Source organism: Ictidomys tridecemlineatus, chromosome 13 (assembly GCF_052094955.1).
Source record: "Ictidomys tridecemlineatus isolate mIctTri1 chromosome 13, mIctTri1.hap1, whole genome shotgun sequence".
NCBI lineage: Eukaryota > Metazoa > Chordata > Mammalia > Rodentia > Sciuridae > Ictidomys > Ictidomys tridecemlineatus.
In genome coordinates this window covers 82881936-82954024 of record NC_135489.1, presented here as the reverse complement: position 1 = coordinate 82954024, position 72089 = coordinate 82881936, and the positions used below count along the sequence as shown (strand labels likewise).

General features: G+C 32.0%; 1 pseudogene; it reads left to right on the top strand.

Moving 5' to 3' along the window:
- Positions 1–20228: 20228 nt before the first annotated feature.
- LOC144369719 (cadherin-19-like) lies at positions 20229–60337 on the top strand (annotated as a pseudogene).
- Positions 60338–72089: the final 11752 nt, after the last annotated feature.

The following is a 72089-nucleotide window of genomic DNA, read 5'->3' as shown; positions in this document are numbered from 1 at the left end:
CAAATTTTCATTGCTTGTTGATGAAACAATCCTATGCTTAGAAGATACAAAACCCTCCACCAAAATATTTTCTAGAGCTGCTAAGCAAATTTAGTAAAGTAAAAGGATATGAAATCAATAGTTTGCTTAGCTCAGTGGTGCATGCCTATAATTCAGTGACTTGGGAGTCTGAGTCAGGAGGTCACAAACTTGAGGCCAGCCAACTCAGCTAACTCAGCCTCAGTATTTTAGCAATAACCTAATTCAAAATAAAAATGTTTTGAGATGTAACTCAGTGGTGAAATGCCCCTGGGTTCAATCCCCCAGTACCACAAACACACACACACATACACACCACACACACAGAGACAAAATAGTTTTTCTATACACCAATAACCAATATGCTGAAAACAAAATCTGGAAAATAATTGCATTCACAATTGTCTCAAAAGAAAAAAGAAAACATTAAGTATAAGTCTAGAGGTTGCAGAAATCTACAACAAAAATTGCAAAGTACTGAAAAAGTAAATAGAAGTAGAACACCACTAGATAATGGAAATACCTCCCATGTTTATGTAATTAATTTTGTTAAAAAAGTTTATTACTAAACCTGATCAACAGATTCAATTCATCCCCCCCAAATATTGATGACATTCCTCATGGAATTAGAAAAAAAAACCGATTCCCTAAATTCATATAGAAGAATATGAGGCTTAGAATAGTCAAAAGAATTCTAAGCAAGAAAAGCAATGCTGTAGGAAATCTAATACCAAAATTCAAATTATACTACAGGGGTAAATTAATAAAAATAATAAGGTACTGGCATAGAAACAGACATGTAAACCAATGGAATAGAATAGAAGACACAGGGATAGACCCACTTAGATTGTTATTGAATTATTGTCAAGGCACCCAAAACAGACATTAGAGAAAAGCCAGCCTTTAAAAAAATGTGGTACAGGTAAAACTGGCTACCCATGTATAGAATTACACTAGGTCCCCATCTCTCATCCTGCTCAAAAGCCAACTCAAATGGATTCAAGACCAAGGAGTTGGGCCAAAATCTTATAAACTGCTAGAAGAATGTACAGGGGTAAAGTTCCAACATACAGCATGGAAAAGTTTCCTCAAAGAAAGCTCAAGAGATAATACCAACAATGAATAAATGAGATGGCAGCAAATTAAAAAAAAATTCTGAACAGCAAAGGGAATATAATCATGAAGAGAAAACCTACAGCATGGGAGAAAATCTTTGCTAGCTACTCTTCAGAAAAAGAATTAATGTCTAAAATACATAAAGAACTCAAAAAGTTAACACCAACAGAACAATAAACTAGGGCTGGGGCTGGTGATCAGCAGTAGAGTGCTTTCCTAACACATGTGAGGTACTGGAATCTGTCATCAGCCCCACAAAAAAATAAATAAACAAAATGAAGGTATTTTTTTGTGTGTATGCACACATATATATGACAAATAAACTGATTAATAAATTGAAAAATGAGCTAAATATACACTTCTTAAAAGAAGAATTTCAAATAGTCAATATATGAAAAGGTTCAGTATCTTTAGGAATCAGGTAAATGCAAAAGAAAACTATGATGAGATTTTTCTCAATCTATAGAATGGCAGTCATCAAGAATAGTAGTAATGATAAATGTTGATGAAAATATAAAGGGATAAAAAATAACACATATCCTTTTGTAGGATTGTAAATTAGTAGAACCACTATGGAAATCAGTATCAAGGTTTATCAAAGTAGTACCAATGGAACCATCGTATATCCCAGATGTACCACTCCTCAGTATTTAGCTAGCAACAGATCAAAGACAATATACTATAGTGATACTTGCATACCAACGCTTATAGCTAAATAATTCACTGTAGCTGTGTTATGAAATCAGCATGAGTGAATATCCATACATCAACCTCTAAGAAAAATACCGTATTCATACATCATGGAGTTTTATTCAACTATACATAAGAATGAAATTATGTCATTTTCAGTAAAATGGATAGAAATGGAGAGCACTGTGTTAAGCAAAATATGTCAGACTCAGAAAGTCAAGGATCATATATTTTCTCTGGCATGCAGAAGGACCTTGTAAAAATAGAAGAGAGGGCAACAGGGTGGAGGAGGAGGATCAGGGAAAGAAAAAGGGAAAGGGAAAGTACTTGGGAATGAAATTGATCAAGTTATATCATATGCACATGTGTGTGTGTGTGTGTGTGTGTGTGTGTGTGTGTGTGTGTGGTGTTATAATGAATCCCACTATTATGTGTAATCAAAATGAACCAATTAAAATTTAAATAATAGCACAGTTCCTAATCTAAATTATAGATGTGGTTAACAAATGTCCATGTAAGGAGGCAGTGACAGAAGACCTTTGGATATAAAAATAGTTTGAAATTATTTCCTACATAGTCTATAAAATATTTTAATGACAATAATTAAGAAAAGAGGTTTAATCTCACAATTTAGGGATACAGAAATCAAATTCAAAAGTCATATGTTAAATACATCATTCCTATAAGTAAGCTATTTCTTTGCCACATTGGCAAAACATTATGCCATTTGTAATAGCATGGCAGTAACAATTTGGTTGAACTAAAATGCATGGATGATGCTGACAGGGATAAAACAACAACAACAACAACAACAACAACAACAAACTTCTATATAATTTATGAATATGTTAAAAAAGCATCCAGGAAGGTGATTAAAAATTACCCAATAATGTATCAACTTCTTTTATTAATATTTTGACAGAAAAACTGTTAAATATTGATTCAAGGAAACAGAAACAAATCTTTTTTTATATATTGATTACAAGAAATAAAGAGAAAATAGCATACAGCACCATCAGTGCTTTATGGATATATAAACTGAGATTTTTGTATATCAGTTGAAATTAATGTAGATCTATGTGTATCAATATCAGAAGCTTAAATCTTGACTAAATATTCAAATTGAACAAGACCATATACAGTACACCATGCATGCAGGTTAATAATTCCAAATACATATTGTATATTAACATACATAAACAATTTTTAAACAATTTATGGAAATAATTCTCTTTGTACCCAGGTTAGTAGGTATGATTAGGATTAAGATATGATAGATTAAAACATAAAATATCAGAATGAAAATGCAATAACATGTTGAGCTTCGAAAGTTTTATAATATTTATTCTGCTCAAGATAATATTCTGATTAAAATTATAGTTAAGCACTGAAATTCACATATAATTCAGTTTTTAATATATATGCTGTATATATATATATATATGTACATATGATTAAAAAACTCTATTTACACCAAATTACTAATATTGATTGAGTCTCAGTTCTTCGTGTTCAGTATGTAAATGAGAATGGTTTTCTATATTCATAAAACTAGTAATGTTTTTACAATATAAGAATTGCCATGTACACATTATGGATGTGTACTTTAGATTTTATTTTTATCTCTCTTCATACTTACTACTCTCAACTATCTTTTATCTTTATTATAATTTACATCTTCTACTGGTCTCATTTTCAACACTTAAGTGCTATGATTTTAAGTATTAATTAACATCAGAAAGTAAAACCAGGTAAAAAAGTTATTTTCTTCTCGTCACCTCATGGGGACACTACATATGATGGTGACTATATACGTACCCCTACATATGTGTGAAAAGTAAGCAAGTATGACTCAAAAAGTTTTAACTTTTGAACGGTGTACAGCAAACTGTTCTTAACACTTCATACATTGTGGGCACACATGTAAAACAGACTAGTGTTAGATGTCAAGAGACTGTACTCAAATGTGGATGCACCTGACAAATGGGGACATGACACGGAAAAATTGAACTTAAGTTGAAAGCTCCTCTAAGCACTTGCTTTTCACATAGTGAAAAAATGGCAGAATAATTAACATAGTATATAATGTGGTAAAAAATATCTAGATAAATGAGGGTTGAGTTGAATAAGAGTGGCAAAGCCCTGACATGTGCACAAGAGGAAATTACCTCAATTATAGAGTTTGTGAGGATTTCCAGTCTATTACCCTCATTATGTGACCTTGGAAATGACTTTACTTCGACTGCTGTCTAAAACAATGGTTTAGAAATTAATAGACAAAGGCAACTTTGACCATGCTCACCCTTTGCATCCTTCCAAGTTAGGCATTTTTCTCTCTTCCGTAACTGAAAAAATTTTATTCCAGTTATTAGGTATAGCTGACCTGGATGAGCTCACTTTGATCTTCCTACTTTGTTTTTGAAATGAAGATAATAATTGTTCTTATTGAATTACAAAGAAAATACAGGAACTAGCATTATGGTGCTATGGATAGAGATGGCTTTACTACTCTGGGTGATAAGCTATATTTCAGTAATATTCCCAGGCCTCAAAAACATCCTATCACAAATGTATAGTGGGAGTTAGTAAGATGGAGTGCTAAGCTTCATTCAGTGATGTGAGTTGGCATAGAATCCATCATCTCCTAACTAAGGCATTTAGTAGTTAAAGAAATGGAAGTAAAAAGCATCACCCATAAACCTTTCAATGCCTTTGTTCTAAAAGGGTACACATCTTCATCTTTCATTAGTAAAAGTAATTGCTTGAACTTGTGCAATTGCAAGATGTATATTATTAAAAACAATTTCTGCCACAAAGGATTTAAGTTCTTTTGGACTCCTCTCTTTTACTTTCTAGTCACAGTAGTTTTAGCTGCTCAGTCACTCAGAGATTAGAAGATGTGCACAAAATCCTATGGTACTATAGATAAGCCTTTGTTGGAGTGATAGGGTTGAAGGAAAGATAGCATGATTATAAAATTCCATCTTTGTATAGAATATCCAGGATCCACTTAGACATTAACATATAATTGTGAATATATCTTAATATGTGGATATTTCTAAACTCCCATTGATGCTTTTTTACATAAACTATAACTTTTTTTGACATTATGCATAAAGAAATAAGCAAGCTTTAATGCAGAATAGTCAGTACATAACGGAGGGGAAACCCAAATTAACTTTTTAGAAGTCAACTCAAAAATATAATGAACATGCTTATTTGACAATGAGTGAAATAAATTGATCCACGATTTCTGAATTTAAAAAGGACCTTATACTGGCTAGGTCTGTTCTATATGCTTCTTAGATAAAAATGTCTTTCATATCATTCCCCTGGAATTTCTTTGCTGACTCTGAATAACTGAAGATGAATGTCTTGTTCAGGATGTCCCACTGGAGCCAATAGCAGCCTTAAAAGCCTTCTGAGTGGATCTTTTGGGGCATGGCCTTGAAAATTAAGATGAGCTTTGAGTTGTGGAGTCCTGGTGTTTCTGAAAAAGGAAAGGCCATTTTGTAACACTTGGCAGTTGATTTTTGGACTGCAGAGCTCAAATGTATATACATAAACATGCACCTGATTCCTCTGTCACTAAAATGCCCATCGTTACACAGCAAGAGGTTCCTGGGGTCAGTTTTCTCAAAGGATGTCTCTCTGTCACATGTTCTTGAACAAATAATAATCTTAACTTATTCATGGCATTTTTTCCAGACCTCTGATAATATTTAGAATTTTAAATGACCATCTTAAGAGAATCATATGATTATTATGCAAAATTTTACTCTTTACCCACACATTCTTATTACTCCTTATTAGATTTGAATTCATGTTTCCATTTGCATTTACTTTAGTATTTATATAAGTGATCTCAGTACTCCATAAAACTTGGATAAAAATTCTTTCTCTCTCTCTCTCTCTCTCTCTCTCTCTCTCTCTCTCTCTCTCTCTCACACACACACACACACACACACACACACACACACACACCAAGCACCAGGGAGGAGAAGGGGTTGTGTATAAGATAAATTTCCTTCTGCTAATACATTACATTCAGGGACAACAGAATTTACACTAGAATGCCTGAAGAGGATGCTGGGAAATATGATTCCTGATAATTTTTTTTTTGGTGTGGTGAGTGACATGGGGAAGCCATTCACTTGGTCAGTAGATTTTTTCAGTTGTCTCTATATTATAACTGATAATTTTGTTTATATTATTCCTTTCTGGGTACCAGAATTAGCCTGATCACTTAGACAGGTAAACACCTTCATGTGGTTGATACTTAATCTTGGACTCAAGGTGTTTGATAGATAAAACAAATAATCCTTTCAAAGTCTTGAAATTACAATGCTTCTAAGAACTAATTAGAAATTCAAACTATTTCTTTGAAATCTAAGATTACAGTGCAAATAAAATAAATATTAAAATGTTAAACAGTTCATAATACATGAACTATGATAATGTAAAATAAAAACCTATGTGAATTAAATAAGATAGGTATTGAAATAAGAAATAATACAGTAGGTAACACAGATTCCAAAAGATATTTCAGCCAGAACACTTCCACAAAGGGATTTATTTTTCTTTACCTGTTTTTCTATTATTAACATCATTCTATCTATGTTTAGTTGTTTTAAATATGTCAAGGTTTTAAATATGTCCACGTTTTTATTGATTTGTGTGTGTTGAATCATCTTTAAATCCCTGGAACCATCTTGATAATGGTTTGTGATCTTTTTGTTGTGCTGTTGATTTCTATTTTATTTTGCTGAGGATGCTTGCATTGATATTCATCAGAGAAGGACATGGAACTTCAGTTTCTTTTCATTTTGTTGTGGTTATTGTGTTCCTGTCAGGTTTTTGTTGCAGGGTGATGCTGGCTTTATAGGATGAGTCAAAGGGTTTCAATTTTATGAAACAATTTAGAAGCATTGGCATTAGTTCTTCTTGAAAGACTTGATAAAATTAAGGAGTGAAGCTGTCTAGTCCTGGACTTTTCTTTGCTGAGAATCTTCTCATTACCAAGTCAATCTGGTTACTTTCTATTGTTTTATTCATGTTTTAACATATTTTCTTAGTATCACATGATCATATAAATAGATGCAGGAAAAAACTTGGAAAAATCTAACACCTCTTCATGAAAAACAAAATCACAGAACAAATTATATATAGAAATATCAGAAATCAACACAATAAAGACTTCACCAATACACTATTAAAACTGATTAAAAAAGTTTAGTAAAGTAGCAAAATACAAAATAAGCATGCAAAAATCAATAGCTTTTCTACAAATTACTAGTGAATTTATTGTGATCTCTACAATGGAAATTATAAAACCCTTAAGAAAGATTCAAAGAAGACCATGATAATAGACTGGAAAAAAAATAACATTATTAAAATACCCCTACTACTCAAATAAATCTACATATTTAACAAATCTCCATCAAAATACCAATATTCTTTACAGACCTAAACAAAGCAATTCTAAATTTACATGCAACTGGAAAAGATTCCTAATAGCCCAAGCAATCTTGTGCAAAAAGTAACACTTGAGGTACTACAATACTTGATTTCAGAAATACTGTAGAGCCATTGTAAAAAAATAACAACAACATGGCATTGACATTAAAACATAAATACGGACAAATAAAACAGAATGAAGAACTGGAAACTATATCCACTCTGCAGACAAGTGATTCTGGACAAAGTTGTCAAAAACATACATTGAATAATGAAAAGCCTTTTTAAAAAATGGTGCTGGATAAATAAGATATGCACATGCATAAAATTAAAGGCTGACTTCTATCTCTCAAACTGTATAAAGATCATCTCAATATGGAACAAAGAACTTAATGTAAGACTTCAAATATTGAAACTACTAGAGGAAAACACTCAGAAATATTTCAAAGTATTGGTACAGGCAATGAGTTTCTTGATATGACTCCAAAGTACAAAAAACAAAACAAAACAAAAATTAAAAGCAATAATTGACAAAAGGGAGTATATCAATCTAAAAAGCTCTGCACAGCAGAGGAAACAGTCGACAGAGTGGAGAAACAACCTACAGAATGAGACAGAATGAGAGAACAAAAAATTAATTTCTAGAATATGTAAGAGCATACATACACCTCTCTCTCTCTCTCTCTCTCTCTCTCTCTCTCTCTCTCACACACACACACACACACACACAAAAAAAAAAAAAAATCAGTAACAGATTCCAAGGGCCTCCAGTAATCCAATTTTTTAAATGAGCAAATGATCTGACTAGACAATTTTCAAAAATTAAATAAATAAATAAATAAAATACCAATGACTAATAAATATATGAAAAAATGTTCAGTATCATTCGTCATCAGGAAAATGAAAATTAACAGTAAAATGAGATGCCATCTCACCCAAATAAGAACATCTGTTTTAAAAAAAATAAATCACAAATGTTGGTTGGTCAGGATGTGGAGAAAAAGGAACATTTTCGGATTGTTGGGAGTCAATCGGTACGGTCACTGTAGAAATAGTGTGGAGATTCCTCACAAAACTAAAAGTAGAACTACCATGTAATCCAGCTTCCCACTCCTGGAAATATGTTCAAAGGAAATGAAGTCACAATATATAAAAGATAAATGCATACCCATGTTTACTGTGATAATATTCACACAGCTAAGATATGGAGTCAGCCTAGCTGCTCCAAATGCTGCATACATCCAATGTAGTAGCATTCATCCAGAATGAAGTCCTGTCATTTTCAGAAAAATAAATGGAACTAGAGGACAGCATGCTCAGTGAAAGGAGCAAAACACAAAAACAAGTATTGCGTGTTCTCGCATATGTGGAAACTGACAATAAGTACAACAAAGACAACCTCTAAGTAGTAGAGGGATTAAGAAGGGTGCCAAGGGAGGTGGGCAAGGTTAGAAGGAAGGTACACGGACGTGATAAGCCAAGAGGTATGCATGCATATGAAGACAAAACAGACTTTGAGACACAGTCAGAAAACTGCCACCAACTTTCCACATTGTTGCTCTGCAATGCATTTATATTATATGTGCTTATGAAATTAAGGGGAATTGTAATTAGATACTGAAATAAAGGGGAACTGTAATTATATACTTCAAAGCCTTCATTCTTGCTTTTTATAAGGAATCCCTGAAATAAGTAGAGATTAAAGTGAAGTCTGTTGCTATTTCCAAAAGATCCCCTTATATTGTTTGCTTCACATAGGTCTTATAGTAGTATTTCCTTGCTTCATACATTTAGATCATGATATAAAAAACTTACATGTTCTTTAAACTGATGTAGCAAAACTTTTTATCCTATTTTAGCAATATTTTAGAAAACTTTTTAAGAGACTTCCTTAGTTCTTTTTTAAGCTTTGGGACTTCCAGATCGTCACATATTATGTCTTATGATGTATCATTTTGGCCAAGCAGAGTCAATAGTTTTCCAAAGATGGGGCCATTACATTAATTGCCATCTGCTTTTCTCTATGAGAAGCTGAGCTTAGTAACATTTAGTATTTCAGTTTTCCACATGCCTTCCAGAATACATTATATTTTTTATAAGTTTTCACAGATGGAATAATTATCTTTATGTAACCAAGAATAGGTCATAGAAAAGACAATTTCTAATTAGATTCAGTTTCAAACTGTATAAGTGCATAGATTATAATATTTTCCATCCCTAAAGTCATAATTAGTCTTCTTTGAAAACATAATTGTTCTGAGTCACACTGGGATCATTTTCAGCTTATATACGTCCATAAAATATCATGTATTGCTTCAAGCATGACAATGTTTATTTGTCATAGTCACTTAGCCATGCTTAGAAAAAAATGACATTCAAGAGGCCTAGACTATAGTTGCAGTAGACATTTATAAAGATATTGTATATGTGTATTGTTTGGAGAGATTAAAAATAGCTGAATATTCCAAAGTTGAGAAACATAGAAAACATCTGATCTTTACCATTAGCCTATCCTTAGCTATCTTTATGTAGTTTGTTAACAACACTTAACATAGCACCTCAGGCAAAATTCTATGTGCAGCAACTCTTTTTATAAAAAACATGATTCTGGGGGATGAGCACAGTTATTATCATCAGTCTTCACATGAGGCATCTGAGACAGTAGAGGTGAAACCATTCACTCAAGGTCATGCAACTATTATGTGGGGGAAGTGGTTTAGCTGTCTTAGGGCATCACACAAATGGTCAATGGGAAGGCTCTGCAAAGTCAAAGAGGGCGTCTGATGAGAATATATGCAGAGTCTTATGAGGACATATGATTCTGTATTACTTTATCTGCAGCCAAGGGCTTCTTTATGACAGTAAATATGCAAAACACATGCTTCACAAGAGTTCAGAAATGGGACAGAGAAAGATTATTCATATTCTAGCTCTCTGGAGTGAATGCTTATGGAGAAGGAGTTGGCATGCCATTTATTAACAATCTTTGGCCCAGAAATATTGCCTCTTTTGCACTTGTGTATGCAAGCTATTTCCACACACATTTCTTTCTATGTTTCCTTCTAAGAAAGCCATTTCGAAGTCTTTATACCTAGCGTCATTCTAATAGGCTGCCAAGTTTCCCTTGATTTTTAAGAGATCACAAATAGGATTATGTTTCTATATTTATCCCATCCACTTTTTGCAGCTTCAACTTGTATCTTCTCCCACCAGCCACCAAATCCATCATTTTGACTTATTCTTACCAGTTTTTTTTTAACCTGAAAACCTCAGAACAAGGTGGGGGAATATAAGGTGTCTGGAAGAGGATAATAGGAAACATTTTACTATGTCTGGTTTCAAGAATGGCCCAAAGGTTAAAATTCAGTGAATAGATCTTGATTCAATATAAACAAGGGGACATGTCAGTGTCAGATGTCACAATGCTACGTGTCTGAGCATTTCCTATCTCCTGTTCAGTAAAGTGCAGTGAGGTTTTCAGTCCTTTTTCTACATTCAAAGAAATATTTGATATTTGGCAGGTCACTTCTGAATATAAATTCTTTCCTGTGTGATGTAATATATTAGATTAAATAAACTTTTCAAAACTAAATTCATATGATTCTCTTTGGAGATAGTATTTTGATGATGCTTAGGTTAAGTGTTATTACAATAGTATAAAGGTGGTAATAGTAGTTATCTATTATTGTGCCTTGTAAGTTTCATTCTATTTATATGCATTATATATGTTGAAATGTACTCTATTGTACAACATGATAAATATTCATTAATTCACCTACATAGTAGCAATAAGAGAATAAATCAAACCACACTAATATGAGACACAGTATTAGCATGTTTCTTCCATATTGAAGTATTATGAAGATTTTATTAATGTATTCATCTGATTGGAAAATATAACCAGGATTGCAAATGCAAGGCAGAAATGCCACCACTGGTTTCTCCTGAGCCCATTTCAAATATAACTAATTGTTAGCATTTTTACTTGTATGCCTAGACTCAGCTCAGAAAGTTTCTCAGTCTTGCACAGCTGACAGCTGTCATCAGTCTTCAATCAAAAGTGCATCATTATTTGAAAAGGTATTTTTTTCCTTACCCTGAAATACATAACCATTATAGAAAATTTCACATATATAAGCATATAAACAAAACCACAGTATTTCATAATTCAGATATAACTATTGATTCCATTTCATTTTTTTATTATGAATATATATTTGAAAGTACAGTGAACAGTTTTCAGATCTGCTTTTTATTATGTAGAATTATAAAATGACATGTTAGCTGTTAATTTTAAATTTAGCTATTGAATATTTCAAATATGAACTTAATTTTAAAAATGTTTATCATATAGGAGAGAGATAATTCACATCTAGTGAGCATCATTATACTGAAATATTTACTTTTGATTGTTGGAGAGAAAAGAAAATATAAAATGGTTCTAAATTTCAACAATTAAAACGATATAACTTCCTACTATTATGGTAGTTACCATAATAAATATTGTGGTTCATGTGAATATTATCAGACTTAGAATTATACAGAATTTCTTCACATTAACAGTATGAAAGAGTATTGCCTTGAAATTTAGAAAAATACTTATATAATGAATATCATTCAGAATCCTAATTTGAACATTATTTTTCATTTTTTTCCTAAATTTACCCGATTTGTATTTTCCTACCAGCAGACAATTTTGAACATTTCTTTAGGTATGGAACTATAAAATATAACTTCTAGCTTATATATTAAACACATTAAAATATTGCTTGGCCAAATTATTCTCCAAAATGCTTTACAAATTTTCATTTTTATGAGTATTATGGAATATTCCTTTTTCTGTATATTTTTATTAATAGCTGCTCTTAAAATAACTATTGATTTCAGACTACTATATTAGTGTTAAAATGAAACTTTCTATTTTTATTATTGGTTTAATATATATATATATATATATATGTGTGTGTGTGTGTGTGTGTGTGTGTGTGTGTGTGTGTGTTTTAAAAGCAATTGAAAAAAAATAAATTAATAAACTATCCAAATTCTCATGACCCCATTGGAATAATTGTTATCACATTTTTGCCATGGTTATTTACCTATCTTCCTATTTTATTCTTAAATATTTTTAAATATTTAATTTAAAAAATTTAGAAGTTAGGCATCCTGTTTTTTCCAAAACCAATATGCACCAAGATATGAATTATACATAACCAAAACTATGGCATGATTATATACAACTACAAAGAAACTTCCAATCATTCACATTAACAACATATCCTGATTATCACCTAATATAGTACTGTACACATATTAAATTTTCATTTATTTTAAAAACCTAAGTATAAAATCATATTAGCACAACTCATGATTCATGTTTCATCATTTTATCCCACCAGGTTTTGTGTTTCTTGAATTTCTTTTAATCTAGAACAGTATATTCCTTATCTCTCTACTTTTATTTTGTTCTTCTGAAACCAGTGACATATTGAAGGACCTGGATCCTTTTTCTGGTGCCAGTGCTGTTCAGAACTCCTGTCATGCACAGACCTCAAGGGTAGTGTGACAAAATGCTGACTTGATGTCCCTGTATCTGGAGATGCTGGAGCTCACACAAGCTACACAACCAGCTGGTATTGCACAAATCACACTGTAGGTAAATGATCTCCAGAGAAACTAACAATTTAGATACATTTCATTTGGTATAGTTAACTTTATTCTTGGTAAATTCCTGGAAATTAACTTTTAATTTTTGATAAAAATACTTTTAAGAATGTGTCCGTTATGTTAAAATGTAACATATCAGAATATCTACTATCATTTTGGCACAAATCATCTAATTTCTTCTTCTGAGATTGACAAATAAAATAATTAAGTGTGATAATGTGGTATAACTGGCACAATACATCGTATGTATTCAAGATCAATTGTTGCTGGGGTTTTTTTTAAGATATTTTATTTTTATCAGCACAATCAAGGTAATGAACATAGCCATCCATACTCTCTGGAGTTCATGGGGTCCATTGGAAATCCATTCCTTTCACTCTTTCTCCCAGCCTCAAGTACTAGGCTCATTTCTTTCACTGTGATTGGTTTTACCTTTCTAAAAATTTATATGCATAAATTTAAACATACAATATGAGTTAATTTTTTCTTCCACTTAGTGTCAACATTCAGTTTCTGTGTGCATCACTTGTTTATTTGTTTTTTATATTGAGTATTACTCTTTATGGATATACCATAATTGGTTTTTGGGATGATTTAATTGATTGAGACAAATCTCCTTGGACATGCTTTCCTTCTTCTCTATAGGAATGGCCATTTGACTGGATGTCAGACTCGAAATTTTACCTTGTTTTTTTGTTGAAGGCTTTATTTTCCTATGCTTATTTTTGAACTCTGTTCAGAGATGTTTTTAATTTAGCTGGAAATGCTGACCTTTATGGTCTTACTTTTAAGATTTCCTGGAGAAAAGCAGACCAGTGTTTATCTAGAACAGTTCTTTCCTATTGCCTAGGAAAAATACTGAATACCCCACCTGTACCCATGAACCATGAGGCATCTCACTTTCACTGTTGATTACAGACTTAAAGGACTACTCCCCCAATGCTTTCAGGTGGCTCCTTCCATGGGAAGATGTAGTTTTTTCATATACATAATTTAACATTAATCTACTAAATATGCAATGTAGATACTCTACAGATTGCCAAAGTTCTCTAATCATACAACTCTCTCATCTTCAGTGGTGTCCCCTATGACCTATAGTCATAGGGGACACCACTGAAGTACCATGTTTCCAGCCCTCATCAACTCAGAATGTAAGCTTCTCTACCCTTCAAAATTGCTGCTTGGACTCCTCTGCATTCAGTAATTTGGGGCAATTTTAGGACTTGTTGCTTCTGTTTCTTGTCTTTCATAGATCACCATCCTCCAATGAGTGACAATTAATACCTTGAGAAGCACTGTTGCATGTATTTATTTATTTGTGTGTTTTAAATTGTTTGAACAAAAAAATATAGCCCTTATGTCTCTTAGTAAAAAATGACAAACCTGAACATACTAGAAAAATTATATCACAATAAAATTTAGTCTACTAATTATTGAGCAATACTTCTATTCTCTTAATTCTTATTTTTTCAACAGTATTTTCTATTTTATTTATAAAGATCTTGCCCATAATTTATTATGAAAGGGTTTTTCAAAGGGTTTGTCTAAGGCGTTTTTATTTCACATTTTAATAGCATGATTCTAGAATGTAGAAATATAACTGTTGCATAGTGAGTGTGTGACATTTGTGTTTTCTTCATTGTTCCTATTTCACAACACTTAAGGATTCATTTCCCATTATATTGCTATCATCTCAATACATACCATTTTTCTTTTGCAGAAATTGACTGTTCTTAATTGAAGATATTTTCCTTTTTGTTTTTCACTTATTTCTTTTCCTTCTTTATGGCACTTGCTACAAAAGTGTAGAATAGAATGTGTAAGAATAGAAGTGCAGTGGGCCCCCTTCCTTGTAATGTTTTTGATGTTAGTGGGAGAATGTTCATTTTATAATTTAAACTAAGATGGTAGGTGTAGATTTTATGTAATTGTCCTTTGTTGGAGTACCAGAGCTCTTTTTGCTTTCTACCATTATGAGTTGGCATTACATATATGGGTACTGCCCTTAAACAAATGCTTCTGGTGTCTACTGAGATTATGCAAGGTTTTCCCTTTGCATTCTGTAAATAGAGAAAATTATGCTGATAAATATCTGAATCAAAATCCATTTTATTCTTCACAGAAATGATAAAATTGTTTTCTGATGCATTTCCTTTTAAAAAAGTTTGGATTATTTATTATTTATATAATTATTATTATGTTTAGGATTTTGCATTTATATCCATGAGGCCAATTGGTAGTTTAAATGTATACTATGTTTTTGTTTGTTTTGATAATCATATCATATTTGTCTCATTATAATAAGTAGGGAAATGTCTACTTGTATTTTCTGGAAGAAAGTTATCTAAGATTAGTAGTATTTCTTCCTTAAATGTTGTATTCCAATGTACCTGGATCTATGTGTTTCCTTGCAGAAAAGTGTACATTATAGAATATGCATTTAATATCTATTGAACAATTCCCATTTTATATTTTTTATGTCAGCTAAATAATTTTTATTTTAATATTTGATAAAAGTTGTCAAAGTTATTGTCTTAAACATTTTCACAGTGTTATTCACATTCCCCTTCTAAATTTGTAGAAGATACATTATCATCCTCTCCTTCATTTTAGTTACTAATTTGTGCCTCTTCATTTTTCCCTTATCATTCTGACTAATTAGTCATAAATTTTATTGATATTTTAAAAGAAGCACCTTCAGGTATTGTTAATTTTCCTTGTGTCATTACCATTCCTACTTTATTTATTTCTATTCTCAAGCTCACTGTTTCTTTTTCTGCTTTAATTGAGATTGCTTCAATCTTCTCTTGCTGATTTCTTAATTTGGTTATATAAGGATACTATACTTTTAATTTTGTTAATGCATAGCTATTTCCCAGTATAATTTTGTTATTGATTTATACTTTATTTATTGCCATTACAGAGTGTACTTTGTAATAAGGAAACCTTTGAAAATGATTGAAAAAAGTTTTTAATGGCCCAGTGTATGTTCTTCCATTAAAAATGTACATGTGTCCTTGTAAAACATCTGTATTCTGTTGGTGCAGCTCTCTACAATGGCTTCATTCCTTGAAGCTAGTTGGCTCACTTCTTAAATCTTTCATGTACTTCATGATCTTTTTGTCCTCTTGGCATTTCAATAAAGGAGAATAGTGGTAAATAATCCACCATCCTCCTCGAATGTGACTGTGTCTGCTTTTTGTTAACCCTGATAAGGTTTGCTTCATGTATTTTTAAGCTCTGTAATAAGTAGACTCATACTTAAAACTGGATGAATGTATCTATTTTATCTTTAATAAATGTCCCTTATTATTCAGGTAATATTTATGGTCATGGGATTTTACTTCAAAGTACTTTTATGGCTATTTCCAATACCTTAAGGCATGATTCTTATACTGTCTCTCCTGATCATCCTACTGATGAATTTCTTGTGTATTTGTAATCAAAGTGCTTTTCTTCTACATAGTACATAGTTGAATTTTAAAACTTTATGTGACAATCTTCTCCTTTTCTTTGTCAGATTTCACTGATTCCTTTCTATCACAGTGATTGATTTTGTAGGATTTGTTTGTATAATCTTGAGTTTGCTTTTTCTGTTTGGTTAAATGTACTTTTATACTGTCATACTAAGACTTTATTTGTATTCATATTATTCCTTTTGTACATTGTTTTTTTGTGAGATCTTGCTGTTGCAGAGATTTGAACTGGAGTTCTTTACTTATCAGGGTCATCATTTGAAGTCCTGCTGCGTCACTCCATTTGTCAGGGAAGGTGTTTCCACTTCTCATATCTCACCATCTGAGCCACTATCATTACAAATTTTCCTTCTTCATGTGTCATATATCCCATAATATGTTGTTGTTATTACATCAATTTCTAAATATATTAATAAATAAGCAAAATGCCCTTTAATTTCATTCATATTTAATACTTCTACATGATTCATTACTTTTGTGCATATGTCTTTCATCTGAAGATTTTCTCATTATTTTTGTCATGAAGTCCTGCTGCTGGTAAAGTCTTGCATTTCTGCTTAATATTGTTCTTATAGTGTGGGATGCATAAGTATAAATTGGAGGGTATTTTCTGAGAACTTCAGGCATGATATTCTGCTTCCATTTACCATACATTATTTCTGATGATTTTTTTTTGTACCAGAGATTGAACTCAGTGGCACTAGGACACTAAGCCACATCTCCAGCCCTATTTTGTATTTTATTTAGAGATAGGGTCTCACTGTGTTGCTTAATGCCTCACTTTTACTAAAGCAGGCTTTGAATTCATGATACTCCTGCTTCAGCCTCCCAGGCTGCTATCACACCCAGATCTGATGAACATTTAACAAACATTATTATTGTTTGCTGTTTTCAACAGTGATTTTAAGATACACACACACACACACACACACACACGTATATGTGTATATATATATATATATATATATATATATATATATATATATATATATCTTATTTTAGTATTTTACAAGAGCATAATTGGGTTGATTTTGTTGCTAATTTTTGGGTTCTTGGTGTTTACTGAGGTTATTATTTTTTTCTTTTTCAATGTGATAATGTAAGGCATATTTGAAAAATAATTGACAATTTTAAAAATGTTTTTGACACTATCACTCTTTTCTTGCAATTCCAGTTATACATATGCTATGCCACATGATATTGTTCCAAAAGATATTGAAATCCTCTTTATTTTTAAAAATTATTTGTGTACAGTTAGTTTTATCACTGTAATTTAGTTTGATGGGTTCCTACTGAATTGTCCTTATAACCAAAGGTATTTTCTTCTGCACTATTCAACTTTCTGATAAAAATCACTTTTCTGATAAAAATCGTCCTGTGAATTTTTTCAAATAACATATTATTAAATTTGGGGGATTACTTTTAGTTTTTTTAGAGTTTATATTTCTTCATTGTTTCACACTGTGGTTACTGAAATATCCAATTTGGGCAATAGTTGTCAAAAACTAAAGAAAACCTTAAGAGAAAGTTTACTATGAAATTTATAACAAATGATTCCTCTGATAGTATATCATCTGCTAATACATATACAGAGAAAAAAAAACCCATCTCCCACTACAGTAAAACCAAGATATGAAAAAAAAAATTCCAGGCGATTTCAGCCACTGGATGTCATGCAATAAGAAGTGTAAAACATGAATTATGGTTATATTTAACAAGTATTTTAAATTGTATAGAAGAAAGTCACTAGAAATTTATAGAGAATTCACAAGATAAAGAACCATATCTGATCACACATGGTAATACATTTAGCAATATCCAGAGGGTGGGGTACAATATAGAGACCAAAGACTATATTACATAAATGGAAAGGAAAATGAAAAATAGAGGAAACTGAGGTAACAACAAGACAACAAATATCTCAGCATACCATATTGTGTGAATATATTTGAAATGTGATTCAAAGATGTTTGAAACTTTTTAATTTAAACACTCCATGCATATTTGATTGTGTCAAAATCTTAATATTAGCTTTAAGTATCCAATTTTGATTTTGAGAGGTGCATACACATACACATGTATCACGTAAGCTCAAGTATAGTGTGTCTGGTGTGTTTACAATGATGTGACATCTGAAATCTATTTTACTCTGAGGATGTGGTGTATGTATCCATGACATGAGCTTGGCCCTGTGCTGGTAATTATTGTAGCTGTACAGGGATGCACAGTGGTTCGTTATGTTATTTTCTCTATTTTTAGTTGTATGAGAAGGTTACAATATAATGTTAACAGAAATATCACTTTGTCAAATAAGACAAATACTTTCCTATCACCCTGAGTGATAGTTTACCACACTTATGCAAAATATCTTTTTTATTAAGTAAACTGTATTTGTTACAAATGATTATTTACTAGCTATCAAAATATATTTTTCACTAACATTTAAAAAATAGACTTTTAAGTACTTAAAATATTCAATGTAAGGATAAAATTTATCCTTAATTTTCATTTCAACTGAATTTCTTCATGACCTTCATTAAGTAAACAAGTAACAAAAATACATCCACTTGAAGGGACTACAGAGGGAACACAGAATCCCTCTTTCTTAATTGTTTTTTAATAACCTTTCCTAACAAGAGCCAAAGACCCCAAACTCTCTCAGGAATCATTAAAAAAACACCTACAGAATATTCAAAACAAGATCATGCTGAAATACTTCTAAGCCAGGATGTATGGCTTTCCTGATGAGTTCATGAAAGTAAATGCTACTGTGGATCTCACCAAATTTTCCTTCATGGTGGCTAAAGAAAGAAACCCCACATAGTTTGATGGAATCCTAAATAGAGGAGGGAAAAATGAAGTTATTCAATTACATATAAGGATGAGCATTACCAATTATGAAAGAGACAGTTTGTAACATCAGCTTCCCTTCAACAATAGGTTTTGAATGAAAAACTCAGTAGGCTGAGTTTTTGATTTTACTATTTCATTTCATAGCTATCATACATATCATAAACCATGAGCCATTTTACCCTGGCATCACATTTTGTACTTAATCCTTAAAAATGTCTTTTTTTTGTTTTCAATGAGAAATAATTTTACCAAATCTTTCAAAATATAGAAGGGTAACTATCCTGCACAGGCTTTCTAGTTCGGATGTTTTATAGTTTAACTTATTATTACATTTCTTGGGTTTTAAGCTTAATTATTACTTTGTCTATTTAATTAACTACATAAAACATCATAATTTTCAAAACTGGAAGATAAATCTTATTTATATTACATGAAAAGATGATAAATACATGTCTCGGTTTTTACTCATGACTTGATGATTGCTTTCAGGGAATAGTATGAATTTTTCTGAGATGGCTAGAAGGACATAAGTAAATTAAATAATATTTTAATACTCTCTCTATGTCATCTGTCAGTCAAGGAGATAGCTAAGAGTAACTTCAACCTTCAGGCGGATTTGTGATTGCAGTTTACAACAAGTGTTCCTTGAGTAGAAATTTATAATTATTGCAATCGGATTATTGTTGGGCTACAAAATATAATTTACTAGCTTAATCAAAGGATAATTTGAATGTATATTTTATTCCATTTCTCTCAGATGCAAAAGCTATAACCTGTCTTTAGTAATTATGGGAGAAAATGTTATTTCTTAAATGACAAATTTTGTTTTGTTTCTGTGCTTTAGGGATACAAAAGATATTTGAGAGAAAAAAGATGATAAAGAAGCACAGGATTTTGGTGGGCTACACACTCTTTCCTTGGAAGAGTGACACTGGTACCCAAGGAGACATCGCAATGCACGTTTGCTGGCTGCTGTCTTGTGTGCTGGGGATCCCCTGCCTCTGGCCTGGCTTTGCAGTGGCAGGAGACTCTAGCAGAGAGAAGGCTGAAAAACGGGCAGATTCTCATTGGAGAGTGAATCGAGGCTGGGTGTGGAACCAATTCTTTGTATCAGAGGAAATGAATGGAAGTCATTACATTGGACGGGTACTTACTTTCTGAAAGTCTTCCAGTCCATGGTTTTGGTGTTTGCTGAGTTCTGCATTTTTCTCAGTGGAACCACTAGAAAACCTCAAACATGAACATTATTAATTATTTAGAATTTTCAAGCACCTGAACATCATTAAAAACGTGAGTTCTAGGTTCAAATTTCACTCTAGTCTCCTACATAAAAAGGCTGCCTTCATTGATCAATAGCTAAAAATTCAGTGATGCAATTTTTGGTAATAAATCAAAGCAGACTCAATGAGTCAAATATCATCTACCAACATTTTTTTTACCTGATTTTTCTGTTATGCTAAATAGCTATTGATTTATCCCTCCTTCATTTTTAATGAAGCAGTTTAATACTATATCCTTTTGCAGCCAAGGAGTGTCAGAAACCTACAGACTTCATTTGATTAGTGAAGTTGAAGTGCAAAGAATAGTTACTTTCACCTTCTTAGAAGAATATATTTTAATAAAATGTCCTTAATGAGACAGAACACCTCCAATTTATGTTTTTGGTTTTGATTATTATTTGGTTTTCTTTAAACACAGATAATTACAATATCATGTCCTTTTCCATAAGGTTCTTTCTCTAGATGAATGAACCTAAGTAAGTTTAACCGCTAATTAACTGGCACTAAAATTTAATTGGGCCCAAAGGGTGAAGCACTCAAAATTCATTAACTGTCTTCTAGCCCATTCAGGAGAGCCTCAGCATTAGTGTGGTATCCAGATTCCATCTAAGTACCTCTATCCTATCAACCACAGGCACAGGAGTACCTTCAACCACAGGCTTAGATTAGGCTTCAGAACACTCCTATGTGTCTGTGTTTGTCTCCCACAGGATCCTCCTTACCCTTTTAATTCTCCACAATGTCTGCAGGTAAATCACATGCCCTGTGGCAAAAATAGGGTCCATCTTAAGGGGCTGCTAATGAACTGAGTCTATATAGCTCCATTTAGAGTGATCTCCAGAATGACTTAAACTCTTCTGTCACTGAAGAGGGTGACAGGCAAATACCGTTCAGTGGCTTTTTGTAAATAAGGTACTTAACTGTACCAATGTGACAGGAACAAAGACTATCTCCTTGGCTGTCACATTTCCTACTCCGTTTCTGCCACCTACACCAGCCTCTTATTTCCTCATGTCACAGAATGATTGGCTTTGCCTTTTCTTTTCTTTATATAACAAACATCCATTAAAAATACTTGTTTTTTCCTCTAAACAACCTCATGACTCACATTACACCGAGATAACTGGTTTGGGAGAAACTTTGGGGGATGTTTAGGTGTATGCAACTGAAGAACTGCTGGTAAGATGTCTCCCACTAAAGTGCCTTTTGATACATTCATTTAAAAAAATAAAAATTGGGGGCTGGGGATGTGGCTCAAGTGGTAGCGCGCTCACCTGGCATGCGTGTGGCCCGGGTTCGATCCTCAGCACCACATACCAACAAAGATGTTGTGTCCGCTGAGAACTAAAAAATAAAATATTAAAAATTCTCTCTCTCTCTCTCTCTCTCTCTCTCTCTCTCTCTCTCTCTCTATCCTCTCTCACTCTCTCTTTAAAAAAATAAATAAATAAATAAAAATTGGAAAGGCAGTTATGTTAAAAAAATAAAGTGACATTGTTTGGTCAAATATTTAACAGCTGCTTAATTGAGAAAATATTTTAAAATAAAAATATAGTAATTTTCAAAATATGTACTATAGTGCATGAGATCAAAATGAGTTTAACACATGCATTTTGTGACATTTAGAGGCAAGTGTTCAGTAAAAGAGTTTTGGTGATTTACCGCTTAAAATTGTTCTTTATGGGCAGGCATGGTAGCACTTGCCTGTTATCCCAGCACTCCAGAGGCTGAGGCAGGAGGATCTTGAGTTCAAAGCAAGCCTTAGTAACAGTGAGGCACTAAGAAACTCTGTGAGACCCTGTCTCTAAATAAAATACAAAATAAGGCTGGGGATGTGGCTCAGTGATTGAGTGCTGCTATGTTCAATCCCCAGTACCGAAAAAAAAAAAAAAGAAAAAAATGTGTCTTTAAAAATGTTAACCTCCTTGGTCTTTGAAATTTATAATTTAAATAAGCTTGGTATACTCCTATTCTTTACTGAATTTAATTTACATTCATTCAATATTGAACAAATTTTAAAACTACACTGAAGTGATATCATTTTAAAAACATCGTCTATTCATTGCTCATTTGACATATTCATTAGAAAATATATGAATTATTCTTAATTTCATAACCTCATGACATACAAAATCTCTTCTTTTTATAAATAATTAAAGACTATCAAACTAAAAATGCTATAACCATAACATCAAGTTGGATGTTAGTTTTCCCAAATCTGTTTCTTCCAGTAGGTAGCAATGATAATACAGATTAAAACAACAACAATAAGAGCAACAACAACAATAATACTATATTATTGTTATTTGGAGTATGTTTAGATTTTCTCCACAATAGCATAGAAAAGTTATATGAGTTAGTGAGGAATAATAACTTTTAACTGCAGCCATCAGACAAGTTGTAATTGGTTTAGGATGGCATTTCATGGTTATCTTTGTATTTTCATAGGAAGTCTTCCTTTGAAGAAGAGTATATTCATGAATGGTGGATCAAGAAAACACACATTTGTAATAACAAAGGCATCATTTACGTACAAAAGGAGAATTATTTATGTAGATTTAATTATGATAAACCAGAAAGCCTATTTAACCACATCAATATCAAAATGACATCTTTTAACATATAAATTTTAAAATCTAAATAACTCATCAAAACTATGAATGAGCAATTTTTCACAAAATAAAAAGAAGAAAAGTGTATGTTTAAAAATCAAGTAAAATGTGTTAGAAAGAGTGGGCATTTTCTAGCTTAAAATTAAAGATTTAAAAGCATGTTATATAATTATCATCATGGGTGAATCTTGGAATCCACAGTCCTGTGCCAAATCATAAAACTTCCCAGAAACCTGAGACTATGGGTAATTTTTAAAAATTTTCTGTCTTTGCTTCTGCATAGAAAAGATTGAGTTCATCAGTATTATGTAACTTGTAATGTTATAATTACTTGTGATCATAGATATAAGTAAAATTTTCTCTAGGTTCCAACCAAATATAAATATTTGAGGCTTTGGTTTTAGTGACCAAAGATGTAACCATAGAACAAACATGGACAAACTATGTTGTGAATATTTTATGAAAGAGACTTTGTTTTTCAGTAATAATATATTACTAGAATTGTCTATGTAGAAGAATCAAATTTCTGTAGTTCTTTATATTTTAAAAAAATTAACTCTCTTTCTGATGGTCAATCTTAAATTTGAAATTGATGTGTAAATTAAAATAATATAGGAATTAAATAAGATTATTAACTCAAGGAATGATTAGCACAAAAGAAAACGAACTCTTAAAATGGATTTTTCATTTTGAGCATATCTGGAAACTCAGTTGTACCTGTTTGTACTTACAGCTAAGATCTGACTTAGACAATGGAAACAACTCTTTTCAATACAAGCTCTGGGGAGATGGAGCTGGAAGTCTTTTCACCATTGACAACAGAACAGGTGACCTATATGTCATACAGAAGCTCGATAGAGAGGAACGGTCCCTCTACACTCTGAGAGCCCAGGTAATAGACACCAACACTGGAAGGGCTGTGGAGCCCAAGTCTGAGTTTGTCATCAGAGTTTTGGATATCAATGACAATGAACCAAAATTCCTAGATGAACCTTATGACCCCATTGTCCCAGAGATGTCTCCAGAAGGTATTGCATATTAATTTACATCAAAGATATTTTAACAATGACAACAAATTTTAAATTTTTGAGCATATGTTTTGAAAGTGGATTATCTAAGTATTACATTAACACTTCCTTCTATGAACATGTTTAAGTGAAATATTTTTAAAAAACTAGTCTATAGTAAAAAAAATTTAAAAATGGTACTGTGCATTAATAAATTACCTGTGTTATTAAATTTGTCTCATTCTGGAAAGCAGTAAAAAAGTTCAAACATGTTTATTTGAGCAATTAATAAAATTCTGCAGGATATCTATTTAGAATATAGAAAGCCAATTTATAAAACAAGAGCTACTATTGACATCAAAACCAAGGAATCTAAAGACTAAAAATGAAGCAAAGTGGTGGAAAACCCCTGTGCAACTATTTCAAGTTTCTTTCAAAGTCCAATGCTATTGTTACTAATGATTTAAATATGATATATAAAGAACAGGGTGATTTCCTATGTCTTATGGAAATGTTTTTCTAGTAGGGGAAAAGCTATGTTTATGCAAAAATTTTCCTTTAATTCAATCAGTGAAAATACTTTAAAAGCACAATAAATAGTATAATTTAATTCAAAAATTTACTTAACTTTGAAAAATATGATTCCATAATGATCATTTAAAATTATGCTAACATGTTTTAAAACTGCTTTACCTAAATATGTGATTCATTATCCAATGATTCCAAAAATATATATTCTTTCATATAGTTTTCTGATTTCTTATATTTTAATATTCTAGGTAGAAATTCAAAGGAATCTTTCTACATCCTTTAGAATATAAGTATTTTAACTAGTGTGTAAACAAATCAAACTGTGATATATGTATCCAAATTATTATTAGATATTAAAAATTATTTTAAATACTTCAATTTTGTTTACTAAGCAAAGGGATAGTTCTTTACCTTCTCTTCCTCTCTGCCCTGCTTGGCTCCTCTTCACCTCCTCATTCCTCTCATCCTTCTCCTTTTTCTTCCTTCATCTTCTAACTTATCCTTCTTTCTCATTAAGCATATCTTACATACTCATGTACTAGGAGCTCTTCTGTAAAACTGAGAATAGAATTGGAAAGAACACACAGAAATTAATTTCTAACATGGATTATATTTTAATTCTGTACACAAACAAGAAATAACTAATTTTAAGCAAGATTATAATTGACAAGATGTGTTATGAAAATGTAAAGTGTAAATGATTGATGATGATGAACTGCATGGAGAAATAGGGGGCACTTTAAAAGTGTGTGATGCAAAAAGGCCAGCCACACCTTATCCCAAGATGATTTCCATATTAGAGTGATGAAGACTGTTTGTAGCAGTGTGTGAGTCATTGACATATGTCAATGATGTAGGTCATAACTGAGATCCTTTTAGCAGAGAATACAGCAGCTAGGGAGCTCAAAAACACCCAGGCTTACTCCACTGCTAAGCAAAATGGGGTGGGCGGGCAAATTAGAAAGAGCAGATTTGGCTGGTGACATAGGAAGAAGAGAAAGACATGAAGTATTTTAAAAAGCAGGTGTTGTTCAGAGTCAAATGGTGCACTTACAAGGGGGTTATTTTGAATACATTACAGTTTTGATGACATGGTATCACTGCAGTCTAACTGTGGCTTCCAAGAGACTCCCAAATCACGGTTTAGTGCAGGCACTATCTAACTGCCATACTCATCTTGTGCACTCCTGTTTGAGGTCCATGCACAAATCTTCTAGTCAATTTGCATAGATCATGACGTCTTATGAAAGTGCCAGTCAGGATTCAGGCTGAACATGGACTCATAGTAACACCACTGAGCACTTTTTATACCTCCCTGGAGGCCAAGTCCAACAAAGTGTGTAACATCAAGGTGTCCGTTACGAACATAGGGAGATATTCCTATTGCTCTGTTAACCTTCTCATCAGCGCCCTCTGAAGCATTTCTGCACTTTGTTGACTTTGATTAGGAGTAAAGAAACCAAATAATATAGTTATACAGGCTTATCTTAATGTTTAATCAATAATAAAGTGAATTATTTTACTAAATAGATCATTAATTTTTCAATTTATTTTCATATTCACTGCCAAGTGATGGGTTATTGTTTCCAAATTCCATGTTGCCATTGTTCCCAAATTCAGTATCCAACTATTTCAGCCTTTAAGAACTAACCAGTGCGACTTTTTTTTCTTAAATATTTTGGTTTGTGTTGGAGTCAACCACTAATTATTAGATTTTGAGTCTGCGCTTTGAACTTAGAGTTTGGTTATAATTACTGAAAGAAATCTACATTTGAATGTCATGAGAAGAGAAAACCCAAAACATTAAAAATTTTTCTCTATTAAAATTAATTAATTATTTTTGATTGACAATATTCATCCATATTTATGAGTACCATAGAATATTCATTATGTACTTGCTTATTAAACATACATTTCTTTACATATAATGTTGGGGTTTGGCCAATTGTGTTTATATTTAAAATTCACTTACTTTCAAACTTCAATTGTCAAGTGGAATGGATATATAACATTATATTTTCCCACTTGTTACCCTGGATGGCCAAAGTCATTGTCTTCCTTCCATGTGAAAATATAATACCAGGAGACATGGGGTGCCGTCAGGTTTGGAATGATCAAATAAATGAATGAATGGATATATTTGTGGTAAAAAATGCTACGTAAGTGACTGGACAGGTTTGGTAGCTGATACTGGTGGCTGTGAAATGCAGGAAGACTCTACTGGTCTGGATGGAGGCATATAATACCCCAAGAGCTGGAGGTAAATTGTAAATGCTGACTCATCATTTGGAAAGTTTTTAGTGCAAAAGCTACATATTCCTTTTTATGTCCTTTTAATGGTACCATAGTAATTGTCTATCAAACAGATAATCCCATCTTTCAATGATGGCTATTAGCTTTTACATAAAACATTAGCATGTCATCAAAGGAAAGGGCATTTAAAAATAGATTTTGCATGCTGCTTAATGAGCAATTAAACCTCCTTTGACAGGTTCTGCCAATATCACCCAAACCTACCTAGAAGTATTTGTTTTAAACACTGAACTCTTGCCTTGAAGGATTTTAAAATGCAGACTCAAGTGATTTATTTTCTGCAGATCACTACAACATCCTGCTAAAAGTGAATCATGCTTTAATAAATTAGGCCACATTATGTGTAAAACAATGATAATAAATAAATATTTAGACTTCACATGCCTCAAATGCTAATTAGGGTTGAAATTATTTATCATATATGTATATGTATGTATACATAAAAAATTTTGTCATATATGTATATGTATGTATACACAAAAAAAATTTAAAGCCTGAATACTTCAAAGTTTGGTTTTATATATTTTTTCCTGTCTATAGATAGCTAGAATAAATTACTAGTTAATGTCCTCTCTTCCCATATTTTGGAGCACTATCAAATAAATATGGTCCACCCAATTTTTCATGAAACATCAATTTCAACATTATCAAGAGTCCAACATTTATGGTCTTTATGATGGGCATTTTACTTATTATCAAAGTCAGGATGTTTTTGAAGTGAAATGTCTTATAAGAAAAACTTTATTTTTTTAAAGATAAAAAAAATTATTATAACCTTTCAGATTTGAAATGTGAATAAAGTGGGTTATACTGAATTCTATGATTATTAAGGAAATATTTAAATTCACATAATTTATATTTTTGGAATTGCACATATAAAATTCACCTTTATAATTTTATCATCAATATGGCACAAGTATATCATAATAAGTGGCAATAAGAAAAAACATTTAAATTCAATTAATGTAAAATGCATGTAAATTTATTTCAATTCCTTCTCAGGAAAAAAATGTTATTTGTTGAAATTTACCACATTTGAAAATTAGATTTTAAGAATCTTATGCCGGGGGCTGGGGATGTGGCTCAAGTGGTAGCGCGCCATGCCTGGCATGCGTGCGGCCCGGGTTCGATCCTCAGCACCACATACCAACAAAGATGTTGTGTCCGCCGAGAACTAAAAAAATAAATATTAAAAATTCTCTCTCTCTCTCTCTCTCTCTCTCTCTCTCTCTCTCTCTCTCTCTCTCTCTCCCCCCTCTCTCACTCTCTCTTTTTTTAAAAAAAAAAGAATATTATGCCTTCAGACACATGAGCTGAAAATAAATTAGACTTGGATAAATTGTTTTTACTATTCTTTCTAAATGTTTTGCTTTCTTAAACAGTCTAATTTGTTTGACTTGAATTATACTATCTCAGATTATAAAAAGTTGAGGTGTCAAAAATAAAACACAAAAATAATAAAAATGACCTAGTTTCCAGATAGTTATGGACAGAAAAACAGAAATAATTGAGGAATACTTTGCACAGTTATGGTAACGAGTAGGAAAATACTGTCTCTTTTCAGAATTTCATTTGGAGGTTCTAGGTTGTAAAGTAATTGCTTCTCAAATATAAATCCACTGAGGATAGGTCAGTCAGGACTTGTGAATAAATAATAGTCTTCACACTGATAAAATCAGGTCTCCATTGAAAGGTGGAAACAGGAGAACCAAGGAACCTAATATTTTCATCCTGAATTTGACCAATAAATTCTCTAATTCACCTTATATCTATTTGATTGTTACTAAAATCACAGACTTAGAGTACAGGTAAAAATCTTTCTTTATGAATCGAATGTGAAAGATGATGTATTAAGAACTGTGTAATGTTTTGAACGACCAACAATAAAAAAAAAATCTTTCTTTAATCTATGCTTCTTTACACAAATAAACACCTCAAAAAATTTATCTGAGATTAATTCAAGTGTACTCATGTTAAAACTGCAAGTTAAAATAGCTTTCCTATTGGAAAATTTATATTTTCATTCTAAAAGAAGTCTGTTAACCTTTATAACATAGAATTTCACACCAAGATATTACATACTAAAACAAATGAGTTATTTTGAAATATGCAGTTTGAATTCAGCAAATAGTAAAATAAAAAACTTTACCACATGTGTTTAATTTAGGATTCTGTAATAAATGCAAGCTTTAATTATGAAATGCTCTTGCCACAGGTTGCTGACTTCCTTATTACATACATGATAGCAAATTACTCTCATATAAAAAAAATTACTTCTCCTTTATACTTTTGTATTTGGATTCCTCCCATAATCACCAGAGATTAAAGCATTCTATGTGATATGTGACAATACCATTCAATAAAGCTTTCTTGTAATGTTAAAGTTAGTATTTGTAGGAGACTTGTTCAATCTTCTGTGAAACTCTTGGTTGATAATAAAATGCACATAATCAACAGTTACAGAGCTACACTTTCCTTACACAAGATCGTTCTCAGTGATGGCAGAATAAGTCTTATGTGCTGAGAAATTCTGTTATTGATGCTATCATGAATTCAATCTTCAAAAATATTTACATAACTTTATATAGGTTAGTATTTATTAATATTGCCACAAAGTGTAATTTAAGTGCAGCTCCACATACATAACAATTATTAGTATGTGTGTATACTATTATTATAATTTTCTGTGTCAGAACTAATTAGTAAAGGCAATTTCCAAAGACTTCTAAAAACCATGCCTTCTAATTGAAGCACTCAGTGCAGGTTGATATTTTGTGTCACCTACTTAACAATAAGTTTCTACAAATAGAGTGCCTGTTTGAATAGATATAGCCAAATATCAAGCTAAACTTAAATTCACAAGGACTTTTTATGACAGATAGTTATAATGATTCAGAAGCTAGCTACAAAGACATAACCAATATTTTCAATTTCAATTGTAAAAAAAGTGTCTCTGAAGAGTAATACAGCCAACTGAAACTAGTAATCATTGTAAAAATAGAAACCAAAATTATTATACAATTATATTTTATGTTTATTATTGGAACAAGTAAGACAATTGATAAGTTAGTCTTATTGAAATGTGATTCTGAGGCTACAGTCATCTAATCATACTTTTCTAATGAAACAGGTTAGATACACATTGATTTAAGATAATCTTTGGGCTGGTAGGGTCTAGTCATTTAGCTCTCCCTATTTCCTAAAAGCTCAAGGATCTCTGACCAAACAATTCTAACTCCACTGAGGGATGCAAACTGACGTTTAGACTCCTTGATAACCAAGTAAAGGTTTTTCTATTCTCTGTTTATTCCTCCTGATGAGATTCAAGGATCTGGCCAATTTCAATTTTTAAGTTTTCATCAACTATATAAATACAATCAGAGGATGATGTCCTACAGTAGAAGGAGGTCTTCAAGACTCAAGCTTGAAGCATCTCTAATATTACTGACCAAGAAAGGAAGGATGTCATGCATTCTTATACAAATTAGTGTTGAAATTAATCATTTATTTGTCCCATCCACATCTAAGATTTAAGATTAAGAGAATCTTTGGTCTGGTAGAGTCCAATTAAAAGAACTAATACAAACACGAACTAGCTTAATTAATGTGCATGTAACTAATAATATGAGAAAGAAGGGATTAGGAGACCATGGATATTTTATATTGAAAGACATGTTGTTAGTCTCCTACTGATTGTTCTCATTCTCGTGTGGACTGAACAATTGATTCTTAACTATATGCAAAATAGGAATGTATAAAATGTTATCAAGTGATTTTATATTTCTGAAATCTTTTGATGTTTATGTATTATTGATGACCTTTTTATTTTTGTTGGTGCTTTATAATTATAGATAATAGTAAATTTAATTATTCCCTCTTCACACATGCATCTCTCATTCCCCCATATCTTCCCTTTTCTTCTCCTCTTCCATCACCAAGATATGCTTGTTTCTACTCTGTTGATCTCCCTTATAGCATTATTATCATTGTTATTATTATTTTTAAATTAGTGCCTTATAACTATATATTTAAGTGAGATTTATTGTGGTATATTCATAATTCATATAAGACAATTTGGTAAATTTAATTCCTCAGTACTTCCCTATACTTTCTCCTTCCCCCTCCCTCTCAATCTCCTTCCTCAACTTTTTGGTCTTTCTTCTAATTTCATGAGATCCCTCTATTTTATTTCTTCTCTCTCTCTCTCTCTCTCTCTCTCTCTCTCTCTCTCTCTCTCTCAACAGTACACTAGGTTTTCCATTTTGTAGAGGGCAAGGGAATGACATATTGAGATGCTCAAGAGGTAAGTTTCAGTTAGAAGTAAAGAAAGCTTCAACTTAAAATGAGATATTAAAGAGCAGGGCTGGAAACAGAATCTAACTCCTTAACTCAATGTGTACTTAGAAGGGTAAATGAAACAATCAATCTAACTCAGTTTGGTTAAAGTAATGCTCCTTCTGAATCATTTTATTTGAACAAATCATCAAAATTATTGTATAGGCATGTCTTAAAAATATATGAAATTAACAAGTGTCTACACGTTAAGTGGTTGGAATAATTAAGCATTGGAAGCGGTAGGTAAATTTTTCTTTTCATGTATTTTATTATTCTAGTTTTATTTCAACCCTGTGAAAGTGTTGCCTAATTAAAGTTATGTAACAAGAAGGGATTCTTTGGTAAAATATGCTATTTGATACTAAAATAAATGTTGTAGGTAACATTAAAAGAACTAATACATCAGTTACCCTTCCATTGATTGACATATTGCCTTTCTAGGGTAACTGATGTGAAACAACAATCTGTTTACGGGGTAAAGTTGGGAGTTCATAACCCACTTGAATCAAACTGTGAAAGATGATGTATTAAGAACTGTGTAATGTTTTGAACGACCAACAATAAAAAAAATAAAATAAAATAAAAATAAAAAGCTTTTAGAAACAAAAAAAAAAATAAAAGAACTAATACAAATAGTGACAAATGCATAATACTGAGGTCCACCCCCAGTTTGAAGTATAGAAGCAATTCCTATTAGGGTGTCCCAGTTTATACAATAGGATTGTGTTGGAAATTTCTTTATTTCTTACTTTCTTTCTTTTTTTTTTTTTTTTTTTTTGCTAAGGGGAATTGAACCCAGGGGTGTTTTTCCACTGACCACACCCTAGCCCTTTTTGTTTTATTTTTCATTTTGAGACAAGGTTTCACTCAGTTGCTTAGAGCCTCTCTAATGTTCTGAGGCTGGCCTTGAATTTGTGATCCTCATATCTCAGCCTCCCTAGTGCCTGGGATTACAGGCACATGCCATGGTCCAGGGTTAGTGATGGGGAAATTAATAATACTAGTTCTAAAGAAAATCACAGAGCTTATTGGATTTTGTACCATTGTATGATCATTCTTTTTGAGAGTGCATATTGTGTTTCAACAAACGTAGATTTTGATGAAATTGGTAATGCTCAATTTCATTTGTATAGATATGATTTCAAAGCTCAATATTTTATGCAAATATTTTTGCACTTGAGCATTTATAGTAAATGCACAAATAATTATTTCACATGGTTGTATTGATTAATACTGAAGTTAGAAAGAAGGCTTACTTTATTAATATCAACTAGATTTTGTTTTGCTTTTTATTCCTCAAAGAAAATAGGTACAGAGGAAAGAACTGAAACAGGCCTAATCATTATTCTTAGCCTCCACTGGATATTCTTTCAAGCTCATTTCAATAATCTTTATCAATATTTGTCAACATTCTGCAATTGTTTGAGGTACCGGCCACATTAAGATTTTTGATGAAAAGCATTTTCAAGTATTTTTTTAAAAATTTTCCAATAATAACACATCTTGGAAAGATTATGGATTATACATTATAGTAAACTGCTTAATATTTGACATGTTATGGATCTGCATCTGAAGTTCTGTAATGCGTAGAAGAATTAGGGCTAGTTTATATAGGGTTATGTTCCTTGTCTGTAAAATAACATTACTTCAATAATTCAGAGAAAACAGGTAAACTAGGATCTTGTTTTATAGTATGATCTTCCTTGCTAATGAAAAGTGCTTTGCAGAATTGAACTCATATTTAATAATATTGAAGTCTTAATTTCCTGTCAATATGTGCTTTTCCTTCAGGAACATTCGTCATCCAGGTAACAGCAAGTGACGCTGATGATCCTACAAGTGGCAATAATGCAGGTCTCCTGTACAACTTATGACAAGGGCAAGCCTATTTTTCTGTTGAACCCACAACAGGTATTTCTGATTTAAAAAAAAAAATGAATTTTGTTGATTTTGTTGGCTGGGGTTGTGGCTTAGGTGTAAAGTGCTTTTATTCACTTTTATTCACTTTTGCGGCTGTAGGTAGTAAACTTATGGAATCAGAGATATTAGAACATGGATGCTTTTGTGAGATTATTCTTCTGCATACCCCAAATAATAATTTAAATGACTATTTTTATTGTGCAATTTTGTTTCAAGAATAAGATACTTGCTTTGATCGCTCAAGTAATAAATGTAAGGTAGATTGTATGAAAATTCTTTTTTTAAGGAAATATCTTTTTGAGGAAACTCTGTTTTAGCTACACAAATACATTTACAAACATTTCCAGAAAGCATGAGCAACTCTCATAAGAAGAAATTATGATTAAACATAGAACAAAGAAGAAGCAAGTAAAATTGTGTATGTGTGTTTGTATCTATTCACACATATTCAACCAGAGCATGATGTCCTAATTATTGACTGTTGAAAAATGAAACAAAACTATTGATTGCTTCATCTTCTTCTTCTCTCACTTCTCTCTGACTTGCCCCATGCCCCAATGTCCAGTGAAATCATATTTATGTTGATGGCTCAACAGAAGTCACTTTCACTCATTTCCTTCCAGTAGAATAATCAGTAAACCACAGCAAGTTAGCAACATTTAAATCTATTTTTACATATCAGGTTTCCCAATCATTAGTTTTATATGGGAGAATGGTTTGTTAGTGTGCATGTACACACTAAATGCACAGGTCTAACTCATGTCGATGCTGCTCAACTTAGAAAATTCTTGTCCGGATTAGGGTTCTCAAATCTTCTGACTTGTCAAGCAAAACATTTATGTATCAAAAAATGTTTTGGTCAACAATGAAGAATGGCAGTGGTTCCATAATAGTATCATGGATCTGAAAAATTCCTTTTTGACACAATTTGAATGCTCATTGTAACATCCTCCATGCCTTTTCTTTTTATTTTTTATTGGTTAGGTTTTTGGTCTTTTCCCAGTCTTCAGACTTTCAGTCTCTACATAGTTTAAACTTTGATATATTTCTGGATCAAGTCATTGGACTTATTTTCCCAAAACCCTTAATCATTGATGCTATTAACTCTGTGGCTTTAAAGACTGCTGCTGGGCCTGACAACTTCCAAGTCTACATGTCCATTCTGAATTTTCTCTTGAACTCCACAGGTAGACATCAAGCTTCCTACTCAGCATCTTCATTTGTACATGTTATACACATTTAAAAGCTAACATTCTCTTTATTCAGCTTCTGATCTCATCTGCCTGCTATTCCTCTTATTCCTACAGATTTTCTTATCTCAATTATTAACAAATCCAGGCTCCATATTGCTCAAGCTTAAATCTCATTTATTCAGTTCAAACACCACTGGGTGTGAAGAATTAATGATCCAACTCAGATTGAACTGCGCCAAATCCAGTTCAATTTTAATTTCTACTCAGCTGAGTTGATGATCAGTTCTATACATTTGCTGATACCTTCTGATTTTTATTTTTCTGTGAGCAAAGACACATATACACACACTCAACTTTTAAGAGGAGAAGATTCTGTTAAGGTTTAGAAGTCCTTTTCTCTTTCTCAAACCAAAAACTCAATCTTTTGCAGGTATTGTTCATTTCTCACTTTCAAAACAATCTGGATGCTTCTCACCTGCTCCTTCCAACCACATTGGATCATGCTGCTGTCTTAATCAGTCTCTGTTATTGCAATAAGCTCTCACCTAACCCTCGAGTTTCACCATCTTCCTCCTTCAGTTTATTTCAACACAGCTCTCATGATCTTGCATGTCATATCTTATCAGTTCTATGCCTTCCCATCTCACAGATGAAAAGTCAGCACCCTTAGTATCACCTAATGGGTCCTAGCATTCCTAAATGATCTGACACCATTCAATCCTGTTCAGGACCTCTGAGACCTCATCTATGTCACTCTATCCTTTGCTTTCTGGAAAACCAACTTCAGGCAATTAACATGGATTTTCATCTTCTCTGTCCTCATATATTTCTTCCCCTATTTAAATTCTTAACCAAGAGCCATATCAACAGTGAGTTCTTTCCACTTCATCAAAATTTAAAACTATCCACCACAACATAGCCAGAGTACTTGTTAGTATCCAGTTTATTGTATGCTTCATTCCTGCTAATATGAGCAGAGGGAAGCATCATTCTATATATTTTACCTTGTTGTATCCCAGTTACTAGAATATGGACTTGTTAAAAATTTATGCTGAAAAACATATTTTTGAATGTGAAATAAACTGCAAAGACTGAGTACTGATGGTAGAAAATATTCTTTTGTTTTCTAATTTTAAAACCTGGTGGTTTAATATAAACTCAATAATATTTAATTCTGAAGCATCTGTTTTGAAGTGTATGTTAATGTCATTGTTTTCTCTTGATTAATTGTTGGGAACTTTAATTTGTACAATGAAATCAATTATTTTTAAAAATGTTTCCATAAGGAAAGAACTACAGTTAAATCATTACATTCACTCTAAAAAATAAAAGAACAAAGAAAACAAAAGTAAAGAGTAATATATTCACAACTTATAAGTAACTATTCTCCCACTTTAAATAAAAGTATAGTCTCAAAATGCAAGCTGTTAAGTAACTTGCTGTATACTTCTAAAGGAATCTAAAATTCCTTTAAATAATTCTATTATGTCTGCTTTATTTTAATATTTTATTTTCAAGAAGTCTCATTCATTGAAATATTAACACCTAGGATTATTTCTTACATTTCAGAATAAATCATATATAATAATTTAAGAATGGGCAGCTGGAGTTGTAGCTCAGTAATAAAGTGCTTACCTCACATTGCATTTAAATAAATGTAAGTCAGTCTAGAATGTCAGCTTTACATTAATAAGTCACTCAGTTAGTAGTTCTCTGATATTATTTAAGTCATCTCTTAATTACTTATAATACCTTATACAATGTAAATGTTACTTAAATAGTTGTTATCTGTGTTGTTTAGAAAATAATGAAAAACTTGTACATACTCAGTACAAATACACATTTTCCAAATGCATTTGATACATAGTTGGTTGACTACACTGACATGAACCCACATATGTGAAGGAATAACTGTCTCTATATATGTATATATAATATATATGATAATAAAGGTAGGTTTGTTTTTTACCACAGATATGCATACATATATTTGCTCTTGGATATTTACTCAGGGGGCTTAAAATAAAAGAATCACAAGAAGTAATGGAGACTGTTGCACCTACATCTTGCTTAAAATACTCTTCTTCAATCAAAAGAAATGAAACTGACTGGAGAACTAGTTGAATCCACAGTTATTACAGGGAGAACATTGTGGTTCTAAAAATGTAAGGAAGAAGCCATAAAAGAATGGAAGAATAGGAGTGTGTTGAAACGGCCAAGGAACCATGCTGTAATTAATACCTAATATCCAAAACTGAGTATTTGAATAAAAAATGAATTAAAATATTTGGTTTGTATGATGAGTTTTGGTTTGAATCATTGGAAACAATTCTTATGAATAGATACTAATGAAGATAAATAAAGAAGCACATTTTTAATCACTTGTAAAATAATTTTAATTAATAAATGTATAATCAAAGAAATAGATATCAACATTAGCAAAATAAAGTGGTAATATTGTGGTCATTATTTGTACATGGATACTGAAATCAGTAGGTTAATATATAAAAAGAAGCCAAATATTTTCAGAATATCTTCCTGAGATCTTTAATAATTACAAAAACATAGTAGTTTTACAGTGAAGAAACCTGGCAGATACTTTGATCAAGAGTCACAGCTAATATTACAATTACTAAGACAAGATTGATACCTCTGTAACTTTCAGGCTCATTTTATCTGATCATGAGAAAGCCTCAGACAGACACCGACATTTGAGAGGCACTGTATAAAATCACTAACTAATATTTTCCCATACACTAAAGGGCATACCAAACAAGGACATTGATACACCATGGAGGGGACTAAAGTGACATGGAAAAAAAAGGCACTACATAATCCCAGACAGGACTATGAATAAGGGAAAAGAACATTAGTGGAGTGACTGGTGAAATCCAATACTACAGTTTGTATTTTATTTAATAAAAGTAGAGCATTTAATTTATCTTGAAATAATAATAACATTATGGTCATACACAACAATTTAGAAGCAGAATCTGGTTGAGAGGCATAAGGGAAAATTTGTACTTTTGAGAACAGTCCTATGAGACTTAAGTTATTTAAAAATATGCATTTAATTGAATTAGTGAGAACATTGCCAGTGTAACTGAGAGGAGGATAGTACAAACCAAAATAAAATAATTTACTATTGATTAGTTTTCTGATGTTTTCTCCTAATTTAAAAAATGTTGTAAAAGGAAAATGAATGCACATATAAAATTTGATTAGCTGCAATTTATCTCAAGGCCAAGGAGATTTCATCTGGTGAAGATGATGTGAGAAAGAAAAAAATCTATATAATCAGAATTGGTGGCTCTAGAAAAAAATAAGGAAAATAATTCATATTATATATTATTGCTTAAATCACATACTATTATCCAATCTTCCTAGGGGATCAAATATGATTTTATTCCATTTTAATTTGTAAATGGGATCTACATCTATTCATTATCTACTAATTTAAAAGAATTTATAACTCCTTATCAAACTTTTAGTGGGTTTTAGTTGCAGTGGTGTTTCCAGAAACAAAATGGGATATTTAATACAAAATGTCAACTGTTAAAATCCTCTTTAATTTTGCTGACAAATATATTCAGTGGGAAATATGATCACTTGTAGCTATTCAAATAAAATGCTTCTGAATGTTTAAATATATTTAAAACTGAACTCCTCTATGTCTTCATTCTAATTTCTATTTTAATTCTTTCTTTAACACCATGATAAAAATTAGTATAATATTTTTAGAAATCTGTCAATTCAAGATTAAATTATTCTCATCTTTGCCACAATTTTGGCAAATCTCACTGAAGTCTCATGGAAATATTCAGGAATATATGCACAGTGAGAAGCCGTCATTGAAACCACATGGTATTTTACTTTACTTTTCATTATTCATCATTTGCAAGCTGATGAGACATGCCGAGAACTTCAAGGCTTCTTTAATTGTAGATTTGAGATAATTTTGCAGACTTTCGCATGATGTATTTTGCACCTTGACTTCCTTTCATGTGTGCTCAATTGTACATTAATCAATATGTGCATCCCCAAAGTAAAGGACAGTGGATCTAGGATATTTCTGGAACTTGAAATATTATATAATTCTGGAACAAAATGAAAGGTCAATCTGCTACTTAAAAGAAGTCATTTTTATCAAGTCCTATTGAATTTTTTTATTTAAATGGACAAAAGTAACTTTTGTATGATAGTAATTAAGTAATTATAATATCATACACAGATTCTCACGCAGTAGATCTAGTGTAGGAAAGAAAGAAAAAAAGAAAAGGTTCACAGTCACTCATTTCTGCTACTTACTTTTACTTCTCTGTATCTCACAAAATTTTTTTGCAGGGGAGGGCAAGGTATTTCTTTTTAACCATGTCATTTACATATTAAAATCCTCTCTTGGGTTTGATAATGAGTTATGCTTCTTTAGATTTAGCATACACCAATTTAAATGTAAAGCTGTATTAGTTTCTTTTTCCTATGACTGTGGAGTTCACTAAATATGTGGATGTGCCATTTTTAAAATCGGCATCTCATAAGCTATGCAGAATATGCTTTTAATAATTTACCTGGTGGCATAAAACCATGTTATATATCAATGTGATACAGCAAATATGATGATATAAGGGGGATCTTTTCTCTTGGTACAGATATTCTATTACTGGAAGTAAAGAGTTCACTATCAGTGACAATGGCACAATCATTGTCACTAGCACACTTGACCGGGAGATCAACGCATGGTACAACCTAAGTGTCACAGCCACAGAAAGATGTAAGTACTAATTTGGAAACCATATATTTCATCACGGTGGTCTTAATGACATTGCATTATCCCTACACCTGAGGACAGAGCTATTTTTAAATGTTGTTGAAATTTGTAGTTAAATGATGTTTGATATGTAAGGTTACATACATATATATTATTTGATCATAAATTATTATGTATTCATTTCTATTAAAGCTTTCTTAAAATGTTATGACTAAGTATTTTCTAAACTGTTTTTACTTATTATATAACAATAAATAATGTTTAATGCAAAGATAATTTGGAGGAAAACACAACATATAAAACTTGAAATTTTATGCCCTGACAATCATATGCATTGAAATATTTTCATTTTAATAAATAAAAACTAAAAACATATTTCTACAAGTTTTTGAACATATATTCTGTGTGAGTTTATTTTTATATTATCATTTTAATTGAAAAAGGAAAATCTTATGTAATTTCTAAAACATTCATCTGAAAAGACAGTTTCAGGTAGCAAACTCAATTCATGGTATTGGTTCCCCAGATTGTCAATTTAGAGAAGTATGTAATTAGTTTTATATACTTCTTTATGAAAATAATAATAAAACTATAAGATCTGAACTAAAGTTTTAGGTTTATAATGATTTATATTTGTTTAGTTCAAACATAACTAGCTTAGTCTATCAGTTCACAAGTAACTCTTCCAGAAAGCAAATAAGAAATGCCTCCATTTTTACCTGTGTTTAGGATAAAATGTTAGTGTTAATTCTTTTAGAATTTAGACATTTAACATAAATCATAGTTCAATATTATTATAGTACAGAATATGGAGGATACAAATCATATTCATCACCTGTCTGCATATCCCAAAAAGAGTGGTCCCTTTTTTAACTAAACTTACATTTGCAGTTGAACTGATGGTCAGATCTTACTAATCATTAATGACCAGTTGTCTGCTTGTTTGTTTCAGCGAAAAGCAGATGATTTCATTGTTAAGGTATAAAAGTGGGTAAAATAATACCAATTTACCATTTGAATAGTGTCCATAACATTATGAGTGAATCGGTTATTCAATCATCTGACATAAAGCATAAAGGAATAAATACAACACAATAGGAAAGACTGTCAAAATCATCGCCATTATTTGGTACATGAATTTAGTGTAATACTGTAGTACAGCACAGGAGTGAAGCTGTGAATTTGAGATGTTCTAGAAGGCATCCTCCTTTCTTATAATCGATTTTACATAGAATTTTAACAATCTTATTCACTTTTTTTGTATTCCTTTGAGGCTTTAAACCTTAGTCTACCTTATTCCTCATGTTATTGAACAGCTGCAGGTGATATGGCAGAGTGGAAAGTGCTCTCACATGTTTTTTTTTTTTTTTGCAATATGTTGAATAACTCTGCAGAAATGTTGCAGCAGGACTTGGGTCAGGATTTTAATTTTCTGTCTAACTAAACAATAAAGGACGAGGAGCAAATGTTACAATGGAACAAATGCCTGCTGCTGCAGAAGAAATGCCAAGGCTTTTCCTGTCAGGAAGCACAAAGGTGTTTATTCCGAGAGCAAGAAGCTTTTATTCAATGCATATTTATTTCTGAGAACAAATTATTCATAATGTCACTCTCTACAAAGCTATTGTAAAAAAAAAAAAAAAGAATCCAAATCAGGTCGAGGGAAGACTAGATTCCTCAAAAAATATGTTTATCTATAAAATTGCTCTCAGCTATTAGATGATCAAAATTTATTGAATGTATAGAAATGTTTTGTATTCAAGCTTATTTTGTATGTTAATATAATGCTTATAAGAATATATAATTTCTTTTCTTAACTTAGATGTACCATAATGTGAATTACTAGAAGGTAAACTCTTTAAAATTTATAGTTTGTACTTTTAGATATAAAATGCTCTAATCTTGTATGAATAAAAAGAATCAAAAAATAAATGAATGCAACAAAAATTTCCAGATAATTTAATTATATACTATCAAATTAGCTATATAATTACTTTTTTATCAGACAAATGCCTTTCTATGATAGAAGATCCCTATTGGAAAATTATCTAAGCATTTTTTGGTTCAGCATTGTAAAACAAAACAAAAACAATAATACGTATCTTTGAGTTATAAGATACCTGCTATCCACAAAAGTCGTTACTTCAACACTTGTATGTTTACATATGTACTATGAATAAAGTGCATAATCTGATCAACACTATAATTATGTCATCATATATTCTGTTCAAGGGTGATATTAAAATATTTAAAGACCAGCCCAGTACAATGCAGGTACTCAGACAAGGCTTCAGCTCCTAAGCTGCATTGGTTCCACAACTGATCCACAGCCCCTACAGCATTAAGAAATAGCTCCATATGCTCTGCATAATTCACATGTTTACATATGTGTGTGGTAATGTACATTATTTAGTTAATAGAACATAAAAATTATAGTTTAAAAGATGGCATATTCCAATGGCTCACACTAGAAACTATAGATATTACAATGCTGTGTATGTTGAAGAAAATAACCAAACAGCAATGATAGCAGAAACTGGGAATCATTTGAGGCACATCAGGGAAAATGTCTTCATCTTGTCACTTCTGAATCACATTTTCACATATTAATTTATAAAAATTATAGTTTGTGGCTAAAAAGATTGAGTTCTGTGAAACTGCATATTATAAACATTTTATTAAGTATTTTACAGATTAACATCTCAGCGATTTGTTAAACTATTTTATGTAACATCATTTTAAAATTCACAGTAAAATTTGAGGTCAATATTATTTGAATTTCACACACACACACACAAACACACACACACACATACACACACACACAAAACTGCAGCCTCTGTAATTTGCTTTCCCACCCTCAGTGATAAATGGATAGAACAATCACAGTTATATCAGATTCCAAAGCCTGTTGTCTTAATCCTATGCTACATTTTCCCATATTAATAGAGCAAATGAAAGAAAGTATGTGTTTCACTCAGTGTTTTTAAATTAACTATAAACACTATACTCCTCACCAGTCACATTTTTCCATTTTTAAACTTGCAAGACAATTATATTTAAATGCTTTTATTTGTATGAATGACTCAAATGTAGGGTCTCAATTAGCCCCCATTGTGTGGCTTCCTTAGAACCAAACTTGAACAATCTATGAGAACATTTAGCCAAATTCCTGTCACTACTCTCTGAGGTGTCTCATTTCTCTCCATATGTTGTTTCTCCTATGTTCTCAAGTGAGTGAAACATGTATCTAGTAATACTAAAATGATTCAAGGGATTTAAAAAAAACAATTAAATACCAAATATGTTTTAAAGACTTTGGGCTTGTCTTTCCAAAATATGCTAGAAAATCTCTTACAAAACAATTGTCTTGGCTGGGGATGTGGCTCAGTGATTAAGCTCCCTTGGATTCAATCGTGATACCAGGAGGAAAAAAAGAAAAGAAAAAAAAATTTTCTTGAAACAATAAAACCAAAATACATTTATTTTTCAGTTATACTTATATATTTGAAAATAAGGAATATAAATGCAGATAACATAAGAACAAAGGAAAAGAATTGGAAATGTTTGAATTCTCCTGAGAAAAACAGTAAGGCTTCAGGTTGAATTTAAGGGAAAAAATTAAAACATGAGATTTAATAAAAGTAGACATATAATTTATATACAAAATCATCAATGTTGAAATTGATCATCTGAAATAAAGTATCAATATTTTTAAAATATTATATTTATTTTTAAAATAAAATATAATTTTAAAATTATTGTACATTGTGGAACATTCTATTTAAACAAAACAATTTTTGTTTTTAAAAGGTGCACCTAAATTTTAATGATTAAGAGAATTGATTGGTATATATTTTGGGGATTGAACCTAGAGGCGCTTAACCACTGAACTTCATCCCCAGCACTTTTTATATTTTATTTAGAGATAAGGTCTTGCTCAGTTGCTTAGAGCATCGATAAGTTGCTCAGGCTGGCTTTGAACTTGCAATCCTCCTGCCTCAGCCTCCCAGGATTACATCATACACTACTGTGCCCAGATTGCCTTGTATATTCTTATACAAATATTTCTACATTAACTGAAATCTCAGGCAATGCTGAATGGTAAATGGTTTCTCAATCTTCTTTCAGTGAAATCAGGGAAATTAACAATACCTACATTCATCAGAATTAGGTGTGTTTATATAAATACTAACAGCAATTACAGGAATGAAGCAAGCTGACCTTATACCTACTATTTTCCCACTATGACCAACATCCAGTGAAAGACACTTAGTAAATATTGCTTGAGGAGAAGGTGTGAAACAGAAATTTTCCTTAGCTATATTGTTGAAAAATACATGAATCATTTGCAGATCCTGTCCTCATACAGAGATCTGGCTCTTTGGTTTTTGAAGTGAAAAAAAAAAAGAAATATACTGTGTAGTCTTGAAGGCAATTTTTCATGATTATAAGACATTATTATACTTATTTTTTCATTGTATATTATTCAACTCATAGACAATGTTCAACAGATTTCTTCAGTTCCTGTGTATGTACAAGTTCTAAATGTCAATGATCACGCTCCTGAGTTCTCTGAATACTATAAGACTTATGTGTGTGAAAATGCAGACTCTGGTCAGGTAAGAAAGCTTCCTAAATTACCGAAGTCTGAGTAACACATCACTGTTTTATATACTATACATAATGACTATATCACATATAATACTAATATTCATATGATATTATATATATATTATACTATAGTGATTCTATATTTCACATATTAGACATGATTAATATTTTATATGCTGTACATAGATTTTTTTATATACTTATCCCACTTTGAAATGCTCTCATAGACACTTTAATTATCTTAATTACATGTTTCTGTTTTGTGCTAAACATAATAGTATATGTTTCTTTTTATTTAAACAATTTCTAAAAACAAAGATTATTTTATTTTAAAAATTTCTAAAGACACTCTGTAGGGCACTCTGTATGATACATACCATAGCTTGTTTTTCAAATGGCCCCTAATTCCCCAAAATTTTATAGTCTTATTTTCAGAAATACAGAAATCAATATATTCTAAATGACATTAAATTTCTCAATGAAGGGAATTGGAGACCCTTTGTATTTTACAAAAGCAGGAATTACATTTTTTACCAATCAGGAGTAGTAACCAACCTTATGTTTTACTTTTAATTTTCTAATACAGTAGCAGATAGGAATATCTTAAGACATAGGTACATCATAATTGTTATTCATTTTTCAACCATAAGATACTGGAAATTGTCAATGATTTTTAAACTGTTAAGTGAACTATGTTCAATTATGTTTATGCTTGAACCATTTTATCCTGAAAATCTGAAATCTTGTAATTTTAAGCATATATTTTTTAAAAATACATGATTATAAATATGCAAATAACCTTTTAAATTTATTCATTTTTATGGGTTAAAAACCATAGTTTTTGAGAAAGTGTAAGATATAAAAGTTCTGAGTTTCTCCCTTGTGCTATACTGCCCAGAAATATAAAATTTAACAAATTTAGACATCAGGGACATATGTGTAGACTGGTAGAGATCATTAAAATAAAATAAGAAAAGAATGCAAATGTACTGGAACTCACAATTCCCAAGGAAACTAGGCTTACATAATTTTTAAAAAATTTATATTATAAGTGGATTATTTCACTTGTAATTTATATGCTGTACATAAATTTTGATGTTTTCAAACATTTTAAACACATCTGATTTCTTGAACAGAAAGACAAATATATTAATGAGCTTCGAAAAATCACTTTAACTAGTTTACATCTAATTAATGATTCTTTAAATATAGTAAGTCTGTTTCCTCAAAATTTAAATAATTTGAAAATAATCAACATATCTTGCAATTTTCTAATCAATACATATTAAATTTATGCACTGAACATAAATCATATTTTACAATGATTATAAGTATAATTAAATTTTAAAGTTACATATTTCAACTTTCTAATTACAAATTTTAATTGAAAAAATTATTTTTAATTGGTACCTAAAACATTAAAAATGTGCTTTTTTTATTATTCTCTAATATATTTTATTTGTTTTTAATATGTGTTTTTAATATATTTTCCCAATAACATTAAGAATAAAAGAGTATCTATTAACTATTTTGAAATACTAGAGCATGTTTTAAAGGCAACTTTTTGTAGTTTACATGCTGGTAGTTTGGTGGTCTGTGTCTTTTATTATTATTATTATTAATTTATTTATTTATTTTAGTTAGGTATATATGACGGTAGAATGCATTTTGATTCATTGTACAAAAATGTGCTTATTAATTAATATAATATTATGCTTCAATTAGGTTAAACACATATGTCTTCAAACATTTATTATTTCTTCATGGTGAAAATGACAAGATTTTTTTCTAGTTTTTTGAAATATGCAGTATGTTAGGATTTTAAAATATATAACTTATATGGCAATAATTTCATAATAGCTGTGAATGTATTTAAATTGTCACCTTTATAAGAAAAACTCTAAAAATTTTAAAAAGTGGTTTAATATACTTCATTTTTCTATATAACTATGATGCCCCAGGTGGTAAGTCATTTACCAAGTAAGACTGCATTTTCAGTGCTTTCAGCTGAGCCAAGATCACTGAGCAGAAGACTTGGGAAGACAGCACAACTTACACATTGGAGGCTTGGGGTCTAGGCCAGAGTATTAGATTTGGCTGATAAATATTTGTTGATTAAAGATAGGTGATTCTAAGGACCACACTGTATTTTTTATTGTAACTCCTCTGTTGTTGTTTACAATAAAATTATTAATAGCTATGTTAATAGTAACCCTTTTCTACTTTGGCACTATGTGTAAATGAGAAATATACATTTGATAGATTGGGTTTTCCTTTTTCATTGCATTGGAGTTCATGTGTAGCTCTACCACCTGAGTGGTTGACACATTCTTTTCCAAGATTCTGGTTCATAAGCTACAACTCAGAAGTCAGTGTATTTATATAAATAGGAGTAATCACATTTTTTTGAGAATGAGGGTACCACTTAGTGACAGTGACACCATTCTCATCGGTGGCTTTGGGCCATAGACTGAAGTGAATATCCCACTTATGTTTAGCAAAACAGAATGGCTCAAAACAAGATATTTTGTAATGAAATTTTTCTTGTTTAAAGACTTATAGGATGATCACTAAATTGTATCTTTCCATATAATTATACTGTTTAACTCAGTATAATTATATGGATAAGATACAATTTTTAATTTGAGAAAAGTTAAATGGTATAACTTCACCTGAAGTCTCATAATCTGCATCTTTGCTTTCATGGTAAACTTTACCAGTATCCTGAGCCTACAGTGTTAGTTTCTACTTTGGTATTCATATTCTGATTGACTTAACATTTGTGAAATATCTTCCCTTCTCAGTTTTCTTTTCCCTGTGCTTATGATAAAATAAAAAAATTCTGAAGTTTTAACTTCTTACAATGAAAACTCAAATCAAACTAAAATGATAGTGTGTCAGTCTTTTTTTAAATCTCTTTGAGAGTTAAATTAATACTAGGAGCAACACAATTAAAAGAAGAATATTATGGTGAAAATTTATTTCATTTTTACCATTCTGGTAGGCCTTTCATAGTACAAGTTTTGAAATGTTATAACTCTTTAGAAGCACATTTGAAAAAATTATGAGCAATGATGAAATAATTGTTTTAATGATGAAATATCTTGACAAAGTTCAAAACATATATCACTGTTTCCATAGTGTCTTAACTTTTAAAAAATTTGCAATGTACCCATATAGTAATTGAAAAAAGAATTAACATTTTTTTATTAAAATAAGTTAATTATTCTTTTTTTATTCATTGGAACACTTGTAAGAATGAAAACAAAGAAAAAGGAAAAAAAACTTAGAATATCAACCTCTATATCTTGGTAGAACTTTTCAAAAGAAAATTCAAATACTAATGTTTGGTACAACATACTATAAAGGTATAGCCAAGATTAAACCCTACTAAGAAAGGAGGGTTTTGAATTTAAGGACATAAGAGTTCTCCTGTACTCTGATGAAAGTTTAAATGTAAAGTTACACAGGAATATCCATAAAAGAGCATGCTTTTTTCTAGTTTACAGATGATTATACCATGCCTCAAAAAGGTTTGACTTTCCAACTCCACATAATTTACAATGGATTAAGTCAAGCCTGTCCTATGTACTTGTCTCCAAGAGGGGAGTTAATTGTAACTATTTTTGCCATAGTAATCTTAATAGCTATCCTTAAATTATTTTCATAGTGGAAAACAAACATGAAAATAAGGGTTTTCTCTATTGATTTGTAGAAAGAATTATATTCATGATGTTGAGGTCAAGAGTCAGTTTAATTCTCACCTCTTGTCTGGAATAATCATAATTCAAACTCAAAATGTCACATGGATCAGCCTTATTTTACAATCAATTTACTTTAAGGAGGAAGGACAGACATCATCAAATAATCATGAGGGGGACTTTCAGATGTCACTCTCAAATTATCTCAGTTTTATAAGTATCTGAAAGAATGTTACTCCACTCAAAACCAAAGGGAAACCTAAATATGTCTCCCTCCCGCTGCACTACAGGTGATGGACTGAAATCCATGTGCAGGTGATTTAAGTGCTACCACTGTACATGACAACAAGGACTGTATTTCGTGTTCATTGAAAAGCCTTATTTTCATAATCTAGGCATTAGTGCTATGATTGTCCTTGTTCCTTTCATGGGTTTCTTTAGAGGTTAATAGTAGATTCAGACTAACTTGAGTTCAGATTTTTGTTTTGAAATGTTCTGACTAGGTTTTCCGCAAGTAAAATCAAAACCAAACACTAAATAACAAAATAGCCTTTGAAAGAGCCACTAAAATCTTACAAACATGCTATTAATCTCTTTCTCCCTCCTACATTTAGATAGTAATATATGAACAATTTATTGTTCATGAAATGTATTGACAGAAATCAACATATTATTTACTTTTGTAAGGTCTAGAAATTATATTCTATTACACAGTGATGAACTATCTAACATTGTTTCAGTTAGAGTGGGACAACATAGGTGATGCTAGACCCATGGCACCTAGGTGTGTGGTCTGCTGTTCCACCTCGTAGGTATGAGAGTACTCCATCATAATGCCCCAGGGGTTAATGCCCTGACAACCCATTTCTCACAAGTCCCTGTTATTAAGAGTTATATGGCTGTATATCCTATTACATCAGAATTTTTATTGTTAATAGCATGGGGATTGAGTATTTTAATAAATTGATTTTGTATCCTGCTACCATCAAAGTATATAAAACTTGTGTAAAATGTAATTTGTATAAAAAGTTGATCTTTCTTAATTTAGGAATATTATCCAAAGTAAGAAGTGTTTTTGAATGCCATTCACATAATAAAGCACCTTAAATCCAATAAAAAGTAGAATATATTTCAAATTGGCTTCTAAATTAATAGAGCAACCAGATTAATGAGTCTTGAAGTAACACAATTTGAGGCAATTAGATTCTACAACAATCAATAAATCATCCTAGAAAATCAATTTTCCCTGATTACCTTAATGTTAATATCAAGATTATCAAATTTTTAAAACTTGTATTCACAAATAATTAAGGGAAAATTCTTTGGATAGTGAAACTTGTTCTTTCAAGATTGTGATGAGACTGTGTCTCCAAGTTCTTAGCAGGAAGCCTGTTCCCTTCTGTGAAGACCAGAATGTGCTGCCAGGTGCGCTGGCATTGCATAGAAGCAGCACTGACTGCGTGGAATGCAGAGGGCAGCAGACCCAGGTTCATGTCTTTAGCCAGATGTGTGAGGGTATCCGCTATTTACAATGCAAATGAAAAGTTGTGAGTTCCTCTGTAGCATCATTGAGATTGGCTTCCACTGTTTGAGTGGAAGGATGTAAGGTTAATTGTGTGCTGAGGTTATATCTGATGCCACCCTTTAGTAAGAGTTGAATGAAGTGTTTAAGAGAGCCTATGGATTATTTTTGCAATTTCCTATGAATCTATACCTATTTCAAAATACACAGTTCAGAGAATCAATAGGTTGAAATGAAACAAAATAAAATGTTCAAGTAATGCTGTAAAAAACCAAAGGAGAGTGAATTAAAGCAATGACCATTAAGATTATTAGAGCATGTGATATAAAATCCTAAGAGATATCTTAGTCAAGAGAATTGCAAACATGAATATGTTCAAAATTATAAGTTACAAATATCATCATAGGATTTAAACTTTCCCAAAATAAAGAAAGGATCTCCAGCCTATTTTTTTTTAATATATGTTTTTTAGTTGTAGTTGAACACAATACCTTTATTTTGTTATTTATTTTTATGTGGTGCTGAGTATCAAACCCAGTGCATCATACGTGCTAGGAGAGAACTCTACTGTTGAGCCACAACTCCAGCTCTCCAAACCATTTTAAGTAGCTTTACTTATGGAAAAAGAAAAAAAAATTAGACATTTGCACATATTAATTTCAACACAAATAGTATTACAAATATGGTTGTAACAATATGTAAATTATTATTAAGAACAAGGTCTGAAGAATTAAAAGGTAATGTCTAAAAACATAATGTTTTTAGAAGGGTAGCAAAACTTAATATTTTGAATCTATTAAAATTTTTCATTATGTAATTATATTATTAATTTCACTGATGATCATTTTATTAATTGCCTCAGTCCGGCTACAGCAAAATAGCCGGGGGGTGATGAGCAACTTGTGTACATTGATACAGCAGGAGTAGGAGCCATTTATTGTAGGATAAAATCGGTATTTATACATGCAACACAGCTTATCTAATTAACATAAACTAGATACAGCAGTCAACCAATAAGGAATCTCCATACTTAATGGCTCGCTGGCGTTACTTCACAAAACACTCCCTCTGGCATTTTGCCAGGCGCCATCCAGACTTGTTTACAGACTCTAACAATTAATAACACAAAAAGTTGCATTCTAGAAAGCTCTTTGATAAAATTGAACCAAAGTTCTGCATTGCCATGAAATAAGTCAACTTTATTATTTGACTTGAAATAAGTCATATTTATTATTCACACATAATAAATATGAGAATGAACTGTTGTAACTAGTGCTAAAATCAATGATCAAAATCATATACTAAAAAACATTACTATGCTTATATTGTTTGCTTTCAACTTTTCTCAATACTTCTAGCAAAAATATTAACACTCATCAAGATGCACATGAAAGATATATGGACATCATCCTTACTTCCTCTTATGTTCATTCTCCAGATGCAGTAAATCACCAAGTTCCACTGATTCCATTTCCTCCCTGTTTTTCATATGTCAATTTCTATTTTCTTCTCACATATCCTACACTACCCAGGACCTAAGATCTCTTCTGAAGTGGATCCTTCTTAGATAGTTATGAAAAGGGATGCTTCTGTAATATCAAACTTTGCTTTTTTTATCTCACACCATGTACATGTCAATGCGTGCTAATTTTTTAATCAATTATATTTTAGTTATATTTTAATTATATATTTTTAATTATAGTTTTTTAATCAAGGCTGTACACATGAAGACAGTTTCCTGGACAATCATATTTCAGTGGTTGGTCAATGGTCAAAATAATACATAGTCCCTTTGGAAATGGAGAAAAAATATTGTTTTGGTGACATAATGTGAAGCACAGCATACCCAAGGGGAAATTGTGGGATTCACAAGCTCTGTCTCCATCTGAAGTTATGTTGAGTATTCTCAATTCATGTAAACACTTCATTAATTTCTGTATGTTTCTTATTATAAATAATTCTTGTGATTTTGATTGTTAGCATCCTTTTGGATCTCTTATCAGGAAGTCTTCAATAACAATCAGTGGGTCCCTGGTATCATGACAACAGTTTTTTCATACCTGCTTTAAAAATGTGCTCAGAAAGAGTTTTTCAAAAACTAATTAATTTCCATGGGTCACAGGACCCCAAATAAAAATGAGTGATCATGATTTTCCCCAATTTAGAACTTGTGATTTTCAGTATGAAGTTTAAACTCTGTAATATGCCATCTTAGAACATTTCATGATGCACACAAGACTCACTCTGTAGCAGGTTTTCTAATTTCAGTCTATATCCCAGGTCCTCTGACCCTATTTATTCTGAGCATTATGAACTTTAGGTGTTTTATGTATTTCAAGTTCTTCCTCAACACTTTGCAGGTTTGTAGTTCTGTTTCTCTCTCTCCTCCACTAGAATGTGAACTATAGGGACAGACAGTGTGTGTCCAGGGTCTGGAAGCACTTGGCATGTTCTTGCCAGTGGAATAGGCATCAAATGATTATATCAAGACATTAATCAGATACTTTTGTACTTTAGTAGTTTTCATTCATATGTTTATTTTGTACAACATTTATAAATTTTGAAATTATCCTAAAGGGAATTGAAATTATACATTGAGATAAAACTTTAAGAATATATAATATATAATTTTTAATGGAACATAGATTTATTTCTACAAGAAAATTGCCATTAAAAGTATGTAATCCAATTTTGTGAGATTCATTTTTGGAAATTGGGTATTTCTCTGTCTCTGTCTAGGACCAGAATGTAATACTACCATTAACTTCTCAAAAATGTTTTCCCAGTAAACTGCTGAATAGGCAAAACTAGAGCAAAAACACTACTGTCCATATTTTCTTGTTGGCTCAACTATTACTGTATTAATTTTTACTTTTAGTTTTTGAACAGATATTTTTAAATTCTTTTGAGTTCTATAGATTATTTTTGTCAGAGTGGGTCTATTTTATAATCATTTTCCCAATAAATTAGTACAGAAGGTGATGGTCTAATTCAAATTTATGAATAGTTTTTTTTTCTGACAATGGGAAAGAATTTGCATCTTTAGCCTACTGCAAGGTAAAAATCAATAGAATATATACATAATCAAAAAGGCAGATGAAATTAAAAAAAAACTATGCCATTCATTTATTGCAATTCCTACTTTTTCTTTGACATCTTTGTACTGAGGAACATTGCTTACTAAGTACATTTTATAAAATTAATTTATGAAAATTATTGCTCATTTTCTGTGTATTTATTCAATTTATATTTTATAATCTTTAGCAATTTACTCCTAGACTTATTTTAGAAGTAGGTTTTATTGGTAGCTGATCTGCAAGAAAAGGAAACAGAGTCAAATATATTGTTGGAGACAATAGCAGCTTCTTAGTGTAGTTGTCAAAAAATGTGTGTTTTTTGAACGAGGATAATGAAGCTAGGAGTGACATTTTAGTAAGTGGTCCTACGTATGCCTCTTCTCTGGAAAAATACACAGTGCAGTGATTATCTTTCTTCCCATGATTATCTTCAGAGTCAAACACTATTTTTACTCCATCAAATAATTAAGTGGAAACTTATGAAACTGCCAATATTAGACCATCTTTGACCCACAAACATTAATCTCATTTACTTCTACCTATTATATCTCTGCCCTCTTGGTTTTCACGGGCTAGCATTTGGTCTGGGTGAAACTTTCCCCAGTAATTCATGTTTTACTCAAGAATTAGTTCACTTGCTCTACTTCTGGCCTAAAAATACTTCCCTGTCTTTCACAGGAAACCTAAGATTATTTTCTTGCTTTTTAACCATTATTTTTGGTCTATATCTACTCTGTATATTATAAATGTTATATTATAAATTTCTCTGTATGTCTCTGTCTTTTACATAAGAAATGTCCTGGTTGGCCTTCTCTGTTCCATTTCTTTTTTCAGTAACTTTATATCCTACCTGTAAGGACAGTAGCAAACCCAGGGAAAGAGCAATGTGCCTGATAATCCTCCTGTAAATCTATTATCTCAAAACATCCGAGAATGAGATTGCATTGTCATTCTGAGCCAGCCCTTTCCTTACATAAAACTCAAGTTTAAATGGGGTCAATAAGAGGATTTATTCAAAAGGGTTATGGCAAGATTAGGTGAAATAATATATAGGATAACATTGAATCCATTGATGAATCCCTATTAAAAGACTCTCTAGGCTGGCACAATATATTTCCATCATAGAGTTCACAGTACTATAGATAGGAAATTGAATGTAGTATATGAGAAAGACATGGGGCAAAATTCTACCCAGAGAGAAAGGAGAAAATTAAAAGTATGAGCTCTTGACATTTGTTGTAATTTGGAATTATTCGATTGCCTCTATTTCTAGTATTTTTAATCTTGGTGACTTGTTGTATGTTCTTAACTTTTCAACTTGTCTTTGCTTCTCTCATAAATATAGAAGGGCAGAAATGAGTCCCAAGTTAGTCAACGTAAGTAAATCGTTTAGACCTCTGGGCAATGTAACAAACAGGATTTTCTTAGACTTTTATTGAAAAATTAACACAAAGTCCTTTTCAATGTTATTTTGAAAGAAAAAATGAATATTCTCAGTGAAGAAATTTTAGTGTTGTCCTTTGTTAGAGATTTTTTGTTTTCATGAAAAGTGTACATGTCATGTGTTCAAGGTTTATTCAATTGAATCAATGATTCCTCATATGGACTGATTGGATTCTTATGTTTTAAAGTACTGGAATCCAATAAAGCATATTTTATTTGAGGCTCAATTTATAAAGCAAATAGAAGTGTAATCATGTTTGTTGAAAGGAGACAGAGTTTTGAATCCTTGCCCTCTCGGTCTACTAATACTATAATTGGGATAGTATTTTAAATGTAATTCAAAATATATTCAAAGCCTCTGCAGTCTTCTTAAGCCTTTATATTCAAAGTGGAGATTTTCACCATGTACTCAAAAGTTTGTGTTCAATATGGAGCATCAGGTGATAAGATAAAGTATCTGGTGTCTAAAAATCTAGAGTGTATGTGATATCAAATGATGTCATAAAAATCAATTTTAGAGTATGCCATCAATCTTACCTTGCTATTCATATAAGATTACTAATATCACTTAGGACACCACCCTGTACAAATATCAACAAGATAATGTTTTCACAAAGAAAACTTAATAGAAATATGCCAATTGGGCAATAAATTATTTGATAAGTTAAAGCACAGGATCCTTAAGATGAATTTGAAAGTGTTCATGTATACAGTTTTTAAACTTAGAAAACTTGCAAGTAGTAAAGCTGAGATTCACAGTATGAGACTGTTAGGATTTGTCCTCTCACACAAAAACCTACACAAAACAACTTATACAAAAGCATATGATATTTTGAAATTAAAGTACCATCCTGATTCAACATTTGCATTTATTACTTTAAACGTGGATTGAATGAAAATGTTTTCTTTTATTGTATTACTTAGTTATCACAAATTTATTATTTACTTAGGGAGGTTATGAAAAAAATATAAATGAATGCAGAGAAATAGACAAATTGCATTAGCCTCACAATGTTCTTCATGCATGTAGAGAGAAATCTGTTATTTGAAATATAGCTTCATAAATTTGTATTTGCCATCATGCAACTGAGGATGGTTTTGTCTGACACATTGTTAAAAGCACTTTAATTATAGAAAATTTAAAACACTAGCTTCTATACTCAATTTACTTCAATTTTCAGAATTAATCACAATCTCACTATGCTATTTTGACAAGCATATCTTTTTTTGACAATAATGAACTACTTTACTGATACATTCATGTTTTGAAATAAAAGAATTAATTCAGAACTGATGTGTTCATATCTGCATTACTTCATCATTTTATTATCTGAGATAAATAGTGGAACATATTTTGATTGAAAACGCTTTTCTCTAATCTTTATGGGTCAAAGGAAATCATATACTTTCCCCCTAAGCTTTAAATGCCTTATTCCCTCAAATCAATTAAAAAACTCATTACTTTAGCAAATACTTTAGTAAGACAATAACTCTACCCGTTTTGAACTCAGTATGAAAAGGAAATGTATAAATTCAGCAAGTCATAATGACTAGATTTCAGAAGAAGTAAGAATAAAGAAGGAAGTAAAGAAAGAAGGAAAGGGAACATGTAGGAAAGGAGGGTGAAAGATGATGTCAAAATATAGCAACAATGTTTGAAGAACTTCCAACAAATTTAGCTTCTGGAATCCACATGATGCATTTATGAGAATGTATTATATAAAGTCATAACCCTCTTTATAAATCACAACATACACATTATTGTTGCCTAAGAAAATTTTTAATCTTCTCCATGATTTGACAATTACCCATCTGTAGTGTCCCTAATTATTTGGCTAAACTACTTAATAAAAGCTGAAAATAATAATAGCAGTGATAATTGCCCTGAATCAATACAGCAATGATAAAAGTCTATCCCTGTCTTCTCGTAGGTGATTCAAACCATCAGCGCAGTAGACAGAGATGAATCTATAGAAGACCACCATTTTTATTTCACTCTCTCTGCAGAAGACACAAACAACTCAAGTTTCACAATCAGAGATAATCAAGGTAACACCATTCAGTCATAATGATTTTTTGACTCATTTTTCATAAATCACTTTTTTATTTTAATGGAACTTGAGGCATTGTTTTTCACACTGCTTTTAATATCATAATGTCAAGAAATAAAGCAAAAGAGTAATAATAAAAAAGTAAAAAAAAAAAAAAAAACTCAGAGTCAAGTTCTGAAAATACTGGCCACACTTCCTTCTCACTGCATTTTTTCAAATTAGAGGTGGGTTTTAAAAGTCACAGTGGCTATAAGCTCTTTTCTGTCTGACCCGGCAAACTTCATTGCAGTCCTGGATTCTCGATTCCTTCGTTATCTTTTTCTTTTTACATTTATATTTTTAGTTGTAGTTGGACACAATACTTTTATTTCACTTATTTATTTTTAATGTGGTGCTGAGGATAAAAACCAGGGCCTCACATGTGCTAGGCAAATGCTCTACCACTGAGCCACAACCCTAGCTGTTCATTCATATCTTAATCTTCAGTATTTGTCTGAAGAGAAAATACCCTTAGTGTACTGTGAGGTGAGCTGTTTTTGATTCACAAATGTTTAAAGTCATCAATAAGGAGTTACAAATATATGAAAGTCGTTTATTTTTTTTTTCTTTTCCCTCTAAACAAAATTATTTTATAAATCAAAGGATAAAATATTCTGGAAGGATTTTGGGTAGAAAAAGAATTTCTCTTCCTTTTGTGTAGAAGTGGATTAATTATAGAAGGCCATTCTGCTCCTTTTAAATTTGCTTTAGGAAGAGATATTTGGCCATAATATAGATTTCTATTTAAACCTTTCTTTTTACCTCAAATATATAAGCCACACAATATCTATGACCAGATACCTGAGCCGTTCCTCCCCACCACTGGGTCTAGTCTCCAATTCAGAGATGCCTTTGGTGGGAGAGGGAACAGACACATGTCTCTATTTTATTTGTATCAAATTCTTAGTGAAAGTAGTTCAAATATATTTAGAAAAAAATCCCACAAATATCAAATATAATATGTCTTATACATCTTTATAATAATTCAAAATATATTACTGAGGCAAAATAAATATAGCAAAACCTAAAGAATACAAGTTTGGTTTAATGTTTGTAGTCCCAAGTAAGGTAATAAAACACATTGAATTGAAAAGATGAGAACTGTTTCTCACCACTTAAATCTGCCTCATACATAAATTTCATGGGTTTTATGGATTTCAAGAGCATTATCTGTTTAGCATTGAAAAGATGATTTGGAAAAAGTTTTAACTACATATGCATTTCAAGAAGATTTCATTTATTTGCACTTTACTATCATCTTATAAAGTAGACTGATGGATTCAGAACATACTTAGGTATTGCAAAACTATTCTGAATAAAAAAATACAGAGGAAATATAGATCTAAGACCCAAAGAATCACATTGATAAACATCATTCAGAATATTTTGGGACTTGGGGAAAAACAATTTTACATTTTGAGTATGTGTTGGCCATTTTCATTAATATTTTGAGTGGCTTCTCTAGATAAAAATTGTTTGAAGATTCTCTGAATTTTAAAAATAAAATGAGTGAAGTCAAAATCAGATATCCTACTATTATCTTTCCCTAAAAGTAAAATCAGTTCTTTTTTCTATTTAGAAAACCTACTATTTGAGATCACATGCTTTAATAGTTATATAATAGAAAATCTACGTATTTCTAAGATGTATGAAAATAATGGGCTCTAGATGTTAGAAAAAGCAGTGTTAGTGCAGTTGATCCAAATAAAACTGGTAGCATCTGCATAAAATTAATGCTAGTAACGCCTATAAATGCTCATATGTGGCTATAGAAATGTTTGCTCTGCTCTGCTTTTATTTTCCATATTTCTCAAAAACGTTTTGGAACTGATTTAAATAATTCATCTCATTTCACAATTAGGTAATGTCAAAGCATTAATTAATTTTCAGGGAACCTTCAAGTTGTCTTTTAATCAAAAATTTTCTCTTTTATTAGAACTTATTTAATCATATCTCTATAGTAGTGGCTCTAATACACAAGATGGATTGATTTATTTTATGATGTTGATAAATTTTGGTATCTTGTTTTAGATAACACAGGTACAATTTTGACTAATAGAAGTGGGTTTAGCCTTCAAGAAGAGCCCAACTTCTTCATAACCATTTTAATTGCGGACAACAGGATCCCATCACTTACAAGTACAAACACACTTACCATACATGTCTGTGACTGTGATGACAGTGGGAATACACAGACCTGCAGTGATAAGAAACTCGTGCTTTTCTTGGGACTCAGGGTCGAAGTAATAATTGCTATTCTGATCTTCATTATGTTAATATGTGGTAAGTAGTGCTGAACTGAACATATCTCCACTTATTAAAGTAACATGATAAATATATAATTATGTTACAGCAGTATGGTTTAACTGCTATTCTAAATGTATTATAATTTTTAAACCAAATAGAATAAATGAAAAATAGAGTGGGCAAATCCACATTTCAAACCAAAGATCACTGACCCTTCAATTTTAAGAGTATGTGTATGTATGCCAGTTTATAAATGTTTTGACATATGCATTGCACAAATATAAGATATAAAAATACCTAAGAACAATTGGGCACTTCTGTTGTCCAGAAAATTTTCCTCATGCCCTGCATGTGTTACAAAATTTTATCTTCATAGAACCTTATGAACTAACAGTGGTTATGGCCACCTTCCCTGTCCTATCTGCTTCCCCAACCCTTTTAGAGGATTTTTGCATCTATGTTCATCAGTGATGTTGGTCTGTAGTTTTCTTTTCTTGCAGTATATTTGTCTGGTTTCAGTATCAAAAAGTGTTATTAGCCTCATAAAATGAATCTGGTAGTATTCCCTCTCCTAATTTTTCAGAAGATTTTGAGATTTACTGGAATTACTTCTTCAGTTGTTCAGTAGAATTCAGCATTGGAACCATGAGGTCCTAGACTTTAATATGGATTTTGATTATTGATTCAATATGCTTACTACTCATTGTTCTGTCCTGATTTCCAGTTTCTCCTTGGCACAGTGTTGGTAGCTATATATTTTTAGGAATTTATCTATTAATTCCAATTACTTGGTCTGTGATAGTTTACAGTATGTTTTATTATCCTTTATTTTCTGATATCAGTTATGATGCCTCATCTTTAATTTCTAATTTTACTAACCTGAGACTCCTCACTGTTTTCTTTTTGTATAAAATAGTACCAATATATTTATCTTTGTGAAAATTCTAACATCCCTTCATATGTGTTTCAAATCCTATCCCTGATGTGCTGAAAAGATATGTAAATCCAAGGATGTAGAAAGGTTAGTTAGTTAGATGTGCACACACACACACACACACACACACACACTCACACACACAAGCATGCACCTGCATATGCACACACAGTTTTTCTTCTAATTAAAGTGTTCTGAAATTCTTCTGTTTCTACATTTTGCTAAAACTATTTTGTGTAATAAATATTGATCTGCACAAACCAGTATTATGATTCAAATGCAAGATAGTTTGGAGTTTCTGAAATTAATGTGGTATCATGGGGCCCAGGCTCTGAAACAACTTTCTTAATTTGAAGATGACCTTTCTGTCTCCTAGCTGGGTCTTTCTGGGGATGTGATTTAAATGCTTTTAGGCTTTACTTTTCTCATCTTAAAGGAATATAACATATATGTGAATTTAATAAGAACTAAATCAATCAATAAATATAAATTTTTAGAAGAAACTGACATATATTTTGTGGTCAATAAATACCAACTTAGAAAATAATCATGTCACAGAATGTCCCCTTAATGTGGAATATCAAACTGTCCTGTTCTGAACTTATTTTAACCGGACTCATTGTCACTAAGTTTGCCAAGTGTATTCAGATTGGAAAAATGCTCTATTAATCTACTTGGTTCCATTTTAATATTTGAGAAAAGTAAAATTTGAATTCTAAATTGTTCACAGAAAACAGTTCAATGTATTTTCACAGTGTTTTCCCTCTAAGTCATCAGCAAGAATATTTGTTATCTTCTTCCTTATGTCATTTTGCAAGTCCAGTTTTAAATTACTTTCCGTCACGTTATCTTCAAAATCAAGGTTGTGTCTGGAGCTTTTAACAAGCTCAGGATTGTGGAGTTCATTATGCTCTGTGTGTGTTCATTCATATTCTGATACATTTTCTTCATCAGGGTTTATATTTTTGATGTTGGCGCTTAGACAACAAAGAAAGCAGATCCTCTTTCTTGGAAGAGAATATCTTCTGCTACGATGATGAAGGAGGTGCAGAAGACACAGAGGCTTTCGACATTGCCGAGTCAGAAGCACCGCTGTGATGCGGGAACACAGGGCTCAGAAGACCACCTCACAGAGATCCGGAGCCTCTACAGGCAGTCTCTGCAGGTGGGCCCCTACAGCGCCCTCTTCAGGAAATTCATCCTGGAGAAGCTGGACCAGGCGGACTTGGACCCCTGCGCCCCACCCTTTGACTCCCTTCAGACCTACGCCTTCAAGGGCCTGGGGTCCTTGGCCAGCTCCCTGAGCTCCTTAGGGTCAACCGACACCGATCAGGATGAAAATTTTGATTACCTTAATGAGCTGGGACCTCGATTTATAAGATTAGCATGTATGTTTGGTTCTGCAGTGCACTCCAACAATTAGGACTTTTTACCATAAAAAAAATCCCCAAAGTGCTAATGCCCATTTGAGCAAAATGCGTTGTGTGGTCTGGCTTTCTGCAGCGTGGTGAGCGTGCGTTTGTAGTTTTCCGATGTCCTTGAGTACATTGTCCTTAAAGAAAAATGTTGGAAGAGATGCACATAAATAGACCTCAATTGCTAGTGCAAGCCAGTGCCACCTCATGACTGCAATGTTCCTCATAAGATCCATTATATCCAGGGCAAATTCTCAAAGTGTTTATTTGCCTAACCTGAGAAAGAGAATCAGGCCCTCCAATGTTGTTTCATTCGTTCAATTGTTTTATTCCCGCAAATTAAGAATAAAGCATTGATGAGTGAGGTTCCTGATGATATATATAGAGAAAATTTATCATCTGGAGAATCTGATGGTTACATAGACATGTAAAAACATTTATGTTACATTAATAAGCGGGACTGTGAAAGATTCTATGAATCATTTGGGTTTGATATTTTAAAATTCTTGCCAAGAAGGCTCTTTAAACCTCATTTAAAATTTGTACATATATTTGATATAAATGAATTACTCAGATTTATATAAGTTCGTGCTGTTTTCTATATTATAGTTTGACATTAAAGAGGTGCAGGAAAATATACTTTGGAATTTTTCATAGATTATTTTCATATTGCAACCGAATATATACTTTTATCATACCAAAATACAATGGTGGAAAGCATGTCAACATTTACTTATCAATAAATTTAAACTTTATAAAACTGGTATAAAATATGAAAAAATTTAAATAAATTTTTATTTCTACTAAAAATGAGAAATAAGTGAAAGGATTCATTTTGATGCAAATTTGAACTCTTTTTAAATATTATAATAAACCACACAGACTCATACCACTCATATTATAAAGTGTGATATGATTCTCAGCATTTCCTTTTCTATTAACAGCTTGCAATATAACTGATGTTCACTGCCATTTTTTAAAAATAGAAAATGAGGTGCAATAGTTACTTTTATTGTGATATTGTAAAGGAAATAAATTCTAAGCCATAATATTATACTATAAGACAACACAACACTTTAATTTCCATCAACTTGTAAATAATGGCCCTTATGATATCCAAATCAAGATGGACTTCCAAAATTATAGTTTGAAATTAAAGCACCGAATATGGTGCTCTTCAAAATGCTTCATATGAACTTTTTTTATTAATAGCATGTAAGACTGATCTGAACCAAATTGGCAATAGATTCTTAAATCAAAATCAAATATTTCAAGTCATTTTGAGTTTTGGTAGGGTAGTGGAATGTTTATGCATTTTCCCTCTAGACTTTGAAACTTGAACATCCATAGTTTATAATTAAAAAATTTATTTTTATCATAAGAATCTAGGAATCATTAAGTTGGTGACACAGATATCATTACTTTACAAAAAGATGAGAAAATCAGATAAGAAAAATAACAGTTTAAGAAGCTAGTATAATTGAATTTGAAGATATAAGATGCAGTAAATTCAAATGCATTAGCATCATTATGAACTAAGGAAAACATAAAAAACACTGAACACAAATATTTTTAAAAGCTAAAACTTGTAAGTAGGATAGCAATGTATCAATTGATAGAAAGCTTGTACTTCTATCATACTGACATAGAAATCAGAAGTGTACTTAGGGCAATGATGGTGATTGGCTCCAAGAGGGCTTGCTCATCATGTTCACAAAGCAGGGTGATGTCATCTTTGCTGCAGAACTGGAAAGTGTGATAAACAATGGATGAACCAACCCATGGAAAACAGGTTGGAAAGACAGAAATGGGGTCTGTGGGGATCACAGTTGGTTCTGCCCTGGATGAAAGGCTGGTGTGTTTGGAATAACAACTTATAAAAAGGATGCAATATCTACAATAATAGATATGATATTTGTGTTCAGTAACACTAAGCAGTTGTCTTAAAGCAGGTTCTGGATTAGTTGATGTTAGGATTGTCAACTACAGGATTCACTGAAAAGAGCATCCGCACCTGGTCCAAAATTGTCACTTTTAATCATATCGAATAAGGCTATCCAATTCTAGTAGAGAAGTTACAAATTCCTAGAAATTATACTGATAGTATTTCAGTAACTTTTGTCTTTCATCTGGTCATTTGATATTGCACACATATAGCTGTTTCTTAAGCTTAAATCATAACCTATTTTTCGTAAATTTTAATAAAGTCTGAATTAATGTAGATGCGTGTAGATATTTTCCACAGTACTGAAATAGCCCCCAGGAGGAAATTGCAGTTTTATAGGTAAGCTTTAAAATATTGATAATTAAAATAAGAAAACACTTAAAGTTTATTGTAGGAATCAGAAAATATAGTTTATGCATTGCATGTACTTGAGCCTCCCAGAAGTAAGTTTGAATTTGGTCCCTTTTATTTCAATAATCATTTGAACTTTGTCAAACTGCCTGATCTTTCTGGACCTCAGTTTGCAAGCTAAAAAATAAAAAATAAAGTCTTGTCTGGCTATTTAACATGAGGGGGAATAAACAGAATAAACAATAACATATGGAAAACAAACTCCAAAATCTGTGCTTGACAAAACATGCACACTCCATAAATAATAGGGAGTCATTATCATGGCTGATATGCTCTGCTAGAATGGGAACCCCTTTATTTCCTCGTATGTGGTGATCTAGTATGTGCCTTCACTGCACACTCAAAATATAAATCAACTTTTGACCTGACCTATGTATCACATATTATCTTCTTTTATCTGCTTATGAGGTCTGTTGTCTTTCCTCTTCCCAACTCGTAATTTACTCTTTCAATCTCTTGTTCTGTGCTTGAAACAATCTTCTCCCAAACACTTGTATTTTTCATTCTCACACTATTCAGTGATCAGATGTGACTTCCTCAGAAAGATTTATTGAACACTGTTCAACCTTGTGACACCTGTTTTAGCTTTTTAAAAATCAAATCCCATATAATATAACATAGTATAGTAAAATAAGTATAATATAATATGTGATTTATTATCTCTCTCCTTATTAAAAAGCAAACTGTATGTGGAAAGGAATCAGTCTTGTTCCTTTCTTTTGTCTAAAAAGGTCTCTGGCACATAGTAAATAAGCAATAAATATTGATCTTTTGGTCACAGCAACAAAAAAGTGAACTAGAACAATATCACATATGTGTATCGCTTTATTTCTTCCTTTAAATATATTTTATTTGGATTTTCACATTTAGTATCTAGAAGCTGAGGTCACGAGATCACCTATAATATGACCTAAATTTACCTACCAGTTAAATGGTAAATGTGGGACAAAAAGAGATGGTAAATATCAGTTATCATATACTATTCTAATACAAAGATTTTATCACTGGCTTTTCTAGTTGAATGTGTAAGAGTGTCAATTCCTTTCCAGAGAAACTTAAGACAGATGCTGCATAACAGGATACTTACCTCCTCAAAATTTCACCCTCACTTCACCTCCTGGCAACAAGGTAAATGTTTTTTTGTGTGTGTTTGTTTGTTTTGTTTTCAAATTTCTGTTGTCATGACTGAAGAGGCTATGTATGAGATGGATTGCCAATGGGAGCAACCATAGTAACTGACTAACATGAACAAGCATGGAGATCCTGTTTACAACTGGACTGGAATAGTTCTGGAACAACAGGGAGCAGACATGTAAAATAGATGAGGAATATTAATTGGTTCATGTGGAAGGACTCTCCTGTGTTTAAGATTTGACTTTCTCTGAGGAACCAGGCAATAAAACACTGTTAAAATGACTCTGGGAGCTTAAAAATGTATGGCTTATCTTCAGTAAGTGAAGATGCAAGATTTCCTTTATCAGTGTGAAGAAATCATTGTATAAAAGATACCATAAAATGACTGTCCCTTGGAAAAGACAGTCCCATTCCATTCACTAAGCTGGATGGAAGTTTGCTGGTGAAATGCATTCTGACTATGTTCAGGTCAGTAGAGCTTGTTGGCATCCATGAATGAATCATTGCTTTGAAATGACCAAAGACAGAGGGGATACCTCCCCTTGGAATTTCTCAAGTGCAAAGATGCCTGTCAAAAACTCCCCAATGAATAGTGACATCCTGCTTGAAGGGGATTCTGTACTAGAATTTCCTAGATCATAGCCCTGAGTTCAAAGGCCAGCTGCCTGGAAGTACAGTTATGGGTGCAAGGTGATAGATAGGCTGTAATGGAGTTATTTTCCCTTCAACTTTGGCTTTGTTTATCTTAAAGAAGAATTCTCACAATTAAACCTTTTGATGTTGAAACCTATATAATTAATATGCTGAGCTGGCTTGTGGTCATTTTGCCTTCACCAGAGGCAGGCTGAACCACTGAGTCCTGCCTATTTACTATTTTTGTATCTGTCTGTGTTTTTTCCAATCTCCTTGAACCCACCACCTAGTTCAGGAAGCTGAGTGGACAGCCATGCAGGTATCAACAATAGCTCTTTTTTCAAGCCACAACTAATAGCAGGGAATAGGCTCCCTAATTTCAAAGGGGATGACAAAATTTAAAATAGCGAATGTCTTGTAGCTCTGAACCTTTAGAGACAATGTGGATATTTCAGAGTGGAATGGCAATCAGAGGTCAATAAATCATATTATTCCAAAGGATAACATAGATAAGGATTTTCCTGGAATTAAAGATATTTCCTGAATAGCATTGCATAAGTATTTTACTTGCTAGAAAACTTTATATCTCTTTTGATTGTCTATAGCAGTATAGCAGAGTTACTGCCATTCATATATATCAAAATTAAATCAAAATGAAGACAGAAGAGAAAATCTGATACAGAAAATAAACATGTTCAATAGAATTTCTCTGCATTTTTTTAAGTGTAGATCTTGCAGACATCAGGTGATTGTCCTTGTGAAGTTTAGGAAAATTGAAAGAATCTAGCGATGTTTGCTCTCAACTGCTGTAAAAAATACAGCAGGAAGATGGAAAAACTAGACATGAACATGAAAAAATGCAAACAGAATTCTCACAATGCACATTTTTAAAGACATGAAGAAACTTCATGACTTTGAATTTGTCAATGATTTCTTGCACATAATATAAAAAACACAAAGAATGAAAAATATGTAAACTAGACTATATTAAACTTAAAACTTTTTGTGAATCAGGGATGCAATCAAAGAATGAAAAGGTAATCCATTAAATGGGGGATATATTTATAAATCATGTATCAGGAAAGGAGTTGATATTCAGAATATAAGAAGAAATCCTAAAACACAGCAATGAAAACAAAAATTCAGACCCCAATTAAGAACGTGCAAAGGACTTGATTACATGTTTCTCCAAAAAAAAAATACACAAATAAGTTGAGTGTGGCAACACATACCTGTAATCTCAGTGACTCAGAATGCTGAGGTAGGAGGATCACCTGTGTGAGGTTAGCCAAGCAACTTAGTGAGACACTCTCTCAAAAATTAAAAAGGTTAGAGAGGTGGATCAGTGGTAGTGTGCCCCTGGGTTTAATGTATGGTACTACTACTACTACTACTACTACTACAAATAATAATAATAATAATAATAATAATAATAATAATAATAATAATAATAAAAATAAAATAGAAAATAAGAAAAATAGTCAATCAATAGATGATAAGATGCTCAGCAAGCATCACTAATTACTAGAGATATTTAATTCAAAACCTGAATGAGAAATCACCTCATACTGTGGGGATGACTACTATCAAAATACAAAAAAAATATAGAAAATAAAATGTGCTATTGAGAATTGAAGGAAATTGGAAACTTTTTTGTAATGTTAGAGATAATAAAAAATTTTACAACTGCTATGGAAATTAGTACGATTACTCTTCAAAAACTTAAACATGGAATTACTGATTTAGAAATTCTACTTGTAGTGCATACCCAGAAGAACCAGAAGATGATTCTCAAAAAGATACTTGTTCATTCATATTATTGAAGCATTATTTGCAAGAGCCAAAAGATGAAAACAAACCAAGTTGTTCATCAGTGGCTCAATAGATAACTAAAATATGATATATACACATATAAAAACTACATTCAGCCTAAACAAGGAAGAAAACTTTGACAGATGCTACAACGTAGGTTTACCTTGAGGACATTATGTTGAATAAAATAAACCAGACAAAGAGATGATACTATATGATTCCACTTATATGACATACCTAAATTACCAAATTCAACATGAAATATAACAGAATGGCACATTCCCAAAATGTCAGAAAAAGGGAGGAAATGAGTGTATTGTGTAATAAGGAGGGTTTCTCTTTTGCAAGATGAAAATACTGCAGATGGATAATGGCACAACAAATTGAATGTACCACTGAAGTGTGCACATAAATGGTTAAGACAGTAAAATTCCGCTATGCATTTTATGAAATTTGTTTCAAAGTCAAGTGAATAAAAAGACTTACTGTTAAACCTAACATGTTTATTTCTTCTTTGGTAGATTAGATTTAAATATCTATATTTTACCAATAATAAATTATTTTTTTTAGTTGACCATTTGAACTAATCGGACCATGTTTTTACACACAGACTTACCAATCTAAATTCTGTACTTATAGGATATATGAAGTTGTCCCTTAATATCCATAGGACATTTGTTACAGGAACATTACACCTGGAAACAAAAATCTAAAAATGCTCAAATCACTTGTCAAAAATGGCAAACAGCATATAACCTATGCACTTTCAACTGTATACTTTAAATCATCTCTGAATTACTTGTAATACCAAATGCAGTGTAAATATTATATTAATAGTTTTAGTGCTGTATTGTTTATGGAATAATGACAAGAAAAAAATCCTTACATGCTCAATGCAAATGCAATAAGTTTCAAATATTTTGTGCATAGCCCATTGTATCCACAGATTCAGAACCCATGGATATGGAGGTTTGATGTGTATTTTATATACATAAATATGTAGTATGGTTGTAACTTATTGTATAAAATCTTACAATAATTAGTACCCTCAAAAGAAAATGTATGAGATTTTGACTAATTAGATAGTCATTTAAGCCTATAATTGCTTTGAATGCTGTGATGTCCTGCTCAGATTTCTCCATCAATACTAAGGAATTTGTTCCTTTTGATACTAAAAGCATTGATTTCTCACAGTCTTTGCCAAGGCTTTTGCATAAAGTTCTTTGACCTTTACCCAAACTCATGTCCCTTTTTTGGGGACACCTTTCACCCAATAACTACACTGTACAGGTAATCTGAAACTACACCTACTTTGCCTATGCATGAAACACTCTAATAACCCTGCTGAACCTTGTGAAATCACCTTAGTTATCTGCTGCAACACATAGGTTTTTCAGCTAGTTTTCACCTTAGCCCTCCTCTCTTGACTTCCCCAAAGGTGCTTTAAACTTCAGTTCTGCAGAGATCCTTTCCAGATTTTATCCAGGGGGACTTTTTTGCTTTGTATATGAGGTATCCCCAATAGCTCCTATTAATGTAGGAAGGTTCACAGGTAAAATTATTATAAGAGCTGAAAAATAATCAGTCCAACTATTTGGAATGGCCTGTCTGGCTTGTTACTGTAGGCAGGTGGAGTGTGGATGGAAGATATAGGTCACTGGGTATGTGTCCCAGAAGCCTCATTTTCCCTGATACCCCTTGCCCCTTTCCCATCTCTGTCTCTGGGCTTCCATGAGCAGAACAGCACTCCTTCACCATTTCCTTCCACCATGGCATTTGGCCTCACCTTGGTTCCAGAGCAATATTGTCACCATCTATGGACTAAGACGTCTAAACCACAAGCCCCAGATAAACCTTCCTCCTCTAAATTTTTCTTGTCAAAGATTTTGACTACAGCAAAATGAACTAAAACAAAAATTGTTACCAAGTGTGGGATGGTTGCTGGACTAAATTTAACAAGAAGACTTTAGAAATTGTTTATAGGAGAAATTTTGAAAAGTTTAGAGGTGAAACCTGGAAAAGCTTTATAGTGTTTGAGCAAAGCTTAGTAGGTGATTCTGCTAGGAACTCAGAAGTGTAGAATGCTGATAGGAATACACACTGTGCTCATGAGTTTCAGAGGATTCTAGTGGGATTGGACTAGACGCCACTCATATTATATTCTGCAAAGATTTTGGCCAAATTTTGCCCATGTCCTGAGACTTTGTGGGAGGCTAAACTTAAAAGTGATGCACTATTTAATCAGGTGGAAGAAATTTCAAGACATGACAGCATTCAGTCATTGGCTTGAACATTGCTAGTAACTTTTAGCCAGGTTTATTGTGAGAATTGGTGCAAAAAATAACAGAGCTAAAGGATTAAAAATAATTTCAGTTTGGCAGAAAAGTGCAGGTAAAGCTGAACTAAGGAAGTTGAGCATAATGAAGAAATTACTGCCACAGAAGAGATGTTAAGTACTTTGAATAGAAACAATAAAAAATATACCTTGAGGACAAATCAGGCATTTGCAATACCACATTCACCACAGGCTCCTGGATATAGATGATAAAATTCCTTGAAAAGAGATCATTGGGGCACCCAGCTTGTACAAGCAGACCTCGGAAGTTGATTCATCATGCTGAGCTATTCAGGCACTCACAGGCTTCTGCAGCCAGGACATCAAAGGGTCCAGGTCCTGTACAAACTGGTGGCAGACCTTGGCATCATCTACATGGTGCTGGTTCTACAGGAATCCAGAATGTTCAAGTTAAGGGACCTTGGAGGATTCCATTGAGATTTCAAAGGCAGAGTGAAGAGGCCAGGCAAATTGTGGCAGGTTTGGGATTCCTGAAGGATTTCTTTCAACAGGAAATTCATGAAAAGGTGAAGGTGAAGCCAAAGATGAAATGGAGACTCAAGCAATTAATAAATGCTAGTAAGGTGGAAAACTGCTGGCTGCAGAAAGAGCTAGGCTAAATGAGTGTGCATCTGCACTATGAGAAAGCCCAAAGAGGGAGGGCTGTTGGAGCCCTTTGGAGAGATTATATCTTTCAATCAAGTCTCCTAAATTTTTCACAGAGTTACAGGACCTGTTGCTCATCTGGGTTTTGGTCTTGCTTTTCCCCTATTCTTTATTTTTTATGTCTCTATTCCTCCCTTTTGGATGAGCATATTTACTCTGTTCCAATGCATATTGAATATATGTAACTTGCTTTTAATTTTTACTGTGTCTTATAGCCAAGAGTTTTCTTGAGTCTCAGATAAGACTGTGGGCTTGGTCTGGACTTGTGGTTAATGTTGAAACTCTTAAGACTAGGAGACTCTGGAGATAGACTAAATGCATGTCGATTGAGACATGAGTATTTTGGGCAAGGGATGGAATAATAGGATTTGGATGTGAGTTTTTCCCTTTAAAATTCCTGTCAATGAAGGAATTTTCAAATTTAAATTGGTCAAATTATGATAGCACAAACTTAATCAGTCTGCCCAAGATTGGATGGATTAACTAGGTGGTAGCTATATAGGCAGGTAGAGTACACCTGTAGGAAGTAAGTCACTGAGGGCATGTCCTAGAAGGATGGCACTTCTAGCAGCCCCTTCCTTCCTCTCTCCCACTCTCTGTTTCCTGACACCAATATGACCTGAGTAGATTTTCTCCATTGGGCATTTCTTCTATGGTGTGCTTCCTCATCTTGTGCTCAGAGCAATGTAGTTGGCTGTCAGTGGACTGAAACCTCTGAAATCATTAGCCCCGAGTAAACCTTCGCTCTTCCAAGTTGTTCTTATGAGAAATTTCAAGTCAAGTTGTAGACTTCTCTCTGTTTGCAGCTGGACCCAGCAATGAAAACAAAAGAGTAAGCCTGTCAAGGCATTTTCCAGAATCATAATTCTTTATGTGATTCTACAACCATTACCCAGGGACATTTTCATGAAAATGCAGAAAGTTATTTAAATGATGTTATGAACACAGAAAATTGTAAAATATGAAAACAGTTCTCAATATCTAGGAGAAATTTTCATGAACTTCAATTATAATTCATCAATTGTCAATAATAGTTTCATGAAAAAAAATTAACAGGCAACAAGTGTAGGCATAAGAACAAGGAAATTTTTAATTTCCAAACACTGTTTCTTAATTCCAGACCTTGTATTTTAGTTAGCTTTTTTTACTACCATGACCAAAAGACCTGACAAGAACAACTGGAGGATGAAAAGTTTATTTGGGCTTCACAGTTTCATAGGTCATAGTCCACAGATGGCTGACTCCATTCCCCAGGGTTCCAGGTGAGGCAATACATAATGGTAGAAGAGTGTGGCAGAGGATAGTGGCCTTGGACATCACATCAGGAAGCAGAGAATGCTCTGCTCAGTAAGAAAATGATATACACCCCAAAGGCGTGTCCCCTGAGACGTATCTCCTCCATATATACTCTACCCACCCACAGTTACTAAGTTAAACCTTGTTAGTGGATTAATGCACCGATTAGATTAGATTAAAACTCTCATCATCAAAGAATTTCACCTCTTAACTTTCTTACATTCTCTTACACAAAAGCTTTTGGGGGACACCTAATATCTAAACCATAATACCTGGTAAAAATATAGAGGGTCAGAAACAGAACCCCTACATTAAAAGTATTTGAAAAGAAGATACTGTCCATTTTCTTTCTTTCTTTTTTCTTTCATTTTTTTCTCTTTAACTTTCTAAAGATTTCATATTTCCAGTTATTTGGAGAGCAAAAATGTGTGTTGTTGCTATGTGAAAACAAAGTAATAAAAGGGAAGGATGGTAATGTAATACATCATACATTATGCCGTCAATTCAAGTCAAATATTGATAATGGATATGGATTCAGGCTCATCAGCATCACAAGCAATCAATCACACAGATTACAACTAAAATAAATTTTTATTAAAAGTAGGCAAAAGTAATCATAAAATATTTAGGTATATTTATGTTTATTATACTTTACAAAATTTTGCAGATAGCTAGTGTACCATATTTACTTGCTCTTTACAAGTCATTATTGACTTCTCTCTGTTTGTAGCTGGTCCATGGACAATTTATTGATAAATCAAGAGATTTTTTATGGTTGCTACCATATGTTTACATGTTTTGTGTTTTATTTGCATGATTATTTATGTTGTTAACAGATGTTCACATTTAAGTGTGGAGATCGTTTGGTACACTTGAAAAGGGCATTATTCCCAGTGGACTGGAGGACTGGAGCTCTGCTAATGATGAATGCACAATAGCAATGCTTCAGAGCTCATTTTTATTTTCTTGGGATTGTCTCTGGTTATAATTTGGAAAATTAAAATTCAGGTCAAAAGTAAAAAAAAAAATGAAGATTGTGTTTTAGTTTGTGCTGCTGTAACAGAATACCATGAACTAGGTAATTTATAAAGAACAGAAATTTGTTTTATCACTATCATAGAGGGTGGGATCTTCAAAATCAAGGTCCAGGCATCTGGCAAGGGTCCTCTTGCTGTATCATTACATGACAGCAAGCTGGAGGATGAAGGGGCAGAAAGAGCCATACTCACCTATTGTAATGTCTTAATGACCTCATGAAAGTCTCACCTCTTATGTTATATTAAAACAAATTTAATCCAACATGAATTACAAGAGGCATGTCAATTATATTGTGATATATTTTGTGATGTGAAGCTAAATACAGGATTATTTACAATATGATCTTCATTTATTTGACTTTCCCTCTCAATTAACAATCCAACTATTATTGAGGGTCACCCAATTAAAGGGAGAATTCCTTGGATTCAAATTAAATTTCAAGTACTTTTCCGTAGTATAAATTATAACTGAGTCTAACCTGAAGAACATCATGTATCATCAAGGATCTTAGAGAGCTGCAAACTGAACAAGAATAGACAATTT